The following is a 69,159-nucleotide window of genomic DNA, read 5'->3' as shown; positions in this document are numbered from 1 at the left end:
ATATGCATTTTGGGGTGTAATTTTATTGGAGCTAGCTCGATAGTGTAGTGGGCTCGTAAATTGGAGGTTGAAGGTTGAATGTTGTAAATGAATGGTAGTTCCTGTTGGGTCGTTCCCCTCATTCTACTCCTCTCATTTAAAATTTGTTGGACACCTGTGGATGATATATAAGAGTCTTGCTGTCGTGATTGCCTTACACACTGCACTGTCATGGAGGTGTACCTAGAACTAGGTGAAAAGCATCTATGGTTCTGTGCACATTTCCATGTCAGCACAGTGTGAAACACAGTCACTCCAGCATTTTCCTATATAAAAAAATATGCTTAACTTGTTATGATGCAGGGCAAGGTAATTGCACGTGTTGATTTCATCCTGAATGATTCTTTTTATTTCTTCTTTGTAATGCTAATTGATAGGACCTCATTGGTAAGTGTTACAAGATGTGGTGCATTGGAGTCCATGGTTATGGATTCGTACCCATTAGTGTGAAACATTTTCTTTTTCAAGTGAAATCCCCTAAAATATGAAAGAGTGAAAAAGTGCTTTTATTGTTGTGGAATAAAAAACTTTGCTCAACAAACCACTGTTTTTCTTTTTGATCTTTTTTATTTTTATTTTTTCCGAGTTTGTTTATTACAAAGGTGAGTACATCTATCTTCTTGATCTAGGTCTAATTGGACATTTTCTCGTATCTCAAGGTAACACATGGAATCCTATTAAGCTTTTAACTTTATATGCTTATATTTCGATTGGAGCTGTCAACTTAAGCTCGGGACCTGATCTGATATAATATTTGTTGTTCCAGATCCAATACATAATCCAATCTGTTTTGATTTGATAAATTTATGTAATAAAATACCTCGTTTATCTAAATAAAGTATATGTTTTCTTTTTCTGTTGTGTAAGTATATAATATAATATAATGTACATCATTTATATATTTCCCAACACATTATTGAATATGGCCCCTTTTGGATTGTGTAGTGGATGATCCAAAAGTGACCCAATAAGTTATCAAATTGGATCCTTTTTGGATGAATCGTGATAATCTGACTTACCATGGCATACTCTATGGACACTCCTGATGAGACAGGTATGAGATCGTAGATCTGCTCTCATATACAGAACTGCACTTCCCCATAAAAAGATGCAGGTTTGTATCCCGAGGAGAGCAGATCTATGCTTCCTGAACCTGTTACGTGAGTATACCACACGGGTAAGTCGGATGATCACGACTCTTTTTGGATTGGGTTCTTATTGTAATCAAATCTTTAATTTACACTAAAATGGATTGGATTTTGGGTCTGATGTAATCTAATTGACAGCCCTAGTTGATAGCCTTGTTAATAATTCGGAATACGGTAAAAATTCGATTTGTGAAAAATTCGAGTTGTATTCGATTTTGGATTGTAAAAATTTGATAAATGGAAAATATGTGGCATATGTTTCAAACGTGTGTTATTTGTTTCATTTCAAAAATTTAAAAATAAAAAATCCAGTCATGATAGTGTGACGATAATGATGAAATTGGTGATAATAAGTACATTGAGGTTATTGTTCTTAAAAGAAGATCAAAGTCAAGGGACAAATCATCAATTTGAAAAATTAAGGTATAATCTCAAATAAATGTAGAGAGTTGTGTCATTTTTTTAAAAATAAAAAGGACAATTGTCATGTAAAAATGTGGATTCTTCCAAAATTTTGAAGTATGACTGCTTCAATGTCGACCTGTGTTACACGTCACAATTTACAAGTTTATACTTTACAATATACAACAAGTTATAATAGTATTTTTTTCTACTGAGTTTTATAAAAATTCATAAAATTTGTAAAAAAATTATATTTTATTCTTTTCAAATTTAAAATCCGTGAATTATTCAAAATAGTTCAATAAACCGGAGAATAACACTTTCATCGAAAAAAAACAAAAAAATTCATGAATTTTCAAGAATTAAACGGATGATTGTCCATTGTAGTACTGATCTTGCATGCTTTGGTGCAACCTTAAGTACATTATGACCTAGAATTGGCTAATAGTTTAATGCCCAACCTTGGGTCTGTTCCTAATTTAAAGTTTATCCATGCTTTTGTTACGTTGATTGAGTTGAACGTGTGGACTTGGTGATTGCTTGCTAAACTAGTCATAGTGTAACGGCCATGTACTCTGACACCTAGAGTTTAGGTGTAGCTCGCCCCGGAGTCACCCGGGAGCACCCATGTAATACTATGTAAGGCTCGTTATAAAGCCATGTCAACCCCGTGCCAGGGCATATCTGTTAGTTTAGTGGCATTTTCGTAATAAGGGAGTATGACCGGCCTCTACTTTTGATGTTTCCTTCTGGAAATCTAGTAAAGACTTAGCATACACTTTGTAGGAAGGGTGTTAGTGCTATCCCAATCCCCGGCCTACACCCACGTTGTTGAAGCCCAGCTCCGTGGAAGTCCCGCGTGTCATAGGATCATCAATTGCTTGTAACGCATCTATTGCTTTTGTAACCCGTTGCACCGTGTAATCAATATTATATCAACAAAGTTGCCTCCGGGCTTTGCCTCGTGTTGCCTCGTTTACTTGTTTGCTATATACGTGTGTGTGGTGTACGATCATTTTACAGGCTTGCAAGTGGATTTGACCCCCTTGCGCCGCACGACCTCACTTCAAAAGAATAGGGCCGTGACACATAGGCCCACAACTGAAAGTTAGTTGGGCCTACCCGGATTAAAACCCAAATATGAACCACAAATGCCACTAAAACGAAGATAAAAGTCATAGTATTATTCGATTTCTCCACAAAAAAAAAAAAAAAAGGAAATAAAATAGGCAAACACAATACACAAAAGAACATGAGATGAGATCTATGTAGTTCATCAATATCGGCTATATCTACAAGTAATCGATTAAAAGGAATATTCCACAATATCAAGTCCGTGTTGCCTCTATTTTGAAAGAAATGATATTGTTCTTCTTTCTAATACTCACCACCTATTTGTGCAACTTAGACTAAAATAAAATTCTCTTGGGTCTCCACTATATCAAGATCATAATCACTAGAGTAGTAAACTAAGATGCCATGTTGATGAAATAACTTCCATTAAATTGATTGATAATTACATGAGCCCTAATGGATTTTCAACGAATTAATATTTCTTAAGTAGAGAATACTACAAGGGAGAGGTCTTGAGTTCAAGCCCCCCTCGTAGGGATTTATTCCTACTTACTTGGTATGTTTGGTTAATGGCAGTATTGCATTTACCTGGGGATTTGGGTAGGGATGGCAATGGACCGGGTTGGGGTCGTGTTTGTGTTGAGGTAAGGGTATTATGAAAATTTACCATACCCGACCCATTTAATAACTGTATCAAAAACTTAAACCCAAACCCAACCCATTTGTAAATATGTATACTCATATGTTACATGCTTAATAAAATCTAATTTTAATTGAAAAAATAAGTTCCAATTTTTTCACAAAAAATAAAATTTCATTATTAAAAATAAAGTCACACAACCATAATCTAAGTTTAATGGTGAAAAATAACTTTCTTTTGATTTTTTTTTTTTCAAAGTTCATATAATTTTTACCTTTACAATCATATGTAGCATCAGGTCATGTTTTTAGATGACATAAGGTGATGTGATCATAAAACTTTCCTTAGTAAGGATGGTGTTTTTCATTATTATTAGTAGTATTGGGTAAGCAAAGTGTATTTCATTATCATATAGGCATACTAGCCTTACTTAGTAAGGTCTTAAATCTCACTAAGGGTCGTTTTGCCTACATGGATCACCATACTAGGAATCAAACATTACATGCCTCTAATTATAATGAACATTGTAATGGTCATGAGAATTATTTTAGTCTATTCATCTATGGTCAATGTTCTATAGACAAGTAAACAATTGGGAATCCTTATTTTGACATTATGCAAATGGATCAAATTGGAAGTGTTTCCCCCAAACCCTTTTGGGAAGGGACTAGTCCCTATGGTCACACATCTCATCCCCATAGAAATTTTCCAACGTGTAATAGGATTAGTCAAGAGGTCACCTAGTTTCGAACACATGACTACATGAAGCAAACCCCTGCCACTAGAATTAATTTGATTCGATCTAACTGACAACCCTAATTATAATAACAATAGTAATGGTATGGTTAATGCCACATAGACTAGTAAGACATTGTGAACACTTATTTAGATATTATGTAGAAGGATCAAATTCGAAGGGTTTCCCCACACTCTTTTGGGATGGGACTAGTCCCTACTCCCTATGGTATCACACCCTCTCCCTATGGAAGTTTCCCAATGTGTAACAAGGTCAACTAGGAGGCTATCCAATTTCTAATACATGACCAAAGTCCGGATGAAGCAAACCTCTATTACTAGGTTTACCACTAAGCCAACCCCAAAAAGGTAGAATACCCTTTTCTTCTGTGTTTAAGTTTATTTCAATTTCTTAGTGACAATAGGATTCAATAAGAATTTTTTAACCTCAAACAATGTTTGAGTATCTACATCAAATGCACTAATGATGAGACTAGAAATTTTATTTAAATTAATATTTGTCGCCATCTTATTATATACCTTTGTGAGCATGTAACAAACTAAAAATCACTTTAAAAAATATGCAGACTAGCTAACTCTCTACATGTGCAAAAGGCTAAAGGTCATTGTGGCTCTTGATCAAGACCACCAAAGCAAGTTGGACTCCCGAGCTTGAGTTGATATGGGCACATATTTTGAGTAAATGGGATCTCATGTGTAGAATGATTACAATTACGGATTGACACTTAATATTGACTTGACTAAAAAGTTGGCCATGAACTAGACTTAAAACATGACTACCATGTAGGATCGGCGGTGCTTGATGCCCATGTTGAAAATAATTTAAATTAAAGTTCTTGAATCTGATAATAATAGTAAAATAAAATAAAATAAGAAACGTTGTACTCAAGGCATGTGATCGTTTTCTTTAAAACATTATTCCCTCCTAATTCAAGTAAAACTTCAGTTTGCAAAATAGTTTCCAATAAGATGTTTTCAGGATACAACGAGTCCAATCTCATCTTGCAAAGACGGATAATTACCTTGATAACTCAATCGAATAAATACCAAAAAACTAAAGTAGGAAGAAGGAATTAAGAATTCTATATTATGTAGAAAGGCTAAATTTTTTATGTATTTTGATATGTGTCTACGGATCTCTTTTTATAGAAATAAAATAACTCTTCAAATAGTCATCATGACTATTTATCTCAATAGTCATGATTGGATGGCTTGGATCTTTCTAGATCTGATCTAATGGTCATAGGGTGAAAAGACACACTTTTTTCTAAGTTTCTGAAGAGTGATTATTCTTCATGAACCAAGAAAACACCCATTGGAGCATGGTCAAACGCAGATTAAACCTCAATGATTAACTGTCAAGTTATTTGACCTACGATCAAACTCTATTGACCAACGGTCCAATAAATTTTTTTGTGGTCAAACCTCTTGGACCAACTTCTATGATGTTGGTTTGGCCCATCCGGTTCACCAAACAAAGTCCTACATCCACTATGATCATTCAACAGTCGAGATTAAATAGAAAATGCTCCATCCTAAAAGTCTAATCACACAATGCACATGCACGAACGAGACGATGAGCTGCCACTTAGTAACGAAGTATAACCTGTAAAACACATAATTAAATTAGTTATTTGAGAGATCTCATGTAAACTCAAGGAGAATATTCTATTTTTCTGATGTGAAACTATTCTATTTTATGAGATAAAATCCTAAGTTTCACATTTTCTCTAAAATACAATATATATATATATATATATATATATATATTATTGAATCTAATAAAATTTTATTTTATTAAAATAATAATAAATATTAACAATCGATAGGATTAGGAATTTATAAATAAAACACTAATGAAAAATAAATGTATGTAATTTAAATTAAAAAAATATTTATATTTTATTAAAATATTAATCGACTTAATTGTTAGAGTGAATTGGTAGCATTCTTGAGAATCAAGAATACTAACATCATAGAATCCAAGAGAGTCCAAAGAGTACAACTTGGAACCCACAATACCTAAGTGGTTTTCCAACTAACGATTCTCTCTTTTGTCTCCTAAAAATGATTCAAAATCCATGTATTCTTATCCATTATGACTAGTTCGGACACTACGAGGTGAGATCCCCATGTATCTATAGTACTTGATAACAGGTCAAGTCATGGGGTTAGACAAGCTCACGTACTTTGTATATTATGAAGTGAAGGATAGTGGTGTGGGCCCTTCTAGGGGCGGAGCCAGGATTTTCTTGTAACGAGGGCACACTATCATTAGCTGTATAGTTGAAGAACTTGAATGGAAGGAGATGAGGGTGTGGGGGCAAAAATTAGAGGGAGATGAGGGGTGTGGGGGCAAATGGGGAGAGACATGAGGGAGTGAGGACAAATGGGACATGTAATTAGCTGAAAATATAGGGGTGTCTCAAAGTTCTGTGGGGGCAATTGCCCCCACTAGCTCCTTACTAGCTCCGCCCCTGGGCCCTCCTCATCAATTATATGGTGGGCCCATCTTGTGCATTCTGATGTTTGAAGCTGTTAAAACTGTTGCTTTGACACGTGGACCACCCATCATCTCATCAATTAAGTGGCAGGATCACAAAAGGCTGACATCTGGTGACATCTAGGGCATCCAATGAAGAAACTTTCACAATTTTTTTTATTTGACATTTTAGTTACACATCCCTAGAAAATAAGAAAATTTATTAAACAGTCCATAAGTGGAGTAATGCTGCCTGTTTGGTCCTGAATGAGGCATCATATTTCTTAGTCGAGAGAATGCCTAATCTCTTGAGAGGTAATTCATTCCCTAGTAACATATATGATCAATTGAAACTATCATAAGTTATTAAAGAGATTTTATTGCCACACCAACTCTTACTAACGCCACACTAATTATGTGGAATTTTGTAATGATTTTATATAGGAATTGGTATAACAAGTAATATATACAAGGAAAATAGGAAAATGCTGAAGTGACTTCCTACAGCACTGCATGCAAGTGGAGGTGTGTACAGAACCATATATGTTTTACCTCAAATCTCGAGAAAAAAAAGAACGTCAATGTAGTGTTGAATGCAATGTTGTAGGAAGTCACTCTAGTATTACTCTTTTAACAAAGTCACATGTTTAACTACCTCATTTTCTATTTATTTATTGAGTCATGATAATCTCTCTCTCTTTTTTTTTCTATGCTCCCTTCATAGAATCATAGATACTTTGCTTCATGATACCCAAGTAAAAAAGATTTGTGGTTTTGTAAGCTTCTAGGCCAAGGAACATACAAAGAGCGTACAAAAAAGAGAGTTTAATTATCATTAGTCTTATTTATTTTCATGTTTGCATGTGTTTGTGCACGCTTGTGATGTTGGAAAAGATTGAGATGTGGGTGTGAGAATCTTGAGACAACTTTTATGACCTTTTTCGACCACTAGAATGAATTGATCTTGGATAATGTTAATCGCTTTAGTAAGGACGATTGGATCATCTAGCATGATATTCATGTAGATGTAGAGTTGTCGACCCCACAAGTGAGAGTTCAAATTAGGAGTGCAACTTGGTTTGGTTAGGGATCAAATTAGATTTGAACCAACATATATAGGTTGGTCCCACTAAATAAGAACCAGAACCAAACCAAACCAAAGCAAACCAACCCAACCCAACCCAAAATGAATTACAGTTTGTTTGATTCTATGAGTTACCAATATTCTATAAACCTCCTTAGAAGTAACATATTTTTAATTGAAAAAAAAAAAACATAATAAACATAAAATTTCAAATAATAAATCATAAACCTATCCTTAAAAAATTATTCATTTATCCATAAAAAAATCATTAATCTATCTAATAACTCCCAAAATAATTCATAATAAATTAATATTTATATTTACTTAATATATGAAGGTTTGGTTTTGTTCTATACAAGCCTTGAATTTAGAATCGAATCAAATTGATCAATTATCATTTTTCTTAATCCAGAACGGAACCGCAATTGTTTCAAACCAAACCAAACCAATTCAAAGCTATTGGTTTGGTTTGGTTTGGTTATAAATATGAAGTATAAACCAAATTTTAGGTATACCTCGACAATCACGTATATTGGCGAAATTGGCAGATCAGTCACATTTTAAAAATATTTATCAAAAAGGCCATATACCCATCTTCGATTTTTTTTTACTAAAACAATTATTATTGTTTCTAATACTTTAATAATTTACTTTTATGCCCTTAGTTGAATTTAGATTCACAAGATGATTGTAAAAGTAATTTCACGAATGTGTTCTTCATAGTTTGTACATAAAAAATGAGGTATATAACCCTTTTGATAAATATTTTCAAAACATGGCTGATCCCAAAAATTTTGGCCAAAAACTTGACCTTTTTGGTAAAATACCCCTAAGTCTATCATCATCTCCTCTTAAATAAATCAAATAAAAAGTCTAACATCTTTCAGTATTATTGTTAAAGACATATTGGCCTCACTTTCAAAAGCAAGGAAATAAAGAAAGTAGGAAACATCATTACGATGAGAAACCACTTGCAAGAAATGGGGTTACTTAGGGTTGATGTTGTAGACTAACCTTTTTCCAAGTTAGGGTTGCTTAGGGTTTTCTGTAGTACTAATAGACCAGACTTTTTCATGATTGAAGGGCTCTTTATAACTAAAAAGTCTCAAAAGTTAAACCTTCTTGGATTTCAAACCTCACCACCTCCCCCAACTGTAATATTCTAAAGAAGATCCTTAAAACGAGGGTCCCAATTCCGATAGCTTTTCTTAAAGTGAAAATTAAAGCACGATTTGCTACACCATGAGTAAGATATATATCAACAATAAAAACGATGAAAATAGTAAACTTGGTGCACATCACGAGGTTAGATGGGGCCTACTATTCAATGGTTCTGATCTAAAAGTCTCTTTGACCAAAGAATCTTGAACCAAATGTCAAATGACTTTGATGGCTGTAAACTGCTTTAAAGAGATAATTCACCATCAATTTTAAACCTTATGGATCACTTTAGTTTTCTTCTTTTTTTCTTCTTCTACCTTTTTTCTTTCCCCTTTCTATAGTAATTATCAAATTTTAATTTAACGATTATACTTAGGTTGTCAATGGGTTGATTCGGGATCAACTCCTAAATTGTTTAATTTTATTAGTTTTTGTTTTTATCGGCTCTGATTCTCAAATTAATGGAACTAGAATTGAAATCATTACTTTTGTTTTTCTTTAAACAGTTTTGATTTTTTATTCACATTGGTTTAGGTTGTCAATTGATTCGGCCTTTTAGAGATTTGATTTTTATCTCTTCCAATAAAAAGGAATCAAGAATTGTGATTTTTGATTTCGATTTCGGTTAAGTTAGGATTAAATGGTACCCATTGTCACTCCTAATTATAATCTCATTAAATTTTAACAATTTATCGAATTTAGTATCTCAAAATATTCAAAAGTTAGAAGTATATTTATTTTCTATTTTCTGAAAAATGACATTGAATATAACTCAAGCAAGTTAATAATCAACTTAGACGAGCTACTAAGATGACTGGTTAAGGTGGCTCGAACAAGTTTTTGGACAAGTCAACTCAAAAAATCAAGTGAGTCAACTCAATCGAGTTTTGAAGATAGCTTCGATTTTGGTCTGAGGTATCCCCTCGGTCTTGGATAAAATTAGAGATGCCCCTCAGGGCTTTCAAACTCGTGACATAACCTTGAATTCAAATTTTCAGAAGAGACTAATTAAAATGACCAAAATACCCTTATCTTTAACCTCTTGCTAATACTTTTATTTTCCCTAACAAGATTAATTTTGGGTGAAAAAAATCAAGAGTGTTGACAAAGGATCGACGACATTGGTTGAAGACTATTGGTAGATGTAATTTTATGAAATATACCTAGACGTTGAGAATGTTCAATGGAGACAATGGGACTTTGAAAGAAAAAAAAAAATAGAAATCCAAGAGTTTTTTTGCAAGAGGTTGCCGAGGAGGGTGTTTCTGCCATTTATGTTAGTTTTTTATGGAAGGAAAAAAGTCCAAGGATGTATAACTAGTTTGTAAAACTAGGGATATCTTTAATTTTCTTCAAAAGTTATAGGGGTACTTGAAATTTTTTTTCCAAGAAAATCCGCACTTTTCTTAAAAGCAACAACGGCTATAAAAGCAAAAAATAATGATTCCCACTAGCATCCAAAAAGTTTGTTAACAGATGCTCCATGTTTTGTTTCTTTAGTGCGGAGTTAAACAAAAAAACCATATTATATAAAATTAGATGTGTGCACCACTGTTTTTAAGAATTTACATTTCCACACCAATTTTTCATTATAACACACTAATTATAAATTTTAGGGCCATTTGTTGAACATGTCCTTCCACGTTTTGATGACTATTAAAAATATGAGCCGTGCAAGAGTAACATTGAAAAGTACATCGATTCTGACATTCTGATGTAGTGGTGCACACCTAACCATATATGCTTTTCACTCGTATCTCGATGAAAGAGGATCTGAAAAGCATGCATGGTTATGTGTGCACCACCACATCAGAATGTACAAGCGATGTACATTTTAATATTACTTCAACATTGTCCTTAAGATGTCTCTATGTTTGATGATATGGTCCCTTGACATCGGTCTTATCTAATAAATTACTGAAAAATGACTTAAATACTATTGTCTTCTACTTAGAACAAAAAATCTCTAATCTTCTTTAAAAGATAGTCATCATCTATCTTTAAGATGTTTTTTTTTTTAAACCTCTTGATCAATCTTAAGATTCTTTCCAGAAAGTCAATGATATTTTTACAAGGGATGAATGTGAGGTTGAAAAAATAGATTTGAAGACTAGGTTTTATATATACTAAAAATAAATATACCATAAAGATGATTGGTTTTGAAAATGAAACGTAAGTTAGAAAGAAAAATTGTGGACAAAGCAACATTATGTGAAAAAATGAGTGGATTCAACGTAATTTTGTGTTTGAATTGAGAGAAGAGAAAATAAATGAGTTTCTTTCCGTTTCTCTTGTTTGGATTGTTAAGTGAGGGAGAAGAGAAAAAAAAAAGTGAGTTTTTTCTCTCTCTAAAAGTGGAGAGATTTGGAGAGAAACACTTTTAAAAATATTTTATTATTCCAACCCTACTCCTAGATCTCTCTTAAGACACTTTAAAATTTCAAAACTATCCCAATTGCTCTCATATCAATCCAGAATGATGAAGAGAAATCGAGTTTCTCTTCGATTTTCTTAATGAATTTTTCTTCTCTCCACTTCTCTCAATCCAAACATAGTGTGTTAAACGCTATGCAGAACAATGGCTAAATTCAATAGACTTTGACGTCAAATTTACTCATTTTTTCCTTATTGTGCAAGGACATCCTTTTGACTAGAATCTCTAGGAACTTGTGAGGTATTGGTGTGTCATATGTGATTTCATAAATTTTCACATGTCTTAATCAATATTTAGTGTAGCGATATAATTCTTGTTTTCATCTATTATGAGAGAGAGAGAGAGAGAGAGAGAGAGAGAGAGAGAGAGAGAGAGGATTCTCTTTTTCTTGAATTAAAACTAAGAAGGAAAGGCTATTGGGTAGTCTTATCTGGAGTAGACAAGGTGCTTGGCTTTCTACTCAATAATTTATAAAGCAACACCTCGCCATCCATCTTTGAGATATACCGAATCCCTCAATGCTATTTAAATAAAAGGCTTGTAAAAGCCTGTTTGTATGATCCCCACATATATACGACTCTCTTAAAAATGCATGTTAAAGTGCATGCATATTCTACAAAGAAATACCAGTTATATAAGACCTATTATCCTATGGTGTGTATCTCCTAGATACTTGCCACGTGTCACTCCAGCCGATCAAAACCATCAGATCGTATTATATTCCTACCATGATTCAACTTACCATGCATTTGAGTTCAGTTAATGTCGAGCTTTTTAGCCTTGCATGAGGGATAGACTATAGAAATATTTATATTAATTATTTCTCGTAAGTAAATATTAGGGCATGATTTACATCACATATCCGTAAAAATTATTATTAAAATACATTAAAATCTTATATTTTTATATGAGATATTTTCCATGACCCATCAGAACCTGAACCCATAGTATATTACATACAGACTTTTCTAGATCAGTCCCCAACCATCCATGTTTGAGGTAGAGCATCAAACATATGATCGAGATGATCAAATAAACACATTATCCTCAAATGCTGGGGTTCAATATCAAACCAACAGTCGATTTGATTGAATGATGCTTACTTTATCGTTAGAAAAATTCTATATTATCCCCTTCCTTTCCCTTCTTCTTCTTCTTCTTCTTTTTATTTTATTTTTATCAAAATAACAATTATCATCGCACCTTTTGGAATAGGAATAGTCTCCTAATGTTCAACAAGAAATCAGGAGGCCACCCAGTTTTGATAAACTAAGAACGATAACAAACCTCTGCCACTAATTTTTAGGGATGGCAACAGTGCATGTTTGAGCCGGGTTTAGCTAAACCCGCCCTCGACCCCGATTATATTTATTTATCCCGACTCACTTCGACCTTGACTCGCATAATGTGAAAAAGTCCAAATTTGATGGTCCTAAACTGTCAAATTTCATAAAATTTAATTTTTTATTTTTCCGACAGATCAAGATTGCCAAATTAATGAAGGATGGGAGAAATTCGATAACTCTAAGCTGTCAAATCTAAAAACATCAAGAATTTCGATGGTTCTAGACTATCAATTTTTTTTGTCGAATTTTTTAATTTTCATATAGTGTCGGGTCTGATTTTTGTGACCCTTCCCCACCCCTTTTTAAGGTTAATAAGTAAAAGAACTATTGGAGGTCTGAATTTAAGATATCAGAATACTTTTCTGCACATCTTACCATTTTACTAGGTGACACCTATTGATAATAATTCTAATATATATATAATCGGGGTGGGATATATACAAAATGTTCCTCCTCGAAATTGAATCAATTTTTAATTTTCGATACCAAAATCATCCCAAAATTGTTTAAAATAATGAAAAACTGATCCTATATAGGGACAGGTAGGGGTGAGCGGGGCAAAATTGCCATCCCCACTAATTTTACCACAAAGCCAATCCGAGGGCCTGTATTAAACCCTACAAAAGTAGAGCCGATGTCTTGGAACTCTAAATTTTTCCTCTTATCTCAACCGCATGGATTGAGCTTAGAAAAGTCCATCTTTAAATACTTTTTGAAGGACTTAGGGGTATATGATTGATTTGCTATCAACAATGTAACTGTAGAAGAGACCAATCAATCTTCTTTGTAAACTACGTGGCCCACCTATTTAACAGTCCAGATTACATTATTTGGTTGCTCCCATCAGTAGCACCAACAATTAATATCTCACAACCACGTTCCTTCCACCATGATCTGCTAGTCAAAAGTGACAAACCAAAACTATTGCTGATTTTTTCTTGCACCCTTTATTAAACCCACCCACCACTTCTCTTCTTCCTCACCCTCCTAAGTTTTCTCCTTCTTTCCATCTCTCACACACACAAATGTCTCGATTCCCCATAAAAGCACCCAAACACTGCGCCAAACACAGCTTTAACATCGACAAGTTCTACAAGAGGCTATTTTACGCCTTCTCTGCCTTCATTATCTCAATTCTCTCACTAATCCTCCTTATCTGGCTTATCCTACGCCCCTCTAAACCTCAATTCCATCTCAAACAAGCTGATGTTTACCAACTCAACCTCTCTTCCCCTCATCTTCTCAACTCTTCCATACAAATCACTCTCATCTCTAACAACCCAAACAACAAAGTTGGTGTTTTTTATGACCAACTCCAAGCTTATGCTTCATACAAGGGTCAACAAATTACTATCGACACACCAATTCCTCCTTTCTACCAAGGCCATCAAGATACTAATTATTTAACTGCTTCTTTGATTGGATCCGGGCTTCCAGTTGCTCCGTCGTTCGGGTATGAAGTGGGTCGTGATCAGACTGCGGGGAAGCTAGTAATGAATCTTAAGGTGAACGGAAGGCTTCGATGGAAGGTGGGTACATGGGTTTCGAGTCGGTATCGGTTTAATGTTGATTGTGTTACTGTCATGGATTTTGGTCCGGATATCGGGTCGGGTCCTATGAGTTCCAAGCAGGGGACTCAGTGTTCGACTACTGTTTGAAATAAGAACACTAATTTTACATAGCTTGTAATAAATTTTTTTTTTTTTTTTTTTAAAACTATGATTAGTAAGTTATAAGTTTTATCGTTTATCTGTCTTTGTAAATTAATATTGACAGTTATTAAAGAGTGAGAGTGAAAAAGGTTTGTAAAACTTCTACGTCATATTCTTATTTTTTTCTCTTCTTTCCTCTTAATATTATTTTACATTTTTATTGAAAAAGGAATGATTTCTAGACAAAGCTAGGGCTGAGATGAGAGTAAAAAATACATATTTCGGAGGGATTTATTTTCTAGGGATTCCTAAGAGTGTCATCATAGAAAGTGGTGCACCACCACTGAGGGGATACAATTAGTGTGTATGATAAACACAACATTTGCACCTAAATAAATATGACTTCCATTTTGAAGTATCCAGCTATCATATCTTATGTTTTGAAGACTAATTCCCCCTTTTAAGAGTATTAGGATGAGAAGAAATATATCTTTGCAATTTTTGTGTGTGTGTGTGTGTGTGTGTGTCTAAGGAGATATTTATATATAGTTAACTATTTTAAAACTCAGCCAATTAAGATTTTGGACTCTGGTCTTGGAGCTAGTTTGTCGATGTGAATCTGAACTTTCTTTCACTCTATCAAAAATTAATTCAAATCGCTAGATTTTATGAGAAATCCAAGAATTTTTTAAAACTCTACCAAGTCAAAGGTCTGGGTAGGTTTTGGTGTTTTACGCATGAACGACTTTTAAGAATTTAAGTGTTTAAGATTGATTTAAAAATGATGACTTTTATAACTGCAATATTTATTAATCCAATTAAAAAAAATACTAATTACTTTTGAAATCTAATTAGGTATTCATCAATTAATGTTAAAAATGTCGATTGGTTTGAGTCGTGGAAAGGGGTCAAATCATTTGGGTCAAACCAGTGTTCATCAAACCAGACTCGATGGGCACTTTGCTTTTTTACTAACCGAGGTGTCCAGGCCTTTAAGAGCACCCCGACTAATCCCCCCCAACCCCACTTGGTTTAAATACATAATTAATTCAAATGAGATGGACATGGACTTTTGTCTTGAACTCTTGATTTTGCAATTTTTGGCTTGAAAAATGCTTCTCATGTTGAAAATTATTGGTTTGGAATATTATAGATTCTACTTTCTGTCAAATGTAAAAAACACAAAGAGACCAAAAGCAGAAGCCATCCAAATCAACTTCCTATATTTAATGTTTATGGGAATCTAATGAAACTAGAAGTTAGATATATATGGATAAACATTCCCTTTATTATTTTTAATTTTTGACTATAATTAATACATTATAGGAAATCAATTTAATGACCCACAAAATTAAATCTTTTTATTGTGGATCTAATTTCTGATTCACTTTCTTGCCCTTGATTTCCTTGAACAAGCTGATCCTCTTCTACTTGTGGGGTGATAAGTGGTCCTGTTGATTATCTATTTATAGTTGAAGGATCAGGTTGCGTGCACTCTCTCGAGAGTAATCTTTTTCCATGTTTTAACATTGTTGCGTGTACTCAACATGATTGCGGGCGGGGGAGTGGTATGAGACACAATCAGAAATTTATAGGCCAAGTTCTCCCCCAATATCGATCATTAGAAATCTCAGCACAATCGAAAGAACTTAAGGCAGCGGAGCTTCGCTTGACTTAAATCAGTTGGGGGAATCCATCTGAGAGAGAGAGAGAGAAAGAATCACACTAAAGAACCTTTTCTGGGAAAAAATGCTGATTCAAAATTAGGGTGGAAAGTTCCGAATACCAATCCTTTCTAGGACAAAGGTAGGCTAATAGAAAGTCTGGAATTTTATCGACTTGCTTTGCTGCTTTATCCTAACATAACTCACTTCCTCAGATTCTCTAATAGATTCTTTTATCGCTTTATTCACATTTTTTTTCTTAAGCAATTATTTTGCTTGGAAAAACATGGCTCTCAAATCTTCTTTGCACGAACCTCTTATCAATGCTTTGGACATCCCCCATTGTGCTATAGTTTTAGGTCCAGAAGAATTAGATCATCATCATCACATCCAATTCTCCAAACTATTTCAGTCAGCAACATTAAACATTTGCTATTTTACATAAAACACAAATTACAGAATAAATATAATCAATAGTGGAGATCATTTGTTAGTTGTTTCTGACGAGGTAGGAATTCTAATGTTCAATTTGGTATTATCTTCCAAGAAATTTTGTTTTATTGAGAAAGATAACAATTGTAGGAATTGGCAGTATAATAATTATGAAAAAGCAATGGAGAAAACATAAGAAAAAAATATGGAGATTCAAGAAAACTCTGTGAGAGAGTGTCTTAAATTCACATTCACTGGTTTTTAATTGGGAATCGAGGAACTGTATTGGTGATCGTTTAAGCAAGCTAAGATGGTTTTCCCGACTTGAAGCAATGTCAATATTACAAAACCTATTGCCTATGGTGGAAAGATACCATCTACATGTCTAGCTGAGTTGAAGGTGTTCATGACTAGTTGAGGCTACTAAGATGTCTTCAGGGTAATTTGAAAAAAGATAGTGTACACATTATAGAATATCTTGGGCAAGTGTAGACTTTTTTTTCCCTCTTTTGAATAAACAAGCGACTTGGTGGTTTGTGATTAGGAGGTGAAGGGCAGGTATTGAACCCAGGTCGTGGTATCAAAACTCAGACTTCAACCTACTTAGCAAGTAAGCACTTTCTGGCCAATCTTTTTGAGCGATATGACTGATTATGTTTTATGGAGCTGAATGTTAGGCAATCAAGTAACATGGTTCACAAATTGAGCGTGACAGAGATGAGGATGTTGAGATAGATTAAGAAAGACAAAATTAACTATAAATGCATCAGTGAAAAATGTGGTAGTAGCCCAAATAGGTGATGAATTGGGAAAGTTGATTGAGATGGTTTGGTCAAGTGCAACAAAGATCAATTACAACCTCAGTTAGAAGGAACATGCAAATTGATGGTTCTAAAAGAATGGGGAGGAAGCCAAAAAGGATGTAGATTTAGGCAACACAGGCGAGGGAAAACCTCAAATTTTTTTTTATATATATTTCTTCTACAAAAGTCGGGAAAACATTGGAAAAATTAAAAAATATATATATTGATTATGGAATATTTTTTTTCTTCATATCCTTACTATTATAATGAGAGAAAGTGTAGTAGAGGTGGTTTGACACCAAATTTTGGATCCAACAAATGTTCTCATTGTAACATTTAAACTTAATATAATTAGGGTCATTTTGGTCAAAAACAAGAAAACTATGGCCCACGATCTTGGAATAGTTTTCAAAATTATTAAAATATCCTTTTTACTATGTAATATTCACACACCCTCCAATCAATGTTTTAAATTATAGATAAGCCCTTTCGATGCATGTGCGTTTGCACGTGCCACCTTCTAGTATTAGATGATAAAATGGCATTATTGACTCAATTAACAGTGATTTAGTTTTCATTTAGGTAGGGAGAGCAGATATGTACAGACTCGTAGAATTAAATAGAGGGAGCCAAGAGGCATGATTGCTTCAGCCCCAAAGTTTCGGGATAGGGGTTTGATGGTACAGTGCTACTCAATATTCAGGACAAGGCATAGATGATGACGACATGAAATTAAGTTCAAACTCAAGGGGAAAATTCAAGTATCTTCCATAGAGATTTTCAATTACTTATCAACAGTTTATTTGGTAAGGTAAGGAAGGACACCATCCAACAGAAAGATTTAAACACAAACACAACAATTTCTTCATTTCTATATCAAATATGAGTGTCAATCCAATCAGAAGTAAACACAAATGTATGATCAAATTCACTAAGCTCTGTATTTTCAGTTGTTAATTAATGAACAATGTCAGCTCAAAAGAGCAAACAGAAACACTAGCGAGACGTGTCAACAAACGAGCTCTAATAATATCAAATGCTATGGCATTATTACAAACACATAGTGTGCATTAACAATAAGTATAGAGGATGATCAAACTCACCAATTTAATCAACCTAAATTCGATTCACTCCGAACCCATTTCCAAAAATGCTTCTTCACAAACACCGCCATCTCCGCAATCTTAGCTTCAGTACAATCTCCATATTCCTCCTCTTCTGTACAAAACTCCTCATCAGGTAATCCGTCCACGATCGCATCAACTGAATGAAGAACATAAGAAGCGGGCAGACCCGGATACGATACCGACACCCTCTCCTCCACCTTTGTCTGATATGAGCCAGGCACAATTCTCACAATGCTGCTTGCATCACCATCGATGATCAAACCCTGAATTATCGATCCAAGTTCTTCCTTAATTGCCCTAATTACTGCATTCTCAACAGTCTCACCAGGCTTCATTTTTTCTGATAAGGGTCGGGATCGATTTCTAATGGTTCCATCCGACAGTTCTTGGTGGGATTCAAGTAGAATTCTGCCATTAGGACCGATAATTCGAACAGTTACGACGTTAACATTGCGAACAGGGGGTGTCGAATCGATTAACGAGGTTTCACCTTCGGCGAGTTCAAGCCAGAGGTTGTGGATGTTTTTCGTGCCTGGAGTGACACCCCAGGAAGAAAATGAGTCTGAAGGTAAGCGTGGTTTGAGCCAATCAGAGAGGGATTGTGGGGTGGAGAAGGGATTAGGGTTTCGTTTTGTTGGGGACATGATTGGGTTTTTGAGAAAGAGACGACGTGGGTATTGGGGGAAAGATAGAGGTGGGATTTTGAGGATGAAATGGTGAGGTTTGGTGGAAGAGAAGAGGAAGAGAAGAGAGAGAGCTGTGAAGAAGAGATCAGGAACTGATGTGGGTTTATGGTGATTATGGGGTTTGTTGATTAGTTGTTGTTGTTGTTGGGGGTGTTGTTTGAGAAAGGAGGAGACATGAATTGGGTTCTTCTCTCTACAAGTTTGTGCCTCTGTTCTTATTTATAGAGGAGTTTGAAGTTCAATATTTTTCTTTGATGATTCATCAGACCAAGAAGAAGATTTAAGATTGATTTGTTTGGATTTTGGAGAGAAGAATAAGTGGTGGAAATTAGAGAGCATTGAATGATTCTGGGTTTATTCACTTTTTTATTCCTTGATTTTGGTTATGATTTTGATTGTGCGTGTGGTATTTCTAAAGGGGTGGAACCCACTCTCCAAATCATGGTTTTAAAATTCGGTTTCGCCTCTCGACTTGTCCATGCCAGACACCATATGAGTTTTTCAATACGTTTGAAACGTCTCGTTCAAAAAAATGATAAATGAATCTGGGGTTCTATATCTCGTTCAAAAATTTGACTTGTCCATCCATCTCGTCCATGCCTGATATTGAGATAACTTGGATGATACGGCTTGGTCTCAAGCGGGTTTTAAAACCATGCTCCAAATGGAACCCACTAGCACTAACCCTAAGCCTGAGCCCTATATTTTGGGCCTAATAATTACGAACCCAGATCTAATTCAAGAACAACGCCATAACCCACCCATATTGACAATGTTATTTAAGAGAGCTGCTATTCACTCTCCAACTTTTACTTATTATACCTAAATTAAAAATAAAGGAAATAAGTGAATGGTTGAGAATAAGTAAGAGATAGGGTGCTGATAGAAACTCTCTCTCTCTCTCTTTTGTTGGTGCTAGATTTCTATTTTTTGGGTTTAGGATTTTATATGAACCTAATCATAATTATAAACGACTATTGAAAATTGCTAGATGGATTGTTGTAATATTTTGTAATTTTGAGATTATAATTTGAGCCAAAACATTGTAACATTTGAAGAGTGTTCTAATCTTTAATCGGGATGTGATAAAAAATTTAAGAAATTAGGGTGTGATAAGTAAAAGTTGGGGGTGCAAATAGCAGCTCTCATTTATAATTATAACAAATAAACACCATTTTTAATACAAAGGGTGATTCTTAGTCTGTCTTGTAAATGATCCGATTCTGTTTGGGCTTCAAATTCCTAAACCAAGCCTTGTTATCTAATTGGCTGCACTTGGTTAGGCCGGCTCCATTAGAAAATGCCTATGTCCAAATCCCACCTGTCTCCCAATTATTGGGGCCTGTTTATGGGCTAAGTAACCGATTTTTAACCCATAAATTGGGTCCAGACTGATAAATCACAAGTCCATAAAATCCAGGCTAGGACTAAACATCCCTTGCCCAGCCTGGCTCAGACAATCTATCTTTAGTTTTTCTATACTTGTGTCATATTTTTATAAAGGGAAAATTACTTAAAAAGATCCTGATAGGGGGATTTATTTGTAAACAGTCCCTAAGTTTTGTGCGGTAGTTTTATAGGATATTTAGTAAATTTTTTTATTTCTTAATGATCCCTCATTATTGGCGAACTCGCCACTATTTTATTTACTGTCGAGTTCACAATTTTTACTACTGTCGAGTTCACATTTTTTATTTACAATCAAACTCGGTGCTTTTTATTTATTGTCGAGTTCACCACTTTTTAAATAAAAAGTGGTGAACTCGACACTAGTAAAACCCACTCATTTTCAATTTTTGAGTTTTTTCGACTAAAATACATAGAAAGATTAATTAAAAACTTGAGACAACCACTTGTTTAGATGATTGCAACCCAAAAGAACCATTCTTGATTGATTTTCATCCAAAAAATTTATATAAAAAAAAAAGTGAAAAAAAACCCTTGTTTTTCACATAAATCTTCAAAATATTTGGAAAAACCCTTGAAAATAGTTTCTTCTTCCTTCTTAAATATTTTTCGATAGAATGAAGTCTCTGATACTCGATTGAGGTGCCAAAAATTCAATTTTTTCCCGATGAAAACGATGAGTTCGAACAATTAAGTAATTCAATCATGAGAAATGTGGGAAATGAGGTCTAGGGACTGTTAATTTTTTTTTACTAAATGGACTATTAAGAGACCGTCCAAAACTCAATGACTATTTAGAAAAAAATCCCTCCACCAGGATCCTTTAAATAATTTTCCCTTTTATAAAATTTTGCCTCATAGGTTAATAAGATGAAGTGGGAGATAATGGTTGGATCTGTTTGGAGCTAAATTAAGTACCAATATTTCCTTGAAGATTGTTTAATGGTTTGGTCTTCATATGTGTCTCATTACTACTATGTGAAATTTCACCATTTTTTTTGTTCTATTTGAACTGAATGATGCTATGTATGATCAAAACTGTTGGTTTTGATGATCGTTAAAAATACTAATGAGCAACTCATTAATTTGAAATTTCTGAATTCTTCCTTGATTATTTTAAGCAATCGTTACAAAATTAAATTCTTTGATATTGCCAAGAATATTAAATATGAAACATTGTAATAAAGTGTACTGTAATACATCAAATCATATAATAAGTATAAATAAATATATAAAAAAAAGTTCTCATTGCTCTGATGCTAAGATTAAAAGTAGAACAAGATTTATTCTTAGATTTTAATTACAAGAACCCTAAGGTTTAGATAAAAAATAATAGACTAGAGATAAATTTTATATCTAACAAATCTAATCATAGTTGTAAATCAATTTAACACTATATCAATACTTTTAAAATATAATTCGATATATCGTAGTACACTTTATTACTTTTTTTTTTTTTTAAATTGATAATACACCTTATTACTTATTAGTTATCATATTACTTCACATCTAATAGTGGTACATCTTATTACAATGCTTTATATCTAATAATCTAACATACTTGTATTTCAGGTCGGCGAGACGACATTCATAATTTTGGTCTGGGTATCTGGCTACAAATTTAGAGATCGTCATCTATACATGGTCGTTGTGGTTACATGAGTGGAAAAAATTTAAACAGTAAAGATGTTCTTAGTAAGACGACTTTCATCACTTATTTTGAGGTCAAAGTGGAATCACGAAGTAACGAAAAAGGGCAATTCTTTGTGTTACGAAGTGAAGAAATTTGATTTTTATGCTGAGGATGCCATCTTGTAAATTGACATCCATAACGTCAGCTGGATGAACTATAGTCATTCAAAAATGTAAAAACTAAACAAGTGCTCTATAAAAACTATATGTGTAAATGATTTAAATCAAAGTTTCAAATATAACTACTAAAAAATGGGTCAGATTTACATGAAAGTAAAAAAATCCAATGACCGGGATTTATCTTTGATATAAGTATCAATGAGATGTAAACCCGAGGGGTTGGCTCAATGGACCAATAAGCAGTTAATGCCTGTAGGTCATGAGTTCGATACCCAATATGAGCATTAACTCCTCAAGGGCCATCCGGGAGGGTGCACCCTCACTTACCGGGTGCATGTGATGTGCAGGTGTTGCACATGCCCCGGATCTAGTCCTTGGACAAGACCATCATGGTCTATGGATTGGGCAAAACCCAGATACAATCCCGATCCATTTTTATAAGAATACCTTGTTATAAAAAAAATGCGTGTATTATCAATATACATATAAAATCCGGATATTAGATTATGTCTTTTTAAATGTCGACATCATGTGTTTTATAAAGAGTCATTGTGTACATTTTTTACTCATCCCGATCCTCAAGAAATATTTAAAGAGACGAGCTGGAGTGATCTCCAGCACTTCATATCGCACATCCTAACGTGAAAGTGTGTAGAAACCATATATGCTTTTTGACTCTTATCTCTCGACGAAAAGCATCTATCCACTTTCACGATACGATGTGACATTTTTTATTTTATGTTTTTGAGATTATTGTTTTATAAAATAATTTAAATGATAATAATATGTTATAAATATTTAAGTGAGGGTATTGTAGCTGTTGTTACCTATGGATAGATTAAGCACGAGGAGATCAACAGGATTACAGCTGGGTTTAAGCCATAGACCACCCGTAAATTTGAAGGAATAATCAACGAGTCCCATTCATTGCATGCTAAGGATCTACCACCCGTAAATTTGAAGTTTGAGAGCTTCTATTGACACCCCAACTTTTACATATTACACCCCAATTAGAGACGTAAAGAGAATAAGTGAAGTTGGGGTGCCAATACCAATAGAAGCTCTCTACAATGGATTGGGTCGTGAATGTGATCCGGTGACAATACATGCCAGTTGACAACTCTGTCTCATATGGGTTTAGATGTTTTGAAATAGACTAATTTTTTGGTTGTGAGGATGACCTATATTGGCGTTGAGATCAGGTTATAAGTTCCTTGGAATAACCTGATTTTTTGTGAGGATGATCTCTATTGTCATCCTCACAAAAAAAAACAAAAAAACAAAAAAATAAAAATCAGCCCTTTTCTAATCTCATCAGAAATGATTTAAAAATTAACAGTAAAAATTGACAATTCATGATTCTTTAACTTGTAAACTATTTTGTTTTCAGAATGGGCTGATTTTTTGTGATAAAGATCATCCTCACAAAAAAAAAAAAAAAAATCTGCCTAGTCCAAGTAACTTATAACTCATATATGACAAATGATTGTCAAATAAGGATATTGTCACCTGATATCAACCCCAATATATTTTCATTTTAATCTTTAAAGAGTACGTAAAAAACAAAGAAGCACAAGTCAAATTACCTTGAGGTCTAACCCTTCTATTGATCTGAATTCCATCAGAAGATGAGTTATTTGGATTGCATGGTTCCACATCTCCTTCGTCATATGAATCTAAAATCTCCTGTAGAGTTAAGAAACAGGACCCACAATTCCACTCATGACAAATATCTCCTCCAAAGAGATCTCTTTTTCTGAGATCCTTTGAATCTCATTAAAGCAAAATCTAACACCACCACTCATAAATAACACCACAAGAGAAACCCCATTTCAAGTACCAAAAGTCCTAATAATAATAATAATAATAATAATAATAATAATAATAATAATAGCAACAATAGTAATAAGAGTGACCATGGGCTCATATCAAGCACCAAAACCATGGACTCAAATCTATAACTCAAAAGGACCAACATCGTTTACCATGCTTTGTCCCAAGTCCAAATGTTTGATTTTTGCAAATCAAAGTTCTTGAATGTTCATAAACCTAAATTTTTCTGTGAGTTTTATATCATTAGCAGGGGCTATAGATCCGATCTACAGCAGGGGCAATTCAGGTGGCCACGATTAATCCACTTATCCAAGCATCCTCTGTGAAACACATGGGAACAGTTGCACAGCTCTCTGATTTTATCCTTTCCAATAAAACCCTCCAAGCAAACAGAACAAACCAAGTCATCTCCGTGAAACTGCGATCTCTCAAGAAATTTGCTAAATTCAAAGACACGGAGCTTCTTCTTGACTGACTGCTGTAGTGCACGCTGGTTCAGCTTCCGTTTCTTAGCTTCAGATACTGATGGAGATGGGACGTCCCCTGCCAATTGCAAGAGTCAATATAGGTAAATACTTTTTTTTTTCTTTAATAACTTCGGTTAAAGAACACCAACAAAATTTGCTTAAAGTTCATCATCAAAAGGAAAAGACAAGATAATACAAAGAATATTATTATACTGGCAACGACAAGTAAATACAATTACATCTCGTTAGCATCTCTTGGAAGAATTCTAACTTGGACAGTCTGATTAAGCGTGGTTTGCCAATTCCAAACTTTTGCTTTCTTTGTAAGAAAAGTGGTGAGTTTGAGTGTTTGTTATATTCCCCCCCCCCCCCCCCCCTCTTTTTTTTATTTTTAAGGCAGACCCAAACCAGCTACAATCTTAGGTACCGCGAACCACTACAATCCTGATCAAGGATAATTTTGATTCATTGCCCCTTTACTTATGATATTTGAGCCCATTTTCTTTCCCTCTTTCCTTTAGAGTGGATATTCCCTAAACTGTTTTGTCTCTCTTCCTTGGGTGGTCTTACAATGTATTCTCTAGCAAGAAAATATACTTGTGGGCCATCCTTCCAATTGCAGTGTGTAGGGGGCTTTGGAAAGAGAGGAACAGGAAAACATATCAGGGAGAGGAAAAAATCCCCTTGAGAAGTGAATGTGGAGATGATGAGATTACTATTTACTGGAGCAAACTGTGCAAAGACTTTGAGGGAGTTTTCTTTGAGAATTTCGTGTTCAAATGGGATGGTATCAGGGAAGAGTCTTCTTGGGGAAGATAGACTGACTGATCAGGAGTGCTGAGGTGGCATTTCTGGTACTGAGTAGGAAATTCTGGATTTTCTAGGACTCTCGCATAGTCTCTCCATTTGTAACCTAGCTCGAAGCGAAAGAGGGCCAGAAAGGATCCGTAATTAAAAATGAAGGCACTCGCATTGACCGGAAATGTGGTAGACCAAAGAATTTGGTTTGAGTGTGGGTTGTCTTTGGCTGATTGCCTTTGTAGCTTTTATTTTCTGTCTTGTAGAAGGGCCACCTCGTCCTCTTGTTTCCCTTTTTTATCTTAATAAAGTTATACTTGTATAAAAGAAGAAGTAAACACCATTATATTAACAAGGCATAAAATGGGAATTTAATCACATCACTTATAAATACCAACATCATCATGATCACCCCAAATATTGGCAAAATGAATCCTAAGTGGCAATTCTGGTTTAGCAAAACTAAGGCCTCTAAATCAAGAATACAAAAATGAAAATGCTTGTACAATTCTCTCTTCAAGTTTCTAAAGAATTTGTTAGTGATCAATGGTGAAGAAGGTAACAGGAAACCCCACAAAGTTTGAATGCACTGTAAACTCAGAGGGATAAAACAGGAATTGAAATGATAATGCTAAGTGAGTAAGAGGGAATTCTTACGAAATTGTAGCAACTTTTGTCTTCCTTAAGCTATCTATAGGGAAATATTTCAAATATTCTACCATTAGTTGTCAAGTAAGCTTTATTGTAGTTTTGAAATTGGAATTACTGCCACAAAATATTTCAAATATTCTACCATTGGTTGCAAATGAAGTTTTCAAGGGTATCCAGCATTCATCAAGCCAAACACTTAATTTGGCTATCCAAATTTATAGATGGATCATCAACCAACATTAATGTGAGTCAAGTGGAATATATTGCCGGATTGGAAAGAGTTTACAAAAGGTTTGCAGGTGCGGAAGGGGTCCAATTACAAATATTCCAGTTACATGTTGTTTGAGATGCCTAATTGAATAAGGTTCATTGCAATAAAAGAGAAGAAGATATAATAGTGTTGTAAAGGGGAATTGCAAAGCCAAAAATGTGGGTTTCACCTATCACAGATATCAAAGTAGTAAAACTAGCAGATCTTTGTTCTATTCAATTTCAATGGTATGCATATTGTTATACGCAATTTAGTATAAAGCAAGCCTACGAAATGATGAATCAGTCAGATTACTCTCTAAATGAGATCATCAAATAGCAAAATATCTACATTACTGAAAACCCTATAATCAAATAAGAAGAAAACATTGGGCTAACAAAGGATACAACAACAAAACAATTGGATTCGGCCATTTTCAACTTTCTGTAATTTGTTCTGTTTCGAAATGTTTCGGCGGAACATCCTAGTTTCAGCCAAGACCAGAATGAAACATTGCCCCCAAAAATATCAAATGGTTCGAATTTCCTCACAATGTTTTGGTTGAGACTGTCTCGATTTTTTTATTGACTGAAACATTGCCTCAAGACAAGATTTTAAACCTTGATTCATATGCCATATACATGCACCAAAGATAAATACAAAGTTGAATAGAACTTACATGGTCAATATATGTAGGACAAGATAAAAAGTATAAATAACATATAAATGTGAAAGGTCAGGAATGAACTCTGGGAATTGTCAACAAGAAATTAAATTGTGTTGGAAAGCATGCCCAATGCAAATTACAAAGAAAAAAAAAAAGAAGAGGTTGGCATGTTACGTATAAGTTCATTTGTATTAGATGAAGGCATGTAGCTTTTTCATGTTGTTACCTGCACCAGAGAGGTATCCATTACCAGTAGCAGAATTTGATGGCACAGCATTAGTCACAGTATTATTACTCTGTCTACATGTTATTGTCAACATCTTCAGAGAAATTTTCCATAAATAATCTGCCTGAAAATTTGAGAAAATTCAAATAATTTAGTGTGCCTTAATAATTAGAGCAACAAATTACAAGGAGATTATGGAATACCCATTCCTCTTTAAGGAATAAAGGCTAAGCAATTAAGAGATGATATGTGATTATAAGAGATTATGGAATAATAACATCTAAGGATAAAGACATTTAGTAATCAGAGATGATCAGAACATAAAGTAAAAGATAGGAAATCACGTTCAGATCATTATCTTATCATAATCAATTAAATAAAAATCAGTAATATGGAATGAAAATGAATTGAAGTATCACAACTCTCAATTACAAAATTTTGCTTTATGTTGAGACTGTATCATGCATCAGATTTTTCTGCAAATCATAGCAATAAGCAATATGCAACAACTATGGCAATGAACTAAATCATGCAATATGTAATGAACAAAGCTTGTTCGAAGATATACCACAACTACTTCATGACTTTTTGGGAGATTCTATTGTTTTGGTGCCAACAATATGTTGAAGGTCTTAGACCTTAGAAATGATGAAAATAAGTGTATTAGTTAGTACTCAAAAATAATTGTCACTTTGATAGGATAGTTAGAATTTAATATTTCTGTACCAAGTTTGGATTCAGAATTTTGTTTTCCAATAGATATATGTTATTAGCTTGGTAACCTAAATTGACAGGTCAGGACAGTGGACCTAATTTCAAATCACAGTTTCATGGATTGAAGCAGATTTGCCTAGAATCCATGCTCTGAATTACGCAATGTGGGCTTTCAACGTTTCACTTTTAATTCGTTCACTCTTTTTACACATCAACCATCCAACTTTAACGGGAGAAGATGTGAGAAGGGAGAGGAACTCGTCTAAAGAGGTCTGAAATTGTTGCAGTCCTTATACAAAAAGTTTTATATTATTCTAAATAATGTTTTTGGAATACTTTTCAGCCCACCGAATCAGTTAACTTGGTTGGTGACTTATAGGTATGGATTTCATATTTTATTCTTGATTGATTCTCAGCCATTGATTTGAGTTCGTTTTGGTACTGAAACCTAACGTCTATGTGGGCCTAATCAAACCGTATTTTTATTTTATAGGTCTAACAAGAGATGGTATTTGTTTTTTAAACGTAGGATATCCCCATCCCTTTTTGGATGGGACTAGTTCCTCGATTGCACACCCTGACCCCATGGAAGTTTCCCAACATGCAACAAGTTAAATCAAGAGGCCACTTGGTAACAAAAGATTGTATGAATATCATGATATTAGTGGACCAAATAAAGTATGCCACAATGAATTTTAAGAAAGGATAGCATACGTTTTATATACTAAAAATAACAAACCATTTTTATTCTAATGCATTTTAGAGGTAGTGCACCACTACTAGTAACGTGCCAGAGGGAAAGTCTCATAATCAAAACAGTTCTCCAGTCCACATCATTTTCAGTCCCATTCTTAAATTAATCCTTTGTGTAGAAGGCATTTACTAATCAATGCCACTTGGTCTTCTACAAGATTATGAGTGCCCTCCAAGTTTTCAAAAAGATTAATTAATTTGATCAATGCTACTAAAGAGATTTTTTTTTTGGTCTCGTGACCCATCAGATTAAATAGCCTCATGGGTTGAAATACCAAATAATCCCTCAATCTAGTCTTTTGGCCTGTTGAAGTTATCAATAATATCAATCATTACCCCGATTTAACGATCTAATCCATCCATTTCTTCTATGGCTCGCTTAACAAATGACCCACAATAAAATATTTTCCTAAGTAGAGATAAATAAGTGAGCCTAGAAGTTGAAATGGTATCTCTAATATAAAGTTTTTTGTAAAGGCATTTCAGAGGCATATTTTGGGTGTGCTGAATCATTCATATTAATGTATCGAAGTGTTAAGGGAGTAACATTTATACTACTATATATAATCTCATTCTTAAACTAATGAATTGAAGTGTAATGGTATCATGTTCTGGAGACGTTACTGACTTGAGGATATTTTTGAATTTGGTGCTCTTGCGCGCAAGCACTCGCTCCATGCTCTGGTCACTATGTTAGAACATGTAAAAAGACTTGAATGATTAATAATATGTTCTGATAATTTTTTAAGCTTTGCTAACATTGGTTAGCCTTGGTGTTCCATAAGGGATTACTTGCAAAGGGATTTGGTAGGTTGTCTCTTGTTTCAATATTCTTACAATTTTTCTAGTTATGTATTAAAACCAATCTATATATTTCAATGGCACTATTTTCTCTAGCATTATTTGGTGCTAAAGGAAGTTCCTTCCTAGACAACACTTATCATCAACATTCTACAAGCAACAAAAAAAAAGATGGATCCATAGTGCGATGTGAAAGATACTTGGAATACTGTATATGATGATGGCATATATGACATTTATGACAATAAAGAGGTTGATCATCATGCCTCACAGAAAATGGAAATTTAAAAAAAGAAAAAGAAAATTGCTTTCAAAACATGTTTTGTACTTCTAATGATTGAAATGAGAAAAAGGAAGAAATTTTTTTAATTTGTGTTTTTACGTTTGAAACATGCTTTTTTCAAAAGACATTTTTTGCAGGCCTTATGGATGTTTGTGATGTGTTTCATAACTATAAATTGAGTATTAAAAAACATGAGCATTAATGTCATACTAAGAGATCTGGGGAAATGGGCTTAACCAACTTGCATAAAAGTGAGGGGAACATGGGCCAAATCAGCTCCTTAGAGATTTTCTGAGGAAATGGGCTAAACCAACTTTGCATAAACGGAGGGGAACATAGATAGCTAGCCAATGCTATTAAAAAGATTGGAAGAGCAACAACTTATTAATGTCATACTAAGAGATCTTCTAAGGAAATGGGTAAAAGAAACTTTGCACAAAGTGAGGGAACATAGATAGCTGGCCAATGCTACTAAAAAAGATTGGAAGAAGAACAAACCAACCCCTTGACCATCTAGTTAGTTTTAAGCTTGTTTGCAACAAGTTGTGTCCTACTAAGTACTTAAGGCTATAAAGATGAATTTCACACATTAATTATGGCAATTGACCCAAATTTTCATAACTCATTTTTTTCATCTCTAAATATCTTATATTAGTTAAAATATGTCTCAAAGGTGATCATAACTAGATGTTGGGGCCTTTTCTCAGTTTGCCTCAGTATGACTTGGTCTATCTTGCCATTGTCCCATCTAGAATTCATACCAACTTAGCCAACTCCTCTTAGCTTTTCAACTGGCTGAGGAGCAATTCGAGATTGGGACTTTAACTCGGAAACATTCATTTGTTGTAGATTTTCTATTGTGTTTGGCACAAGGTAATGAATACCCATATCTACATATCCTAATACATCCTGATGTGTAGGACATGGACACTTTGTTTTATAAAAATTCCAAAAATAATTATATATAAAAAAAAAGGAATGATCTGCTCCACACTACTTAATTGACTAGTTAAAAACTATGGTTGTTTGTTTGATATACTTCCCACTTATAAATTTGATTGTATTTGTTAAGCTACAAGACTGTTTAATGATGTATGGAAGTGTTTTCTTTATATCTTTTCATATATTTCTTTATTATTTTTTTAATTTCAGCTTTTAAATAAAAATAAATATTACATTGTAGAATATGTGAGTGGATGTGCTAGCAGTCAGGATTCTCAAAGGCATCATGTTAAACATCTTGTATGTGGGACACACAGTAACACATATTCGTATCATTGTTACATTGACATATTCTATTAGAGTTTTAGAAGAATCTAACTATTGCAAATATCTTAAAGATTGATATCGCATACTATCAAAGACCAATGAATGGTTGATAGGAACAAATGTACTAGTTTATGACAAACAAACCAGCATATAAAAATGGAAAATTTCAGATAAAAGATCACTCAACAGATATACCATGCTTGTGGCGACAGAAAGCACATGTCCCTCAAATCTTTTAGCAATTTCCTTAAGTTGGGTTAATCCCTCCGGGTGAGAAATCGACAGATGGCTCTTAACAGTATCATATCTACGCAAGAGTAGAGATAAATTTTAACAAGTTACTAAATAGGGTGTCAGTAGAAGCAATTAGTAATAGAAACTTCATGAGGAAACAAAAAGGAAATTAATATTCAGTTACGTATTTAGGTTGTAACTTGTAATAAAGATATAAAAGCTAATCAGATATTTATAAGACTACACATCTTACCCCATGGTTCAGATTATTATACTTCTATATGATATTTTTTTTGGCAACCAATGTGTTTAACAAGAGAAGCAAAATGCTGCAATTGTTGAATATATACTTTATTTTTCAAGGTTGAATTTTATATTTAATCTCAATTAATCATATTAAAAAGCAATCACTGATGTTCCATAACCTATTTTTTCAATTTTTCCATATTCACGCCGTCTTAAACTTTAAAAACTTCAGTGGTACTACTGTACCCTTTAGCAATTAAAGTCTATGTTTATGTACCTCTGAATTGTTTTACTGAGTTAATCCCAATTGTCAACGTTAAATTATGGGCCTATTACCAATTCACTAAGAAACTCAATACACTTAATCCTAGCCATATACAATCTCTTTTGAGCCGGTATGTTTGGCATCTGTAACACCTAGTTACAAACTGAAATTATCAATGTAGTGTGAGAGCCTGAGATTAATGAATTCCTTATTAACTCACTCCTAAAAAAATGGTTCCCATGTGACTCTCCATTGATCCCCCAAATAAATCACAACATAGACACAACAATAAAATGAACATAGGTAGTAAACAGAACCTCATTTTCCAAGACAAATTGCAAATGAACTACAATATTTTCTCTTGACCAGTACTACATATTAAGGCTAACATGGATAAACAATGGGAAAATTGAAAAAAAAAATTATATAAGAAAAAGATCTTAATATATTGACAAAACTAGAAAAACTTACATCTTGTCCACAATCCTGGATCGAGAATCGGTGTTGAGCATGGCTCTCCAATCATTATCAGCCATGTTGGTGAAAGTACCTTGAATGTGAAATTCCCCAATAATGTTGGTAAGAAGATTAAAATCTAAAGGAGAAGTCAGGTTTGATCTAAGGGATAGCTTCACTCATATCTCAAATTAGGAAAAAAGAAAAAAAATTGATTATCCCATTACATAAACATAAAACATGGGAAAAAAAATGCATAAAGTAACAACAGACGTCTAATCATTCATCTATTATTATTATTTTTCCTTTCTAAAACCCAATTCTACGTCTATGAGGTCTGATGAGACTATTAAAAAACACAACCACATAGGGACTACAAAATAATTGTGACCAAGTTGATTCCAGAGAAAAAGTAATGTGATACGAACGTTTCCTATCACTTGAGTTTATAAAAAATAATTATAATTAAAATAAAAGTGCAACTAGGAAAAGAAATAGGAAAAAAAAAACGATCTCTTCAAGGGAATCAGAAAATCCTAGATTACTTTGAAGGTGATCAACCTCCCAAGGCAAATAAAAACTCGTCATTCATCTCATTTGTGCATTACAGACCTATATAGGAAGAGACTCCAAAATAGACCCAACCCCAAAAGACTTCCTAATCAACAACCATTTTTTTAATATAAAATATTTTTTACAAATTATATAATATTTATTATTATTTATGTGACTTATTCCAACCATTAGATGGGATTTTAATCTAACAGTTATGATAGATTTCTCTCGTGTAAACATCTTTTAATAAAGAACCAATTGAAATAAAGAAACCCAAATTTAATGGATTAAACTAGCTTCCATCCTGATAAGTCACCAGCCAATATTAATTTAAATAAATACTCATAAAATAAACCAAAACTAGGGCCAAAATGTTCCTCCCCCTTACATTACCCTTGTCCTCAATCCTCAAGGGTATCAAAATTTAAGGACTTCATACCAACTTCCACCTGTCCCAAGTGACGTATTCAATGGGTGATGAGACCTAATGATACAGATAAATCACAGAGATAAATCTTTGTTGATTTTCTTTAAAGGTCCTCGGGATTGTCACACTAATTCTCACCAACTAAAAGCCCTTCAACACTATAAATTGAGCATTGCAATGATGGATGTACTTATGCTTCACATTTGAAACAAAGGTCCTTGTTCCTTCCCTCGTTCCCGTCCGTCTTATATATTTAGCTATTAAGAAATATGACAAGTGATCAAGCGTTGCCATTTTGTAGGCCTTTGTGAAATTATGTTTGCAATCATCCTCTTCAATTTTAACACTTGAACAAACTGAGAACAGGTTATCATCACTAAGAGTTCAAATTTAATGGTCAACTCTTTTGCAAAGGTCAATGAAAATGGTGGCAAAAAAAACACCTTTCAAATTTTTTAGAACTTAATGCAACCAAAAAAAAATCATTTCTAACAAATCAAAAAATACTTGCTTATAAGAATGCATATTTTATTACATAATTTATTTGGAATCTATAATCTTTCAATAGTACAACTCATGTATGACACACATAAGAAAAGCAGACCAATTGGTAGGTGACTCAAGTGGCCTAAGTCAATTTGGGGGAAACCAAAATCTCAATAAGAGCTTTAAACCAAAGTTCTCAATGGCACTGGAGATTTGCATCTTGAGGCTCACTCTCAAAAAAGGCCTTGAACCTTTAAGGACAAATCATTTTCCCTTAAAGACTTATGCCTTATTCAAAGAGGGATTGAAAAAACTTATGCCTAAGGGAAAGTGCATGCCTTTTTGTCACTTTTTAATCAAGGCATAGCCTTGTGAGAATATGTTGTGTTGCTTTTCTATATGTTTTGGTAGTATAACTATACAATAGTCCTTATAATTATAAAGTTGTATTTTGTAACATTTATTTTACACAAAGGTTTTTAAAGATACATATATTTCATCTTTTTCTTTGGGCATCATCTCTACAAGCCCTAATTGATTTGTGACTGTAGCAATCTCGGGCTCTTCTTCTTTGCCCATTACTTTTTATTTCTTCCCTATTTATATTTCTTTACATGTCGAGTCTTCTCATTTGCCTTTTTTTTAGTCTTAGAATGTTTGTCTAATCAGAGTGGTTGTTACTTGGTATGTGTTCTTTTTTTTAATTCAAGGGATTACAATGCGAAAATTCAGAAATAAGAAATGATGGATGGCGTTTGAGGTGTTGACCCAAGCTAAAGCTATGGTATTATGAGAGAGAGAGAGAGAGAGAGAGAGAGAGAGAGAGAGAGAGAGACTGCCTCAACTAACAAGAGCCGAATGGTGTTTTTGATGGGATGCGGGAGCTAAAAACAATGGGATGATGAAAAATGATAGATCTTTTCCCATTGAAAGAGATCAACGGCTTCCCATTGAAAGAGATCAACGGCATTGGTAATTTGGAATTCCTCAATGAACTCAAAGCAAGAAAATGTCTAGAATAGGAAAGGGCATGTGTTTCAATCGAATATCACAAAACCATAAGAAAATTAATATACCTTCTATCTGTACCAAAGATGCATAGAAGGTTGAACAAAATTTACCAGGTAAAAAAAAATAGATATAATGGGTAAGATAAAAAAGCATAAATAAGATAGAAAATGTGAAAGGTGAGGAATAAACACTGGGTTTTAATCAATAAGACATCAAAATGTGTTGACGAGCATACCAACTACAAAGGGGGAATTATAAAAATAAAAATAAAAATAAAAGTAAATAGGAGATTGACATGTTGCATACGAATACATTTGTAGTAAATGAATGCATTAGCTCCTTCATAACGACCTTACCTGCATTAGAGGGGCTTCCATTACCACTAGCAGAATTTGGAAGCAAGGCATTAGTCATGTAGTTTCCTGCATAAGAACGAACATTTTATTATATCATTTATTTGGAATCTATAATCTTTCATTAGGACAACTCATGTATGACACACATAAGAAAAGCAGACCAATTGGCAGGGGAGTAACTCAAGTGGCCTAAGTCAATTTGGTGTGAACCAAAATCTCAATAAGAGTTTAAACCAATGTTTTCAAAGGCGCCAGAGATTTGCGACTTGAGGCTTGCTCTCAAAAAAGGCTTTGAGCCTTTAAGGAGAAATCATTTCCCTTAAAGACTTATCCCTTATTCAAAGAGGTACTGAAAAAGTTTATGCTTAAGGGGAAGGGCATGCCTTTTTGTCACTTTTAATCAAGGCGTACTGTTGTGTTGTTTTTCTATATGTTTTAGTAGTATAAGTATATAATAGTCCTTATAATTATAAAGTTGCTTGTAACATTTAATTTACACAAAAATTATTAAAGACATAAATATATTTCATCTTTTCTTTGGGCATTATCTCTAAAAGCCCTAATTGATTTTCAACCGTAGCAATCTTAGGCTCTTCTTCTTTTCCCATTACTTTTTCTTTATTCCCTATTTCTATTTGTCTACGGGTCTAACCATCTCATTTGTCTTTTTTTTTTCTAGTCGAAGAATGCTAATTTACTCAGAGTGATTGTTATTTGTATGTGTTGTGTTTTTTAATTTGACGAATTAAAATGCGAAAATTCATAAATAAGTAATGATGGATGGCATTTGAGGTGTTCATCCAGAGTTAAAGCTATGGTATTACTCGACAGAGAGAGAGAGAGAGAGAGAGAGAGATTGCCTCAACTAACAAGAGCTGAATGGTGTTTTTGATGGGATGTAGGAGCTAAAAACAATGGGATGATAAAAAAAAAAGATAGATCTTTTCCCATTGAAAGAGATCAGTGACATTGGTAATTTGGAATTCCTCAATGAATTCAAAGCAAGAAAATGTCTACAAAAGGAAAGGGCATGTGTGACAATCAAATATCACAGAAACATAAGAAAATTGATATACCGTGTATTTGTACAAAAGATACATACAAGGTTGAACAGAATTTACATGGTAGAAAAAAAGATATAACGGATAAGGTAAAAACATAATTAAGATAGAAAATGTGAAAGGTGAAGAATAAACTCTGGGTCTCGTTCATTAAGATGCCAAATTGTGTTGTCGAGCATGCCAAATGGGAATTATAAAAAAAATAAAAATAGGAGATTGACATGTTGCATATGAATTCATTTGTAGTAAATTAAATGAATGCATTAGCTCCTTTGTGTTCTTACCTGCAGTAGAGGGGTTTCCATTAACACTAGCAGAATTTGGTAGCAACGAATTAATCATAGTATTACTCCCATAATTTGTTTCCACACTTGCCATGTTTAGGGAAATTTTCAGAAAATAATCCATCTGAAAATTTGAGAAATTCAAATAAATTATTTTTCTTAATAATGAGAACAAAAAAAAAATATAAAGATTTAAAGCAGTTACAAGGACATTATGGAATACTAGTGCCTAAGGATAAAGACATTAAGTAATTCAGAGATGATAAGAACACAGTTTGCAGCAAAAGCTTCAGATTGACTCTTCTATCATCACACCTTCAATGGACCAGCACAACACAAAAGATAGAAAATCACGCTTTGGTTGCAACAAAATCTAATTGAATTAACATATTACAGATCTAGCTGTTCAATTGAATAGCAGTATAACTAAATGATAGAGCATCATGTTTATATAATCATCATACAATAATTGATTAAATAAAAATCAGTAATATTCAAGGAAACATGAATTGAAGTGTCAACTCTAGATTGTTGGATTTTTGTTTTATTTTGGATTGTATTATAGAGGGAGATAATTAGAGTTGGGCGAGTCTTTTCTTTTCATAGTCTTTAGCCTTGGCCTCTTGAAGGAGTAAGCTCACTTACTCCCCAGCCCCTACAACCACAAAGCTCATTTCACACATGACTAACACAAGCCAAAGTAAAAGGCCTTCTAAATGATATAGCCAAATATCCAAGATCAATATTCATCAGAAGCCACAATGAATGATGTGAAGAAAAGAGATCCATGTTCTCAGATCCCATCGAGCCTAGCCCTAGGTGTCATTAATTTCTAAGGTACATGCCTTCTTTACTCAACTATTTTATTACTAATCCATCAGAAGAGTTAGATAGCTTGTTTAGAGATATATACTTACTTCACGACTGTTGGGGAGATTCTAATGTTCTGGTTGCCAAAAATATGTTGAATGTTTTGATACATTGGACATGATTAAAATTAGGTATGTTTTGGTTATAATTCAAAAATATTTATGGTACTTTGGATGGATAGCTAGAATTGTAACTTGGGTTATTAAGTCAGATTGTTTTAGGGTTTTGTTTTCTTGTAAACATATGTTATTAGAATATGCAAAGAGACTTTGATTGATAAATAGTATTTTTGATAGTTTTTTAAGCTTTGTTAACATTGGCCAGCATTGGTGCTCCAGAAGGATCACTTGTAGTTGGACTTGGGGGTGTATATCTTAGTACAACCATCTTGAAGATTATTTTGAGCCTTCTTAATGTTTTTTCTGGTTTTGTATCAAAACTAGTCTATTTCACTTTGTGGACATAGCTTTCTCCAGCATTATCTGGTATCAAAGCAAGTTAGAGAACGCATGCCAAACAACAAATTGAAACAACTATTAAACACAGTGATATAGTTGAAGAGCGGTAAGAACAACGTGTGGAATGTTATAAATGGAAATTCCATATATGGCGTCTGTAGTGATGAAGAGGTTGATTAGGTCATCATGCCACCAAACATTGCATCATCAGATAGCACGCCATCTATCATCACACCAAAACCATACTCATACCTATCCATTGCTCACTAGAAGACACAATGATCATCTATAAAGAATTTACCCAATGAATAACCAAAAATCTAGAACGTTCAGGGTAGAACTTTTTCCAAGAAGGGGTGGTTGGTGTAAGCAAAAGTAATATGCCTTCTAAATAATAAAGCCGAATATCAAAGATCAATAGTCATCTTAAGCCATAACAAATAGATGCAGGGAAAAAAGTTTCATGTTCTCAAATCTCCCCTGGGCCTAGATGTTGTCATATTCTAATGGACATATTTTCTTTAACTCAAACATCTGATTGGTAATCTAGTACATGCATTGGAAAGCTTGTTTGGAGATATAAAACAACTATTTCTCGATTTTTACGAAGATTCTACTACTTTTGGGGATTACAGCTCGATTTGGCAAAGCTGATCGCACACGAATGAAATTAATGTCATTAACCAATAAGATCTCTAACCCGGGAAGGATTGATTCCTCATTTTCAAAAAATAATAATCATAATAAAATAACATCCCTTTGAAGAAGAGCTTAGTCCAGCCAAAAAAATCAGCAACTTGGTTTGCTTATCTCCAAAAGAATTCATAAAAGCAGGAGAGTAAGCTCTGGGAGATTTCTTTTATGCTTCTCAAAAGCAAGAATATTTCCATGAAGGCTCCACATCTCCATTTATTCAACTGATAGAAGAAGACGAATCTGAGGTAAGAAAAATCCTGTCAAAGAACTACCTTTGAGCAAAGGTTAAGGCTTCAAAGATGGCAATTAGCTCAATCTTGTTGATATCATCTTCGGCACACAATCACGCCACCGCCCAAAGAGGCACTTGCCATAAGAGTTTCTACCAAGAAAACCATAGCCACCTCCCGAAGAAGCAATGGACTCATCGGTGTTTATTTTGATAATGTCCTCATTCAGCACTTCCAAAAAATGGATATAGAGCGGGGATTAGAAATAGAGAAGGAGCAGCCCTGGTTATCCAAGATTTGGTGACTAGAACCAGATGAATCATCTTCAAAAGTCAGCCCATCAAAAAGGTTTCAGACATCTTCTGCTATGACTTTCAAGATTACTTCTTTAGGCATACACGAATTTGAAAATTTATTCTATTCCTTTCTCTCCAAACATGGTATATCAAGGCACAAAAACTTGAGATAGCATATTGTGAATTTCATTGCTAGCAAACTGCACTCCCAAATGACTTGAAGTTCATCATTCACTGGACAAATTCCCATGTGAGCTATGCCGAAGTTGGCTAGGATAGCTCTCCATGACCAGTTGCTATAGAGGCATCGAAGGAAAATATGGTCATTCTACTCTGAAGCATTGGAGCTAAGGGCAATTAGAGGGACACGCAAAGCCTCATTTTTTTTTTTGTGCGAATGAAGGTAACTCCAAACACTTCTAAAACTAAAATTGCCTTTGGGGATGCGGTTCAAATACAACAATCTCTTAGTTTCCTAATGCCAAACCATCCTTCTGCGTGGGGCTTACAAACATTATTCCAACTCATTTGGTGAAATGAGTGCTCTAGTTTTGGACATCGCCATAATAACCCCAAATAAACCATCAATTTTTTTTAATAAACTCTTTGAGATATTAAAGGAAAATGACCAATAAATTTGGATAGTGCAAAGAACCTAGTTGAGAAGTTCGAGGTGACCCAGATAAGAGAGAAATTGGTTTTCCACCCTTCCAAAGGATTAATGATGCAATCAATCAAAGGATGACAATGGGTTTGGGTCATTTTGGATAAAAAGAGGAAGACCCAATTATCTAATAAGAAGTGAACCTTGGCTAAACTTTAGGGAATCAAGAATTAGAGACAAACTTGAGAATGAAGCACTAAAGAAGACTTGGCTTTAGGAATCCATTACATTAAGGCCCGATATTTGGAAGAAAGAATCCAAAATCTCCCTTATACCCTTAGCTGAAATCACATTACTTCTGATGAAGACCAAGACATTGTAAGCAAAAACTAGGTGAGAAGCAGACGAAAAACTATGAGGAGTGGGATGGGTATAAATCATGTAATCCCCCTTTCAACATGATTTTCAAGCATACAGGATAGGTCTTTCATAGCCAAGATAAAAAGAAAGTGGGAGAGTGGATCCCTTGGTGGAGGCCGCATTCATTAGGGAAAAACCCATGACAAGAACCATTGAAAATGATAAGCCTTGGGACACCCTGGTTGGTAGGATTGATTCAAGGAAATCTCATTCTATCACTATCGAAAGCTTTACGAATGTCAACAAACAGTCCTAACCAATTCATGAGTTTGAAGAATACTAGTTAAGATTTGCCTTCCTTTAAAGCAGACTGAGAAGGACTATTGATCGAGGAGAGACAGAGCTAACCTATTTTCTAGGATTTTACGAATGGATTTATAAAGGAAATTGCTTAGGAAATAGGTCTGAAATTTTCAAGCTTGTTGGCATTAGGAATAGCAACCTTTGAGCCCATACAAATCAAAAGCTTTCCATGGGTAAAAAGAAACTTTTGCATGACTTAAAATATATCATTTTCAATAAGATCACAAAAAGTGGTGAATAACTCAACTCCAAAATCATGATGTAGGACATCTACAATTTTATTTAGAGAGTCTTGAGTAGTTTCTTAGTTCTAGGAGGATTTATTTATATTTTCTAGTTATAGTAAGATTTCTATTGTTTAATTATAATAGGATTTCTATTTCAACTTTAGGAAGTTTCTATTTTATCTAGTTTTTAATCTTTTTAGTCTTTAATTTGTTTTTAGGTTTATATTTTATTGTAAATTCGTTTTATTCTTTAGACTATAATTAGAAGTGTCCAAATTGAGTTATAATAGATTTAGAAAGTTAGTATTATGTTATATATAGATTAGAAAGTTATTTTTTAGTATTTTAAAAAGTTTCTAAGTTGATATGATGAAGTTATCTATGTAAGGAGCTTCAAAACGAAATTCAATGAATTAAAAAAAAGATCAATACAATTCTCTTTTATCTCTTAGTTACTTTCTAGTTCTTTACTTTATCTTCTTCAAGCTATTGCTTATTTATCAATTCAATCTATTGATTCAAATTGATTTTGTGTGTTCTATTGAACATGATCTCTTCATTCCTTTCAAATCTATTGATTCACATGCTTCTGCTACGTCAAGGGGTATCAGAGCCTCGTTTGAAAGCCTACCACCTTCAACATGGTTTAAGAACACCAATAATGTGTAAAAAATGATCAATTAGATCAAAGGTTCAACTTTCGAGAAATTCGAAGATGATAAGGTTGTGGTCAACATCTTTGAGGCTTATGAAGAGGAAGAAGGTGAACATCTCAGTCGTATTATTCGCAACTTATTGTCTGGACAACATGTTGATCCTTCAACTCGACATAGTCTTTTCCAAACTACATGCAAGGTGCAAGGCAAGTTGTGCCAATTGATTATAGATAATAAAAGTTCAGAAAATATAATTTCAAGCCATATGGTTGATGCACTCAAACTCTCTATTACGCAACACCCTAGACCTTATTCTATAAGGTAGACAATTAATGCAAGGAGAGTGTGACCAACCAATGCTCAACTTTCTTTTAGCATTGGACAATATAAAGATGAGGTTATTTGTGACATCGTCCCAATGAGAGCATGCCACATCCTCTTGGGAAGGTCTTGACTTTATGATAATGATGTCACCTACACTAAGGCAAAGCCAATACCTATTCTTTCATGTATAATGATGTCAAAGTCATCATACACAGTTCTCATGCAAAGCTTAAGGCTTCCCAACCAGCCAAGGAGAACATAACATGCTTTATTTCTACTAACATCAACGAGGACTTAAAGGAAACGAACCAAGCGTTTAAGGTAGCAGTACAATCTCCATCCAAGACCCTCCTACTCAAATTCCTCATCAAGTGCAACCCCTCGAAGAATTCTCTTATGTTCTTCCTTCGGACATGTCGGATTCATTGCCTTCCATGAGGAATATACAACACCACATCGATTTGGTACCTGGTGCAAGTCTCCCAAATCTGCCCTATTACGGGATGAGTCCGAAAGAGCATAACATAATGAAGGAACTAGTGAAAAAGAACCTTGAAACTTCTACTAACAAGTACAAAGCCAATGTTGATAAACATAAAAGATTCAAGAGGTATAAAAAATGAGACTTGGTTATGGTTTTATCTTAGAAGAGATTATTTTTCTGCCGGAATTTCCAACAAGACCGAGTTGAAGAAAATTGAACCCCTTTGTATCTAGAAGAAGATAAAATAATGCTTATGTGAAAGATTTGCCTGGTGATATGTTATGGTTAATTATATTCTCTAAACTAAGTCTGGAGAATGGATAGCATTGGAAGTGAATTAGAGTGAGAGATGAATGGAAAACAAAGAAAAAAAAGGTTTTCAAGAACAACTCGAGAGCGAATTATTTTCAAGAACAGGGGCCTGATGTAAGACATCTACAATTTTAGTTAAAGAGTCTTGAGTAGTTTCTTAATTCTAGTAGGATTTATTTATATTTTCTAGTTCTAGTAGGAAGTATTTTCTAATTATAGTAGGATTTCTATGTCAATTTTAGGAAGCTTCTATAAATTTATTTAGTCACTAATTTATATTTAGGTTTTTATTTTATTTTAAATTCATTTTTACTCTTTAATCTTATGATTAAAAGTGTTTAGAAGTGTCCAAATTGAGTTATAATAGATTTAAAAAGTTAGTAATATGTTATAGATAGATTAAAAAGTTACATTTTAGTATTTTAGAAGATTTCTAAGTTGATATGATGAAGTTATCGATGTAAGGAGCTTCAAAAAAGACAATCAATGAATTAAATAAATATATCAATACAATTCTCTTTTATCTCTTAGTTACTTTCTAGTTCTTTGTTTTATCTTCTTCAAGCTATTGCTTGTTTATCAATTCAATCTATTGATTTAAATTGATTTTGCATATTCCATTAAACACAATCTTTTAATTCCTTTCGAATCTATTGATTCACACGCTTCCACTATGTCAAACGATCAGGTATTGGATCTTTGTTCCTCGGAGCCCCAAAAATGACAACCTTAATCTGTACTCTAGAGAGAAGATGGGATAGAAGTTGGAAACGGGCACTAGAAGGCTTGCCCTTTGAGAGGAGCACTCCTTGATGATTTCAGCAAAATAATTAGTCGCCCACTCTCCCATGCTAGACTCATCTTTCAGAGTATTACCTTGGAAGTCAATTGATTCACCAATCTCGTTCCTTACGTTATTTGATGTAATGGATGAATAGAAAAATTGGGTCTTTCTATCTCCCAACTTGAGCCACTAGACTCTCAATTTTTGCCTGGCAAATTTCTCTTCTAGATCCATCTCCCGCAAGAAATCATTAGAAGTTTGTGCTCCAATGGAGCAAAGGAATGATCCAGGGATTGGATTTTGATACACTAATGGATATTTAAAAAAAAAAAATCCCTAACAACCTCCTTTTGATCATTTATATTGCCGAATGAATTCTTATTTCAAGCTTTAATGGCTGCCTTTACCGCTTTCAGCTTGCTAGTAACATTAAACATAGAAGTACCTTGAGCTAGGGTCACCCAAGCTTGTTCAACTAATTCACAGAACCCTGAATAGCGCAGCCACATGGAGGAGAACTTGGAAGGCTTAGTTCCCCGTTGGAAAGAACAAAATCTTGAATACATAGGAGTGTGATCTGAGATTCCTACCGGGAGATAGCGGACAATCATCTGAGGCAATTTAGATGGCCAAGTTATGTTAATCAAAGCCCTATCCAATCTGCTCAAAATTCTTCTCTCTCGCCTACCGACTTCTTGTTCCATGATAGAAAGGATCACAACTTTTCATATCAAGAAACCAGCAATTTTCAATGCAAGAATTGAAGGCCTCCATAGCCCTTCTCAAAGCTGGTTGACCTCCCACTTTTTCCTCTTTAAACCTCACTGTGTTGAAGTCTCCCAAAAGAAGCCAAGGCAGATTGGATTACAATTGAGAAAGGTCCTGCCAAAGGTATCTTCTTTTGAATTCACTATTTTGGCTTATAGTTAATAGGCAACAAAAATTCAAACTCATCTTTGATTCCCTGAGCATGACAATGAATAAATTGATCTGATCCAATTATCTTTTCTATTTTGAATTTGAGAGGGTCCCAAACACAACCAAATTCTCCCATACTCATGACAATCATAATAATCAACAAAAGTCCATCTTCTGCATATACTTCTTAGAAACTTGAGAGCTTTAGACACTTCAACCTTAGGTTCACAAAGACCTGAAATATTGATTTTCATCAGAGATTGGAAGAAGAATTTGTTTTGTCCCCTTGGATCTTGGATCAAGTGGTAAAAATTGAAGGATTCATATTCTTGCTCTTTTTTCCTTCTATTGATTTCTTTCATTTTTCTTTAAGGGGGATATTTTCACATTTGAATTTGAAGAGGTTGGCTGATCTTTGTTTTGAAAAAAAGGAATCCAAGAATGACTCATTTTCATCTAGAAGAGGCAAGTTTCTATCTTCCAAATTTGCATTCAGCTGAATTTTTTCTCGTCCATATTATATGCTAGGGCCAAAAACGATTTTGAAATCTTCATTGGTTTGGGAGTAATGGAGATCTCCAAATATTTGAAAATCCTCTACATTCATAGAATTATTCTTCTTTGATTCAAGCAACTTTCCCTTTGAGTTTTGACCTTTTGATCCCACTGTACTCCAATCCAACATTAACACACTATTTGTGTCATTGTTTCTATTTCCGCCTCCCATAGGAGTAATTTCCAAATCATCTAAATGATCTCTTCTTTCCTTTCTTGATTTAGCTACCAAATTTGGACCTTACTCCATGGAACTTCCCATAATAATTTAATCAGACGAAGTAGTCATCTCCAACATCAAGACCTTGTCTGAAATCATGATTCCTTGAGGGTTTTGTTGGCCTTCATCCAGGGGCGCTAGGGGATTCCTTCCCATGCAGGCTCTTCCATTTTTCTTAATTTTTCCTTCCACATATTTTTCAAATTTTTTTGGATGTAATTGTGTTTCTTACACATTGACCATCATTGTGATCAAAGGATTTGAATGATTTGCACGAAGATGGTTTCCATTCATACAAATTTTTTTGCATTTGGGTTGATCCATCCTCCCTTTCAAGATCAATTATGTCTGGGAAGTTGCAATAAGAATCCACCTTTTTACACATTCTTGCATAAGATAGGCGAGATTTATGAGATGTAGCATCGTCCATGTGTAGAGGGGAGCCGATGGTACTCCCAATCATTCCTAAACACTCTAGAAACCAGAACTAAAGAGGGAAATTTGGTAGATGAATCCAAGCAGGGATAAAGGATAACATATCTCAAAATGGTTTGGTGTCTGGAGACCATTTTCGAAGGATGAGAGGATAATCACCAGTCGTCCAAATAGTAGAAATTAGAACCATGATGCAATCCTCTTCAACATTAAAGTTGAAAGGGAAAACCCCATTTTCTAATGACAGAAGATCCACATTACCCTTAATTTTCCACATTCGATTAATTGCTATTTTAGGTCTTGGAGAATAAGGCATCTTCCCCAATGTGTAACCACCCAAAGTATTGTCCCATTTTGCCACCTCTGATTGAACTAGAGGTTCAGGAACCTGAATAGATGACTTCCCTCAAAACTCCGAAAATTCTAATAGATTTTCTGAGCCCTTGATGAGCTCCCTTTAAAAATATTTTTTCCATGAGAATCCACCATCTCCTAATGATGGTTCATCCATTGTATTTTAAAGTAACCGTATAAAGGTAGATTGGAATAACCATATATAGTAGCCCATAAAAGACTATGCAAGATGGTATTTTGATACTTGTGCGACTTTACACTACATATAAACTATATCTATCGGTAAACTACTACAAAGTAAGACTAAACTAGCATCAAGAAATATCAGCACCAATGTTCGCTAAGAGAACTCTTGAGGAAATGAGCTAAACCAGCAAAATTAGATTCCACATGGGGAGTGGGGGCATAGATAGCTCCTGATGTTATCTATGACAGAGTGACGAGAAAAACCACCTCCTCAATCATCTTGTTAGTTTGAAGCTTGTTGTAGAAAGTTGTGTCCTACTAATTAGAGCTAAAATTATTTACATACTATGGCAACTGACATAAATTTTCATACTAATGTGTTATCTTTCATCTCCAAACGTCCTTAACTAAGACGTTCTAGTCATAGGGATGAGCATGACAAGACACTAGGTCTTTTTTTTTTTTCTTTCAATTTGCTTCAATATGACGGCTTGTCTTGCCATTGTCTCATCTAGTTTCATACCATGTTACCTAGTCGTCTTATCTTTTCAACCGACTAAGGCATAATGCAACATCAATGTGTTTTAGAGTTTTTGTTGTGTTTGGCACGAGGTTATGGATACTCGTGTCTACATGTCCTAACCCACATCATGACACATGCAACAATGATACTTTTATTTTAGAGAACTTCTAAAAATAATTTCTAAATAAAGGAATTGTATGCTTCACCCTACTTAATTGAGTTGTTAAACATTAACTGTAGTTGCTTGGTATTCTCCCCATTTACACATTTTGATTGTATTTATGAAGCTACTTACCAGCTTAATACCATACAGAATGTTTTACTTATTTTTTCATATGTTCTTTTACTGATATTATTAGAAAAGCATTATAATTTTTAAATAAAATTAAATATTAGAATATACTGCATGAGCGTGGATATGCCCGTATTCATGTTTCTCAATGCCAGCACGTCAGACACCTTGTATATGTGTCACACACCAACATATGATAGTTACATTATTATGTTGGTCATATGATAGTTACATTATTATATTGGTCATAACACGTTGGGGTTCTAGAAGCATATAACTGTTACAAGTACCTTAGAATTTGATACTTCATGCTATCAAAGACCAATAAATGTTTATAAGGAACAAATGGACTAGTTTAAGTCAAGCAAGCTACATACGAAACAAAAAATACAGATAAGAGACCACATAACAGAAGTACCCGGCTTGTGGCAAGAGCAAATGTCGACGCCTCCAATCTTGTAGCAATTTCCTTAATTCGGATTAGTCCCTCCAAGTCATGGATAGGCATGCGTCTCTTAAGATTCACCATTCTACAGGTGAGATGATGGTTTTAACAAAGTTATTATGTGTCAATAGAAGATATTACTATAATAGATACTTCATTAGGAAACGAAAAAGAAATTAACATTCGATTACATATTTAGGCCATAACAAAGATATAAAAGCCAGATAGACATTGATAAGACTACTTCAATTCTTACCCCAACCAAAATTAGTTGTTTACGTTCACAGAACTTTAGGTTATTATTCTTTTAAATGATTTTTCGTTAGCCATAACTAACCATGTTTAGAAAGAGAAGCGAAACGCCACAGTTGTTGAATACATAATTGTCTAATTTATTTTTAGGTCGAAATTTATATTTTACAATGAATCATATTAACTAACCACAGGGATGTTTTTATAAACCTACATTTTCAATTTTTCCATATTCATGTCAAGTATTACACTTTTAAAAATTGAGTGTACTGATGTTACCCTTTAGCAATTAAAGACTATGTTTATGTTCATGAGTTAATCCCAGAGGTCAATGTTAATTTTGGACCTATTACCAAATCATAAGAAAATAAATAAACTTAGTTTTACTCTCCATATACAATCTCTCTTTTGGTTGGTGTCTAATTCTGTTAAATGTGTCATACTTGGAACCGGTAACATCTACATAGAAACAGAAAAATTAATTTAACAATTAATGTGGGTACATAATCAATACTTAATATTAGTATTTAATAAAAGAATCTCTCTTCTAATTTATTATAGATGGTGCGAAAGCAATAGATGAGGAAAGTGAAAGATAGCAAGATTTCCCCACTTTCATTTAGTCCCACATCGGTTGGGGAACTTCATGGACTAGCATTCATAAATGCTAGAATCTTTCTAGGGTTGGACCCCAAGGGGCACCCACCCTTTCTCCCCCAAGGGGAAACCTCTATGTAAACTATTTCACACCCATGCGAGTGAGTCGAGCCAGGTCGGGCCGGGTGGGTGTGGCATGATGTGGTGTGGTGCATGCAAGCAGATGGGCATGTCAATGTCTCTTTCTTTCTTTTCTTTTTCTTTTTTTGGTAAAAAAGATATTTTATTTAAAAAGGACCAGATACAATCCACTTTTCTTGATTCTCTCCCTAACATCGTGGCTTTTTAATCTATTAATTAGGCAAATCATTTGGACACACCCCATCCTTCCTTATTTATACCCATGCATATGGGAATACTTAATTTAGAAAAATTCACATCCTCTTTAGTTCAAAAGAAAGTTGCAACAATCGTTCCTCCCTATCATCAGTTCTTCTTTCTTTTATTTTCTAGAATAAACATCATGAACATCATCACCCCATTTTCCAAAATGAATGGAGATGCTAAATGTAGGAGCAAATCCTTTATCAAACTAATAAATGCTTTATTCATTAGCTCAAGGGATCCCACCAATCTATGGGGTGAAGCTCTTTTAACAGTATCATTCTTACCTAGAGTTCCTCATTCTAAAACAAAGATCACCAGCTTTGAATTATGGAGGAGTAGAAAAATAAATATAAGTAATCTGAATAATTTCAAATTTTGGGGTTGTCTGGCATATTTACACCACAGATGTTAATAGACCCAAAAAGTGATGCAAGGCTTCTGATTGCATGTTATTAGGCTATACAACTAACAACAAGGTAATGGATCACTTGACTTAACAAAAATGCGATTATAGAATCCTTAGATGCTCATTATTATGAAGACAAGCTTCCATTTAAATGTAAAAATAATGGGAGCTCGCATCCTCTCAAGATAGAGGAAACACCTCAACCCAAAATATTTGAACCTAGGGTTGAAAAGAATAGAGACCTTGACATCTAACTTAGGAGTAGTAAAAAAGAACTACAACAACCAAGGAATTTAATCCAAATTACTATGCCTCGACATAGAAGAAGAGCCATATTCTTTGGAAGAAGAATAATCCTCTTCAAATGCTGATATTTGGAGAAAATCGTCAATGACAAGATGGATTCCCTAACATTAAATAAAACATGAAAACTAATCGAATCACCTCAAGGGTGAACAACATAGACTGCAAAAGGATTCTTATAAGAAAATTAAGACCAGATGGAACTATAGATAAGTATAAAGCTAGACTAGTGGCTAAAGGTTTCAAGGAAATAAGAAAATGTCGACTTCTTCAACACACATTCTCCTATGTATATGATACATTCATTACAATGTTAAGGGCAATAGTTGCCTTAAACAATTTGGTTCTATAGAAAATGAATGTCAAAATAACACTTTTAAATGGAAACCTAGAAGAAGAGATTTCTATGGGCCTACTTGAGGGAATGAAGAGACCTGGTCAAGAGCAAAAGGTATCCGAATTGATCAAATAATTGCATGGATGGTAGCATGATAATTTTGATCAAGTTGTTCTCTCCAATGGATTTCAAATAAATGCAAGTAATAAATGTATATATTATAAATATTTTGATAAGTATAAATTTTATTAAAGAGAAAAAAAGATACAAAAAGACTTACAAGGCGGTCGAGGTACCAAACCCAAGACTCTCCTAACGATCTACTAGGGATTCCCACCGGAAAACAAAGTGTTCATAGAAAACACCCTTGAAATCAGGGTATAACTTACACAAAAAAACAAAAGCCCCAAAATGTTTAGGGTAATATCATAAAAGCTTGAGTTCACCCCTTCAAAAATTCTCCCATTCCTTTCCAACCAAATTCCCCAACAAATGGCAAAAGGAAGGAACCTCCACAAGATGGTCAATCTCCTTGAGAAGCAAGACAAATCCCAACTCTGAAAAAGAGACAAGGTAGTATTCGGAAGAACCCAAGAAATCCCGAAAAGACCAAAGAAATACTCCAAATGGCATAGGCTAACTCACAATGTAATAAAATATGGTTAATGGATTCGCCATTGATAAGATAAAGAGCACAACAATTAGGCGTCACAAAACCACGAGCGATAAGCAGATCAAGCATGGGAAGTTTATTCAAAGTGGCGAGCCAAATGAAAAATAGAACCTTAAAAGGGGCTTTAAAACCCCAAATCTTAGCCAAGGGGAATTGAATAGGATGGTTGTTGAGCTTTGTGAGTGGCTGGGCAAACAAACTAACAGTGAAGTTCGCTCTTTTGGTACAGGTCCACTCCATCCTATCATCTTCAATGATGTTCTAGTAAGCTCCATCAAGAATGGTCATTAAGTCAGCTAGGTCCTGTGAAACGTTTTGTACCCACTGCCAAATCGGATTTAAAAAAGCTCAAACTATAGATTCAGAGCCTAAGCCGGTGAATGAGAATGAGATGAAGGTGAAGCGAAAATAGAAGCTGCTGAAGTAGAATTTGTAATTTTAATCCTTCCCAACTGAGAAACCAGAAATCCAATCCAAACTTGACACTCTTTTTAGGAAACGGCCAAAGACCTCCACCACTAAAATGAATAATAACAGAGATAGGCCTTTACTATCGAGCGAAGCTCCTGCTCGAAGCAGTTTACCTCCTTCCTATATTGGAGAGGTCGACTCCATGCCCTACTCAATTACATCAACCCTCTCCCACATACGGCTCTTTTCTGTTCTCTTCGTCACGACCTAAGCTTCATTTTGTCTCAAGCCCCTGGAACTTCTGAAAAAGCTGGTTGGACTACCGTTGATTAGAATAAAAAAGGAGGCCATAGTCACACATTTCATAACCCAATCAATACAAGTGATCTCAAGCCCCATCCTTTGCATCAGATACCTCAGATGTGCAAATAACATGCATAGTATTCCATTTTTGTATAAGGGTAACATTTTTATTTTCACTTTAACTTCAATGTAGTAGAACATACTAAGAAACTGTTGTCCCAAAATTTTGATATGAAAGATCTTGGGCAGATCAATTTAATTTTGGAAATAAAAGTAAATAGAACTATTAATGGTATGTCACTAAATCAATCTCATTGTATTGAGACAATTCTAAAATATATAAACACTTCAAATGTAGACCTGTACATACTGCATTTGACCCTAGTGTTAGGGTACATCCTAACAAGGGTGATAGTTTTAACCAAAGGGAATGTCCAAGCATCTGCAGACTGTAACAAACCTGACATAGCACATATGGCCTAAGGGTCCTTTGTAGGAATACTAGTAGTCCTAGTTCAAAACATTGAAATGTCTTTAGTATGGTAATGAAATACATGAAAAGAACTCTAAACGTAGGTATTCACTTGTTCTTGAAAGATACAACGATGTCAATCCGAATGGTGGTAAAGTAGTTTCTTGGAAGTCTTAGACAGCGCAATCCACTATAGAGTCTGATTTGATAGCATTATCTATGAGGCAGTTTGCTACGAGACCTTCTATCAAACATACCTATTTGGGACAAGCCTTTCCCCCTATCCCAAGTTCCCAACTCATTGTGATAGCACAACTTCCATTGGTACAGTGTATATCCATTATTATAATAGGAAGTCCCAACAAATTCATCACAAACTTAGAATTGTAAGAGAACTGTTATCAATTGGTATCATAAATGTAGATTTTGTGAGATCTACGGATAATCTCGTAGATCCCTTAAACGAAGGCTTGGAAAGGGAAAAAGCTTGGAATACATAGAAAATGATAAGCCCGAAGCTCCATATTTAAAGAGAAAAATGTGTCACTGAGTGATTGATTATGGATCATGCACATTCCTTTTTGGAGTTTCATTCCTTATCCATCCCTATTATGCTTAGTGCATGATACATTGTAGCAATTATAAGGTTGACTTTTTTAACTATTAGTGAGGACTATGGTTCATCTTTTGAGTGGGTGATAGCTGCAAGCGCACTAGTTATATACTCACCTATGCTTGTGTGTGTAAGTGGGATCACTTCCTACAAGAACTAGGCTATTTTTCTAAAGCACTCACGAACACTAGGATAAACTGCAAGGCATTGGCTTAAAAAACATCACATCTTGTAGAGCTATGCATAATGTGAATTTATTATATACTTGAAAACCCAAGTTCAAAACAAAGTCACTCTAATTCTTATACTGTATATACATTATCACAGTGTGAAGGTTCAAGTCGATAGACACTTTCATACAGTGAACTATTGTCTACTTTTCCCAGAGTTAAAATAAACAAGAATTGTTGTATTTTAATAAAAATAAGAGTCTTTTCTCTATTTTTTTACTTTTTCTTTATATCTCTCTCCTCATTAATTATAGATGAAAGCAATAAATGAGGAAAGAGGGGGAAAAAAAAAGATTCACCCCTCATCGAGTCTTACATCAGAGTTTAGTCACTTGGTTGGGTGACAATGGGCATCCACCCTTTTCCCCATGGGGAGGGGGTATTCTAGATTAGGCCACACAAATACACACAAACGCCTGCACACCGAACCGTATTGGGTCAAGTTGGGCCACCTGGGGCTGGTGGGTGTGGTGTGGTCCACCTTTCTTAATTCTTTCCCCACCATCATGGCTTTTTAATGCCTTAATTAGGCCCGTTGTTAGAAACACCTGACTGTCCTCATTAATACCCATGCATATGCAATGGTTTAATTTTGAAAAAATCGCATCCTGCTCAAGTTCCAAAGACTTTGTAACTTCTTCTTCCCTCTCATAAGTTCTTCCTTCTTTTATTTTCCGCTTCTGCAACAAGTAGTACTGAGGACTCATTGTGCGGTCAAAGTAGAACGATCTTTAGTTATGTTTACAAGTGATCTTTTTCAATTTAAATTCTGGGCAAAGGTGAAAGAATCTAGGGTTTTTGACTCTCTTTTTGGTACAACAAACGAGAGATAAATAATGGATCTGACTGGGCTGTTGTATCCTGGGGGTGACGTGTCATAAATCTGCCTGCAATCAGTTCAACACGCATAGAGGCGTGAAACACTTGAAAAAACAGAGTCCGCGTCTCATCTCATCTTCATCTTGATACGCCATACTCTCTACACATCTCAAGTTGGAAAAGCGTGAAGAGGCATTTATGTGAAACTTTCTTCGGATATTATTTTTGGAATCAGCATATTGTTGTATACCGGTCTACAAAATTTAACATAACATACAAGGAAATATATAATATAAAATTTTCAAAAGTTGAAGCAACAAATGTAGTTCAACATGGGTTTCCCACCAAGTGATTCTACATTGATCCAGAAAATAAATTATGATGCTAATACAACAATAAAACCACCATGAGTAGTGAACCGGGCCTCATCCTCTAAGACGAAAGGCATATGAACTACAAATAATTCAAGTCTAACATGGACAAACTACGGTAAAAGAAAATGGAAAAAAATATCATCGTGTATCAATAAAGCTCAAAAAACTTACATTTTATTCACAACCCACAATCGAGAACTGGGTAACAGCTGGACTCTCCAAGAATTATCACCCATGTTGGGGAAGGCACTTTGAAGGAAAATCCCCACAAATGTTGGAAAGAAGATAAAATGTAAAGGAGAAGTTAGCTTTGACTTCAGGAATTTGCTTCCCTGCATTTCTCAAATCAAGAAAAGAGATAAAGGTTTGTTATCCCAGAAAAGAAATGTAAAACACAGAAACAAAACTTAAAGTAATAATTGACATCTACTTTTTTTCCACACTCAAATCTGATTCTATAACTGAGGTTTTATACGGATGATTAATGAATAAACATATAATCACACAAATACTCCAAAATAACCATTACAACGTCGATACTATAGGATATGTAATGTGATACTACTCCACCCATATCACATGCCTTGATTGGAAATAATTTTAAAAAAATGATAAGAGAATACAGAGAGAGGAAAAATTGACTTCTTCAAGGAGATCGGGACCTCCTAGATCACTTTGAAGTTGATCAACCACCTAAGTCAAAGAACAAGCTCTTCATTAATTCCCAATTGTGTATTACAAACCTATTTATGAAGATACTCCAAAAGATGCCCCAACTCCATATATCAAAGATTCGGAGTCCAATAAACAAATCTTGTTCCTCCATTCAACTCTGTCCAAAGCCAAGTCTTCTATAATTGAGAGAATTTATATTAACTTTCATTGTCTCCATCCAAGTTCTTTTGGGTCTTCCTCTTGCTCTTTTTAGGACCCTCAACTTGAATATTACTTCTAACTGCTAAGCTTTTACCTATCAATATATATAGGGTCAGGTTTTATTGACTCGAGAAATAACACACAATCCCGACTGTGTAAGCACAACATCCAACAGTTGGGATTTTATGCATATCTCGAGAATACATATTCAGATGGCACTAATCTCGAGGATAATTCTTAACCGTTAGATTATGTGTTTACAAGTCAAGATCATGTCATTTCTTGAGTCAACATAACCCAACACACACACACATACACACATATTTTTCTTGTAATTGAGACTATAATTGGCTTTAATTCAACATGCCCAAACCAAGTCAGCAAACTTTCTCTTAATTTATCACCTATTGGAACTAGTCTTGCATTTTCCCCAATGCGTTCCTTTCTAATTTTATCTTTTCTAGTCTTTCCTCTCATCCATCTTAACATTCTCAATCAACAACTAATCAAAAATAAAGAAACCCAACTTTAACGTAAAAACACTAATTTCCATCCTAATATGTCCCCTAGAAATAATAATTTAATTAAATACTAAGAAAATAAACTAAAAGTTGGACTACAGTATTCCTTCCCCCTTACATAAGCTATATCCTCAAGCCCCGAGGATATTGATAATTAAAAGCTTCCCTTAAATTTCCACCATTCCCATGTGACATCTTCAACGTGTGTGACATAATGGCTTAGACAAATCATGAGATAAATAGGGGTCAATTTTCTTCAATGTCCTTAGGATTTGCCGCACTAGTTGCTTCCAACTAAAATCCTTTCAATATAATCAATTGAGCTTTACAATGATTGCAGGGCCCATACTTCCCAAGTTTTTGTACGGTTTGAAACAAGAACCCTAATAGTGGCTTGGCAAGTTTGATAAGTTGGTTCCTTCTAATGCTTTTAAAATTAATGAAAGAGATAAATGCATGTATCATGGATACATAAAAGATACAATGTCTCAAGGTGGATGACTGGTTAATTTTTGGTTCTTGCTTAGAAACCTATAACAGAAACAAAAAATTTGTCATCCCAAAATTTTGGAATCAAGGATCACGAGAGGCCAATGTAATATTAGGAATTAAAGTAACTAGAACTGCTAATGGTAATTTTCTAAGCTGATCTCACTATATTGAGAAAATTCTAAAGAAATACAATAAATTTTGAATTGAATATGGTTTGTACTATGTTTGACCATAGAGTAAGTCATATCCTAATAAAGGTGATACTATGAATTGAAAGGCAAAACGTAGTATAACTAGTAATCACAGATATGCTACAGAATGTACTAGACCTGAGATAGCATATGTTGTAGGGGCATTTTGTACATAAACTAGTAGACCAAGTATAAAGCATTGAAATGAGATACTTGAAGAGACCTTTGGAATTAGCCATTCACTATTAGCAATTTCTAGTTGTCCTTGAAGGAAAAAAATGATGGAGATTGGAACATCCTTCTGAACCATGCAAAGGCTATCAGTAGTTATGTATTTAACATTTGCGATGAAGCAATTTCTCCAAAATCCATTAAGCAAACTATAACTGATCGATCCACATGGAATCTGAGTTGATAACTATGGCTAGAGAGAAGACACTATGAAGCCTTCTATCATATATGCCTCTCAAGGAAAGTCCCAATATTCATCGTAATAGCATGACTACCACTAATAGAGTTTGGGATTGTTATTACAATGATAAGATGCAACAAATTCATCACAAATTCATGCACCTATTGAGTATTTTCTCCTTGTACATCGCGACGATGTAACTTAGTGCAACAAAGCCTACAACAATTTTGAAGGTTGAGTTATTTATCGACTCTTAAGGAGGACCATAGCTCAATATGTTGGAAATTACTACAAAAGGAGGGAAAATAGGAGGAAAAAATAAAGTATAATTTAATACAAAGATCTTTGGATGTAAAGGCTCGATCAAATGCACCTTCTTTAAAAAAAAAAAGTTTAATCTCCTTTTAAGTCAAAAATAGTGAGTGCTCAAAGACTATAAAACAAATCCACTCCAAGAAATAATGGAAACCTAGATCTTGTTATTGAATTTTGAATTCAGCATAATATGATCACATCCTAAACACTCTTAGTATTAAAAAAAAAAAACAAGATAATGCCCAAACGATTTAATAAAATTAGCATTGGAAATAATAGTAGTTTTTTCTTGTTTTTATTCTATGTAAGGGCATTTATGTCCATTCACACTTTAGATAATATATATATCTGTCAAGCTCTCATTATGAGGCTTGCAAATTACTTTTCTAAATTCTTCTACTAGAACATATAAAAACTAATTTTTCTTTCTCTAGTTTGGTTAATTCATTATTATGTTTTGACTCATCTGAGATCTTGTGTTTACAAGTCCAAATGTGTGTCCTTTGAGAGACCATTCATACCTTTTTTTTTTTAAATAGATGGTTTTACATTTGGATCCTAACCAACACACGTATTTGTACCTGACCACTCAAAGGGCCATTTGAGCTGATATGACACAATCATTTTTGACTGGTCAAACAACAGATAAGTGAGATTGATCAATCCCAATTCCCAATGGTCAACATGTCAACCGTTAGGGTGACATGTGGATAATAGAAGAGGCCCCTCAACGCCTTGCAACAATGTGCTTATGCGAAGTGTGCCTCAAAAGTGATTTCGAATTCATAACATATATTTTCCAAACAAAGCAGAAGTGCTTCCCACTTAAGCAGGAAACCTAAAACTTTCCAGAGTGATAAGCGACTGAAACTCACTTCTAGCATTTGCAGGAATTTGATGAATCTTTAAAGTAATGTAATTTTTGGATCATGGTGTCCTCATTTTTTTTATTATTTAATGACCAAAATACTGCCACAATACTTCTAAGATATTAAATTAATTACCAAAAAAACCCAATAAATGAGCTATTTCGCAAAAAATCTCTCACCAAACAAGAATTTTGCAACAACAATTCAACTATTTCTACTTCCAACACCTTTGTTTCTACAATTAGTGGAAGCAAAAGCCCACAACAAACCCAAAGAGGCCTAAGACTACAAGTTCAATGATTCTATATTATACTAGGTATCCAAGGTGACTCAACATAAGAGAGAGAAATCAATTCGCAAATCACAAGGTTTTACTTCAATTTCAAACTTTCAAATTTCCATCAACGGACCTTTGTTTCTAAATGGTTGTAGTTCAAGCTTTTTAGTCTACCCAATTTGTTTACTCAAATTGATGCTTCCCTAGTAGGAAAGTGCCTATTTGAGGGAACAATTACTAGCCCAGTTGGCTTGCAAAAGGACAAAAATAAAACATGACTACCAAGACTATTTAAGATATATGATTTATTTAGGTACATCCAACACATTTTTAAGTGATTATATAATTGCAGGAGCACTCCTTACAGACTCACCTACATGGGTGTAGAAAAGTGACTCCTTCCTATGAGAATTGGGCTAATTATGTGGAATATCCACGAGACCTAGGATAAAACACATGATCATAATGTGTTAGCTTCTACACACTACACCTAATTACAGTGATGAATCAGAATTCAAGAGTTAGTCATTTTGATTCTTATATTCAAGATACGCTATTAGTATGAAAAAAGTTCAAATCTTTGGGAACCTTCATTTATATAGAACATTTTCTCTTTTTCTTAGGCTATTTTATTTAGTTTATTAGAATAAGTAGGGAATTGTTAAGAATATTCTAAAAATTAAATTTTTTTATTTAATCTTTTTTCACTATCTAAATTTATTGCATTTGTCACCTTGAATTAAGTGCAAAACAAAAAATAAACTAAATGTTGCTTTGAAATGAAGGTAGTGTGAAAGCATTTAATTTTGGAGGAATTATATTTCTCAAACTAATTTTAGTTAGTTTATTCAAGAAATCATTTTAGTTAGTTCTTAATTTGTCCAAGAACTCATTTTTATGCTAGTTTTATTAGAGTATTAGATTGTGTTGTATTAACGAGTACATTGATACACTGGATCATTATCTTGAAATACGCATAGTCACCAAGTCGGAATACGGGTTTAAAACGGCAAGGAAAAGAGACGAGAACAAAGTAGAAAAAAAATGCTAAGTATACAAAATAAAAAAATATGAAAAAATATTACACATATAATGTTAGACATTTAGTATATGTTTTCAAATATATTTTTGAGCAAAAAAAATATATTATTGAATATCTGTGCATGTTAACATCTTTCCACATATAATTGTACATTTTATGATGCAAACAAGTCTAACCATCAATGTATCTTTTGAGCAAAATAATATACTATTGAAAAACTTTAAAAATCATAATATCAAGTTATTATCATAAAATTCTACATTAAACATTACTTATGAACTAAATCACAAACAACCCTAAGATCATAAAAATTAACTGTAGGCCTAAAACAAGGGTTCTTATTATTATTATTCTTTTTTAAACATAAAAAAAAACGTGTGTTTTTTATTGTTTTAATTGTCAAAGGTACAAGACACATTTTAAAGGAGAATTTTTTTTTTTTTTAAAGGAGCTTTTTGTTACTATGGATGTACGTAAGATTAGAACATGTAGTTAATGTAGTTATGCGGATATGTAACTTACTTCTAACTTAATCTATTTTTCTTATTTAATGGAATCTTACTCGATGACAAAGTATTCATGTTTTTCACATGATCTCAAACTCTTTTAACGGTATTAAAGAAATTGAGACCATGGTTTTAAATCTCGTCTGAGACCGAGATGACTCACACGAGTCATCTCGGTATCATTCACCAATGAGATGGATTCACATCTCCGGCTTCACATATCTCACAAGAAAAACAAGATGACTCAGGTGTATTTTGAAAATCTCATCCAATCCGATAAACCTCAGCCGAGTCAACCAGGATTTTGTATACATTAATGAAAATAATTACTTTTTTTAGAATTTAAATATCTATTTTCTAAGTAAAACATGATTTTAGAACTAAACATCTCCTAATCTACCTTATTTTATTAAAATAAATAAAATCATCACTATTTTCACATAAATGTATATGAATAAATAATTCTAAACCGAATTATGAACCGAGTTAAACGGTTTATCTACTCCGAGGCGAGTTGATTCGTCCAAGACAACTTGGTCTCGTCCATGAACGAGACGAAACGTCAGACCGAGATTTGAATCCATAATTGAGATTATTTGTCTCTGTTTTAATCAATCAATCAATCGTTGAGGACAAAATCCAAACCATTAGACGCTCTCAATTGTTTGGGATATAATCGAAAGCTTCAAAATCGAGGATAAATAAGAAATCGATTTTTGTTTTTTCTCAAATTCATCTTTAATCTAACAAAAATATAAGTTTCTACAGCACAATTCAACAATGAATCAACAATAGTAAGAGAACTCAAAGAAAAAAATGCAAAAAAATACAGAGAATTTCAACTAAAAAGGTGACAAATTGGGAGAGAAAAACGAAACCCTAACTTACATAGAGAGATCAAATGGGAGAGAAGACTGAAGAGCAGTATCGATGCTCGTAGAGGATCAAAGTGATGCCTTAAAACTAGAAGGCTCACGTACTCCTTCTTCGTCACCAACTCAAGTCAGTGTGAATCCTGTACATCCGGGAGTTGGTACCTACCCTACCCCTAACTCCCTAAACTTGGTGGGCCTTCTCTTCAAGGGCTTTGAAGTCATCCACGTATCGACAAGATACTCATGATGAATGGTGTTCATACAATGAAAAGAACTCCTCATTAAAATGTCTGTAGTAAAAACAAAATTATACAGATCATCGTTCCTCGCAAAAAATGATTGTCTGGATCCCTATGTAGTCTAACAGTCTGATTGATAGATTGTAGCCGTTGATTTATGATTTATCGATAGCATGTACGAAGCCAATTCATGGCCTATTTGAATCTAGTAGGAAAAATCAACAATATTATTATACGATTGGTGACCCTGAATATTCGAAGATCTGTGGGCCCAGAGTAATTTAAAATGGCCTAAATGCCTTTGTTTCCGATTGTCCCCTCCTCGTACTCTTTCCAAAAATGCTTGATTCTTCTTTCCAAAAAAAAACGGTCCGTTGTCTTCAAAATTTTCCAAAATCATATCTTACTCTTAAGGTCTAAAGGTCAAAGTTGGGGGTCAGATTTTTTACTCTATAGGTTGAAAATGATCTATTCGGGAGAAAAAAGAAAAAAAGAAAATAAATGAAAATAAAAAAAATAAAAAATAAAAAGTTGAAAAGTAGGCAATTTAAATTACAAAGGACCACCTCGATCATCCAATCTCAAAATGTTGATTTTTCATTTGTTCTTTTGGTCTTTATTGAGGTTTAGTGAACCCGTGGATTAGAGAGTCCAACAAGTCTTGCTAATATAGGATTTCACTATTATTAAGGCTCACTTTGTAACATCCAAAAACATGGTAGTAGACAAAATTCTATGAACTTTGAAAAAAAAAAAAAAACACTAACAACGATTATGTTTTAATCGTTGAATTTTAATTTTAAATTTGGAAGTTGTGTGAAAGTTCATCAATCGTCCATTTTCAAAATCTTGGATAAAATCCAAAAAGAAATGTTTTTTGATTGTTTTTTTCTTTTTTTTTCAGATATGAGTTTTTCCATGAAATCTAGAGGGTTTCGGTGTTAGATCGTTAATCCATTTGAGCAAAACAACCCTTAATGAGGCTTAAAATCTTACTATGTTAGTAAGGAAAATGTTTATCTAAATTAAATTACATGTTATTTCATCAAAGACAATGCATCTAATTGACAAAAAGTCTCTATAACTACCAATGTCAATAAAAATTTGAAGTGCCAGTTAGCTTAGTTGGTAAAGTCTTTAAGTGATGATTTCAGATACCTTGGTTCATATCTTGACATCATCGAGTTAATAAATTCATTAAAATAGACTTTACTGATAAATAAATAAATAAATAAAGATCGTCCTCAATTGGATTTGAGATGTCCACCAATTTGAGTTGAGTATAGTGAAAAACTTAAAAGTCAACTTACATGAGTCAAATAAAAAGGCATTAAGTTTATAAATATTTAAATAACTCAGTGGAGTTTTTAATCTGACCTGTTGCATTTTGAAGTTGAGGCCTTGTTGATGAGTTGATTCGAAGAGTTGGTTCCATCGAGTTTCGAGATCGAGTTATTAGAGAATTAATATGATCCATTATATACACCATATCATATTTACGATGCATCGTAATAAGGTGTATCTTGATACACCAGATCATTTTTGAGTTCATGATATAGATTAAGTTAATATTAAGATATGGTTTGGTTAGGATAAGATCTCATTAAATTTTCCTAGATATGATTAGATATGAATGCGATTTATCCACTCTTTTTACAAACCCTATTAGGTTATGTAAATTTGATAGTTCTTTACGAGTCAACTTGAAATTCAATTGAGTCACGTTTTGAATCTCTCGATTTTGAAACATCAAGTTAAAGATTTCTCTCGATTTCGCATTCAACCATAAAAAAATTCCCAAATTCTTTTTCAATTATGCCTTTGACTTAAACGACTTCAATGAATTTGTCCAAAGTTAAAACTGTCCAATTTTAATTTTCATAGTTTATGAGCTTTCAGTGAGACCTACATCCAGACAATCTGGTTATCGGGCTAACCCTTTTGGCAGTATTTGGGCTCGGCATACACTAACCTCTCTTATTGGGTGTTTTGGGCTTTTGGCCCAATAGCATGAATCACATGGACTACATTGGGCTATTAATTAGATTTATGTACGATAATCAAAACCCGAACTGTAGGATGTCTATTCAAAGTGGATGGCCCAATTTGGATTATAGGCCCATTTATGAATTGAAGGGACTTTTCTCATGTTCATGACCATTCTATAATTTTGGTTGGATGATCGGCTATTCGCCTATTATATGATTTTGATGTCTGCAATTATATTTTTCCAACGCAAGTGGGGTAGCAGGTAGTAGGGGTGCACATTGGATTGGGTAAATCCGATAACCGAACCAATCCAAAGTCTTTTGGATTGGATTAGTTTGGATTGAATATGGTTTGGTTCGGGTGTAGATTGTAAAAAAAAAATTCGATTGATTTGATTCGGTTCCGGATTAGGGGTATAATATAATTGAACCAATCTGAAATATCCATTATAATATATATATATAGCATAGTTTGATTCGGGTGCGGATTGTAAAAAAAAATCCGATTGATATGGTTCGATTCCGGATTAGGGGTTTAATATAACCGAATCAATCTGAAATATCTATTATATATATATATATATATGGGTCCCGTTCCCCACCCTAAGTTTTACCACACACTTTAACAAACGTGTTTTGTCTTACATGGGTTAGAAGTTTTGGAACGGGCTGATTTTTGGTGAGGATGATCTCTATGGTGAGGAGATCATCCTCGCCAAAAATTAGCTCATTCCAAAACTTCTAACCCCGTAAAAAATGGTTTACAAAAAGTGGACGGTCCACGATTTTTCAACGTGTAAACATGGGGCTAAACATTTCGGAATGGGCTGATTTTTGGGGAGGATGATCTTCTAATCATAGAGATCATCCTCACCAAAAATCAGCAAATTCCAAAACTTCTAACCCATGTAGGACAAAAAACGTTTGTTAAAGTGTGTGGTAAAACTTAGGGTGCTGAACATTTCCCTATATATATATATATGGGTCCCGTTCGGCACCCTAAGTTTTACCACACACTTTAACAAATGCGTTTTGTCTTACATGGGTTAGAAGTTTCTGAATGAGCTGATTTTTGGTGAGGATGATCTCTATGGTGAGGAGATCATCCTCACCAAAAATCAGCTCATTCCAAAACTTCTAACCCCATCAAAATTGATTTACAAAAAATGGACGGTCCACAATTTTTCAACATGTAAACATGGGGCTAAACATTTCGGAATGGGCTGATTTTTGGGGAGGATGATCTTCTAATCATAGAGATCATCCTCACCAAAAATCAGCTCATTCCAAAACTTCTAACCCATGTAGGACAAAAAACGTTTGTTAAAGTGTGTGGTAAAACTTAGGGTGCTGAACATTTCCCTATATATATATATATATATATGGGAAATGTTCAGCAACAAACATTTTGGCAAAACATTTTTCAAAATATGGGTTAGAGGTTTTGGAATGAGTTGATTTTTTGTGTGGATGATCTCTACGGTGAGGAGATCATCATCACCAAAAATCAGCCCATTCCAAAACTTCTAACCCATCAAAAATGGTTTACAAAAAATGGACGGTCCACGATTTTTCAACTTGTAAACATGGGGCTAGAAGTTTTGGAATGGGCTGATTTTTGGTGAGGATGATCTCCTCACCGTAGAGATCATCCTCACCAAAAATCAGCCCATTCCAAAACCTATAACCCATGTTTTGAAAAATGTTTTGCCAAAATGTGTTTGTTGCTGAAAGGGACCCTATATATATATATATATATATATATACCATGGTTTGGTTCGGGTGCGGATTGTAAAAAAAATCCGATTGATTTGGTTTGATTCCGGATTAGGGGTTTAATATAACCGAATCAATCCGAAATATCTATTATATATATATACATACCATGGTTTGGTTCGGGTGTGGATTGTTAAAAAAATCCAATTGACTTGGTTCAATTCCGGATTAGGGGTATAATATAACCGAACCAATCCGAAATATCCATTATATATATATATATAGGGTCAGGTTCAAGGCCCATATGAGAAAACATATGAGAAAACTTTTGTTTTTCAAAATAAGGGTTAGAAGTTTTGGATTGAGCTGATTTTTTGCAAGGATGGTCACTATGATGAGAAGATCATCCTCACAAAAAATCAGCTCAATCAGAAACTTATAAATCCATCAAAAGTGATTTACAAATTAGTGATAAAAATTGGTAAAAAATCGACGGTCCACATTCTAAATCACTTTTAATGGGGTTAGAAGTTTCAGATTGGGCTGATTTTTTTTTTTTTGATGATCTTCCCATCATAGAGATCATCCTCACAAAAAATCAGCTCAATCCAAAAATTCTAACCCATATTTTAAAATTTTATTTACCGTCGAAAGTTTTCTCATATGTTTTCTCATATGGCCCTTGAACCTGACCCAGAAAGTTTTCTCATATGTTTTCTCATATGGCCCTTGAACCTGACCCATATATATATATTTATTTAAAAATAAAACCCTTTCTTAGTTTCGTTATTTTATTCTCTATTTCTCTCTTCTTCCAAATTTAAAGAAAGACTAGTTGTCGTTTTTCTCCCTCACCTCGTCATCTCATCGAAAAATGAAGAGGTATCCCATCTCTCTCTCTCTCTCTCTCTCTCTATATATATATATATATATATATATATATATATATATATATATATATATATATATAGTATGTATGTTACGAAGAGGTAACTTATTAAAGTCTTCAACTTCATCTCCTCCATTTTTTTCTAACAAAAGCTCATAAAAAATGTACACAAATCTCTCTCTCAACTCTCAAATGGATCCCATTTATGAAAAGACTTTCTCAAAGAGTTTGATTCCTTATTTTTTTACGAAAACCTTTATGCCGTGTTTGTTAGATGAAATATACTATACGAACCTAGACTTGGATTCATTGATTTACTATTTATGAATTAATTTCCTTACTAATCCATCAAAAATACTAATTTTAAAATTGTAATTTTTTATAATCAAATTGAATTTCCTCTAATTTTCAATTTATATAGATTTCAACCAAAATTTAATCATAAAATCATTTTCATTTTAAAATATGCATTATTTATTATTTGATCAAAAGGATTCCTCTTTTAAAATAAAAAATACTAATTTTTCTATTTTGAAAGTATGAGAACCGAGATCTAATCCGAATCAATGTTAGTTTGGATTGGTTCCAATTTTGTCAAAATCCGAACCAATTCGAATCATGTGCACCCCTAATAAGTAGTATGTGCCTGTGTGGAGAAAAGGTGCGCACATAACTGTAGATACTTTGTACTCATATCTCGAGGCAACATATCTATGACAAGAAAAGAGAATTGCTATTGCCACACCAACTTTTACTAATGTCGCACAAATTCTTATGTAAATCGCCAAAGAATTGCACATATTTGGTATGGCAATAGTAACTCTAAAAAAAAAAGTCAAAAAATTAAAAAGAAAGAGGTAGTGGAGTCCATAAGAACTTATTTTAAACAACAAAAATGAAAGAAGACAACTACCCTATGAATAATTACTACTTAACCATATAAAAATAAATAAAAAACTATTTATGTAAAATCACCAGTCTTCACCAAACAAGTAAAACATCCTCTCCACCATCCATGGATCTTTAACATCTCCTTGAATAGGAAGTAGCTTTGATCTACACAAAGGACATGTTACCTGACATTGATCTAACCATGCATCCAAACACTCCCTATGAAACACATGAGAACAATTTGATAGCTCTCTGATCTCATGGTTTCTCCCGAAGCAATCCAAACACACGGAGCAAACTTGCTTGATATCTTTCGTTATACCTGTTCGATCAAGAAAATTGCCGAATTCTACGATGGGAAGTCTCTTCTTGATGGGTTCAATCATAGTAGGACTAATTGTTATTGGGATTGGCACTAATGACGGTGAAGGACGGTTCTCGGGTAAAATGTAATCGGTGCGCTCTTCATGATCATAGATTTGATCGGGTGTACTAGAGAAACCGAGATAATAGAATCCAACTGTAATAATGGATTTGATTTGAGAGAGTAGGTTTAGTATGTGAGGTACATATTTTGGCATGTTGATGGAAATATGATGAAGGACCATGAGTTTAGAGATGGTAAGGATTTAAGCCAAGAAGAAGGAAGGAAGGAGGAAGAAAGATGTGGTCCCTTCAATTACATTATTGGCAGTTTTGGAACATGGGGAGTCAGAGACATGTTTTTAAAAACTGTGTTTTTAGTCTCGATTCAATTTAAAGTGATATGACATTTATTATTATTATTTGATACTTGGTGGATGGGTTCTGGAACACTTCTAGTGACACTTATTATAAATTATAAAAAATAAAGTATAAAGTAGTAAAATATTATATTTATTTTACACAAAAGTTAAAATATTATTTTTAAAATATAGATAGATTTATGTTTATAATGTTACCGCATGGGCATTCTCTTTAAGGGTTAAGGGGTGGTTGAGAAAAAATAATAAAATTAAAAAAATATTATTAAAAAAATCTTTATTGTTAAAAAGAAAAAATAATAATTAGAAAGGCATTATTGAAAAGAGGGAGGAATGGAGGGGGAGGAGATAAAAGATGGTAAAGTAGAAGGGGTGAAGAAAGAAAACAATACAGTGAGACTCACACAAGATGATATTTATAACATCAACTAAGGTTATTTTGTAATTGAAATAATAAAAAATATTTTGTAATTTTAGAAAATTAAAAGCTAATTAACATGATCACATGAGTTGATGGGATTGAAATTGTGTTTCTTTTGATTAAAATGGCTTTCAATTAGTGAGGTTAAATGCAAATGCACAACATCTGATTAAAATTATATTTCTTTTGATCAAAATGACTTTCAATTAATAAGGTTAAATGTAAAAATAGGGCATTTAAGTTCTTCCATGTTATAGTGTGAAATAGTCATCTCAGTGGTGAAGGCATCCCTTCAATAAGGGAGAGGACTTGAGTTCAAGCTCCCTCGTTGGTTACCCATAAGGATTTATTCAATCTTACTTGAAATGTGTGGTTTGTAGGATTGTATGTACGCAGGAATTTGAACGAGATATGGTGCTCTAAGAAGTCAAGTTCACAGGCCATTCATTTTCAAATGGAAAATGTAGAAATGACAAAAAAAAAATTACTGTGATTCTCACAAGTCTAACGTGGGATGTGCACATTATCATAAATGTGTTTCCTCGCAATACAATATGATTATGTATGCATGTCCACATCAGGATTGTGAGAATCATAGTAAATCCTATGTTACAAGAGTAATGTTGGGGTAACATTAGGATTTACTATGATTCTCACATTTCTGATGTGAAGGTGGGCACATAACCATAGATGCTTTTTATTCGTATCTCAATGAAAGAATCTATGCTATCACATTTATACAGTGAGAATCACAGTGAAAAACATTTGGATCGGTCATCTCTACATTGCAAGTGGGGGTTTCAGCTGTTGACATATTGGGTTCATTCTTGATTTATACATGACAGCAAATATTTAACTTTTTCCTCTTGAAGGAAAAGAAAAAGTTATTATAGTCTATCTTGCAATAATGGGGCAGACAAGGTTTTGGATCGGTTCAGCTGTTAAATCATTGGTCCTTTATTGATTTACGAATGACCGCACTATTTAACTTCTACTTTTCAAGGAAATTACTTTTAACTTGCCTTTGAAAGAGTTAATTATCTGAAGTGATGCTACATCATCACATAAGAAAAAATGAGAACCATTCTATTGCCATACCTACTTTTGCTAAGGCCACCCAAATTTATATGTAAATCACCAAAGAGTTAGAACACATTTATGGTGGCAGTAGCAAAAGTTGGTGTGATAATAGAAGCTCTCAAAAATAAAAAAGATTATCTCTGAATTTTTTGGGATCAGCTTTTCGAATCTTGTATCGTCCGAGTCCCAATGTCTATATCACTGCACAGGAAAATCAATTGAAATAATGGTTTACCCAAGCAAATGTGACTTATAATATATATTACAGTGTATGTTTTACAAGAAAATCATTTATTAGGAAGCTATTCTTTCACCTAAATCTAAAAAAATTACTTATTCGTCCTAACACGTGTTAAAACTGATTTATCGAGTATTCTTGAATGAATATTACATAAATCTTAATAGGATATTTATAAGGATTACATCAACCAAGATAAGAAAATTAGTCTAACATAAATATTTTAATTTATTAAAATTTCTTAATGTAAAATATCCTAATTGATAAGCTACATATATATATATAGCAATTTGTGTTTGATGTGGGACTAAACTCAACAATACATGATTTTAAAACTCGTTCGAGATTGAGATGTATCGCTCGAGTTAACTCAATATTGGAGCTGAATGAGACTAACTCACAAGTCACTTTTCTGACCGAGATTTAATACCACACGTTCAATTTTTTATTTATTTTTTGAACGAGACATCTCAAACATATCGAAAAACTCGTCCGAGATGACTTGATATCGGGCTTAGAAGAGACGAGACGCGAAACCGAGTTTTAAAACCATGCAACAGCATGAACATCCTAATTATATTCTTGGATGACTTACCCCTAACCCCGAACCTGGAAAATCAACTCTTCCTTCAATATAATCCCATAAGCACTTAAAGATTATCAAACACATATCTTATAAGAAAATTCATTTTCTCAATAACATTTTCATAAAAAGCCCTTTTCTAATAAGACATTTTTGTGCAATCCAAGCATCATTGGGAAGTTACAGTAGAAGATTATGATAAATCCCAGTGGCCACCCCTTGAAATTTATCTTAATACACTTGGTACATGTGGAAGGAGTAACATGCGATCCCCATGAGATTATTCAGCTGTTCTAAGAGGCCTTGGATACCCAAGGTATAAAAATAAACACAAAAATAATACTAATATATGATTTGGTATAGTTCCGTTTCGTTATGGCTACTATTGAAATATTGGTCAAAAAGATTTCACATTTCATAAAGAACGGGTTCAAACAATTTGTCAAAAATTCGAAGGTAGACTAGTCAAAAATGTCGTTGGGTCTAACCTTTCTTCCTTACTTGTTCTTAGGTTATTAGTAACTTAACCAATAAATTCATGGGTTTTGAGGCAGGAAGCCACAGATATAGCAAAAGCCAAACTTAATCTTACCTAATGAGTCCTAAGGGTTCTCTCAATTTCCAAAAACGCTTATCCATTAAAAATAACAGTAAAATAATATAAAGCAATCTTTCACCATATGAAATCTGGAAAATTCGACGGGTCAAGACCCATGAATTTTAAAAAATTAAAATTCGATGGCTTAGAATTGTCAAATTTCTCCAATCCTCCATTAATTGATGATTTGGACCCGTCAAAAGAAAAAATTCGACAATGAAAACTTTGACATCACGATCCATCAAATTTTACAAAATTCGACGGCCTTGAACCGTTGAATATGAGCTTTTTCACGCTGTGTAGTATGAATTATTCTCAAATATTAAAGTTTATATTGGAATAAAAATCTACCATCAACATTCTAAAAAGATTCTTTTTTCTCATTG

The 69,159-nt window shown here is 33.9% G+C and overlaps 2 protein-coding genes and 1 pseudogene across 3 annotated transcripts; 1 reads left to right on the top strand and 2 right to left on the bottom strand.

Annotated features, from left to right (window-relative positions):
* The first annotated feature begins 13,448 nt into the window (after positions 1–13,448).
* On the top strand, positions 13,449–14,401 carry LOC147407820 (NDR1/HIN1-like protein 26 pseudogene; annotated as a pseudogene).
* Positions 14,402–18,018: 3,617 nt separating this feature from the next.
* LOC147407819 (RING-H2 zinc finger protein) lies at positions 18,019–19,316 on the bottom strand. The gene has a single exon (XM_086436568.1). The coding sequence runs from the start codon at positions 18,886–18,888 to the stop codon at positions 18,229–18,231; it is 660 nt and encodes a 219-aa protein (XP_086292694.1). The 5' UTR covers positions 18,889–19,316; the 3' UTR covers positions 18,019–18,228.
* A 4,663-nt stretch (positions 19,317–23,979) lies between these two features.
* LOC147407818 (uncharacterized) lies at positions 23,980–59,643 on the bottom strand. 2 transcript variants are annotated; one of them, XM_086436566.1, is made up of 9 exons: positions 59,401–59,643; positions 53,183–53,343; positions 46,808–46,919; positions 36,243–36,366; positions 34,898–34,963; positions 32,078–32,156; positions 31,057–31,168; positions 27,042–27,165; positions 23,980–24,525 (listed from the first exon to the last, which is right to left on the bottom strand). In XM_086436566.1, the coding sequence occupies exons 2-9, from the start codon at positions 53,245–53,247 to the stop codon at positions 24,236–24,238; spliced, it is 972 nt and encodes a 323-aa protein (XP_086292692.1). In that variant the 5' UTR covers positions 53,248–53,343; positions 59,401–59,643; the 3' UTR covers positions 23,980–24,235. The 2 variants fall into 2 exon arrangements, with proteins under 2 accessions (XP_086292692.1, XP_086292693.1); XM_086436567.1 differs by lacking the exon at positions 59,401–59,643 and adding an exon at positions 57,338–57,406.
* Between the last annotated feature and the right edge of the window lie 9,516 nt (positions 59,644–69,159).

The sequence above is a fragment of the Akebia trifoliata genome, chromosome 3 (assembly GCF_017979445.1).
Source record: "Akebia trifoliata isolate Shusen 1 chromosome 3, ASM1797944v1, whole genome shotgun sequence".
NCBI classification, from domain to species: Eukaryota; Viridiplantae; Streptophyta; class Magnoliopsida; order Ranunculales; family Lardizabalaceae; genus Akebia; species Akebia trifoliata.
Note: the sequence above shows the minus strand (reverse complement) of the source record. Positions and strands in the feature narration are given on the sequence as shown.

Bases quoted from the DNA above. Each gene is read 5' to 3' on its own strand.
- LOC147407819 (XM_086436568.1), bottom strand. From the start codon at position 18,888: ATGTCCCCAACAAAACGAAACCCTAATCCCTTCTCCACCCCACAATCC.
- LOC147407818 (XM_086436566.1), bottom strand. From the start codon at position 53,247: ATGGGTGATAATTCTTGGAGAGTCCAGCTGTTACCCAGTTCTCGATTG. The intron at 31,169-32,077 runs GTAAGTTTTTCT...ACTCTTGCGTAG, and splicing joins TCCAGGATTGTGGACAAGAT to ATATGATACTGTTAAGAGCC. The intron at 24,526-27,041 runs GTAACAACATGA...TGCAATTGGCAG, and splicing joins TGGATACCTCTCTGGTGCAG to GGGACGTCCCATCTCCATCA.